The sequence below is a fragment of the Trachurus japonicus genome, chromosome 3 (assembly GCF_045865225.1).
Source record: "Trachurus japonicus isolate A0001 chromosome 3, Traja_1.0".
Lineage (NCBI taxonomy): Eukaryota > Metazoa > Chordata > Actinopteri > Carangiformes > Carangidae > Trachurus > Trachurus japonicus.
The window spans coordinates 27,846,253-27,918,341 of NC_140909.1; the positions used below are offsets into that span (position 1 = coordinate 27,846,253).

At 42.2% G+C, this 72,089-nt stretch overlaps 3 protein-coding genes and 1 long non-coding RNA gene across 4 annotated transcripts; 2 read left to right on the top strand and 2 right to left on the bottom strand.

Moving 5' to 3' along the window:
- The first annotated feature begins 7,993 nt into the window (after nucleotides 1-7,993).
- Nucleotides 7,994-27,030, top strand: gpn1 (GPN-loop GTPase 1). Its single transcript, XM_085768854.1, has 13 exons — nucleotides 7,994-8,177; nucleotides 9,186-9,279; nucleotides 11,631-11,737; nucleotides 18,436-18,473; nucleotides 18,583-18,661; nucleotides 18,752-18,846; nucleotides 20,634-20,679; nucleotides 22,698-22,844; nucleotides 23,152-23,234; nucleotides 24,873-24,912; nucleotides 25,021-25,111; nucleotides 25,421-25,531; nucleotides 26,410-27,030. The coding sequence occupies exons 1-13, from the start codon at nucleotides 8,004-8,006 to the stop codon at nucleotides 26,514-26,516; spliced, it is 1,212 nt and encodes a 403-aa protein (XP_085624980.1). The 5' UTR covers nucleotides 7,994-8,003; the 3' UTR covers nucleotides 26,517-27,030.
- An 8,407-nt stretch (nucleotides 27,031-35,437) lies between these two features.
- LOC146990092 (stathmin-4-like) lies at nucleotides 35,438-38,774 on the top strand. The gene is made up of 6 exons (XM_085773029.1): nucleotides 35,438-35,503; nucleotides 36,665-36,735; nucleotides 36,822-36,917; nucleotides 37,626-37,834; nucleotides 38,448-38,600; nucleotides 38,748-38,774. Exons 2-6 carry the CDS (start codon nucleotides 36,723-36,725, stop codon nucleotides 38,772-38,774), a joined length of 498 nt encoding a protein of 165 aa, XP_085629155.1. The 5' UTR covers nucleotides 35,438-35,503; nucleotides 36,665-36,722.
- Nucleotides 38,775-42,560: 3,786 nt separating this feature from the next.
- LOC146990093 (interleukin-17F-like) lies at nucleotides 42,561-45,629 on the bottom strand. The gene is made up of 3 exons (XM_085773030.1): nucleotides 45,435-45,629; nucleotides 42,911-43,131; nucleotides 42,561-42,807 (listed from the first exon to the last, which is right to left on the bottom strand). Exons 1-3 carry the CDS (start codon nucleotides 45,465-45,467, stop codon nucleotides 42,561-42,563), a joined length of 501 nt encoding a protein of 166 aa, XP_085629156.1. The 5' UTR covers nucleotides 45,468-45,629.
- Nucleotides 45,630-52,555: 6,926 nt separating this feature from the next.
- LOC146990094 (uncharacterized) lies at nucleotides 52,556-52,938 on the bottom strand. The gene is made up of 3 exons (XR_015035638.1): nucleotides 52,865-52,938; nucleotides 52,666-52,797; nucleotides 52,556-52,594 (listed from the first exon to the last, which is right to left on the bottom strand). It is a non-coding gene; the product is annotated as an uncharacterized LOC146990094 (long non-coding RNA).
- Between the last annotated feature and the right edge of the window lie 19,151 nt (nucleotides 52,939-72,089).

The window sequence follows — 72,089 nt, forward strand, 5'->3', positions numbered from 1 at the left end:
CCATAGACCGCAATAGTAAAAGAGAAGCCTGTAAAACTGTTCACAGGACACCTCCAGCTGTAACCTCCGTTAATTACTAATCTTTGTATTCTATATTTTTAAGTCATGGACTTTTTATCCGTCAAAATGTTTTCTAACGGCCAGAAAAGCCACAGAAAAGTCTCATTTCTGGCCGTGACGTCACGGCTGTGTCCGTGCACCAGCAGTGCGCGGTCGTGTGTGTCTCTGGACCGAGGATGCCTGAAACTAATGAGACTCTGTCCGGTGCTAAAATCACTCAGAAAAGTGGAAAACACGGCTCAAAGGTGAGTTTTTGTTTGGTCACATCAACTTTATGATATTTAATGTCTGTTATACAACAGTTAGTTCCGACCGGTCCCAACCGAGCAATTTGATTGGACAACGAGACGTGCTGATATACAGTATAACAGCACTAGGACTTTTCACAGACATAATCACTCCGCTGTTCAGCTGGACAGGAGCTAAGTCAGAGCTACGCTCCCTATACAGGAGCTGCTCCATCTCTCTGCTGCTGCTGCTGCTGCTGCTGCTGCTGCTGCTGCTACAGTTATAAACGGACCTGAACATTAAAACCTGGACCTGACCTGGTCCGTCTAATTGGCGATAAATCTCTACTAAACCCGGCTGGGGAAAAAATCGCCGCGGGGGCAACTACGTTTTGACGGTGATGTGTTTTGATATTAGCATTAGCTGTTGTTAGCCACGTAGCTCAGCTACTAAGCTTCAACTGTGTTTATATTGATTACATAGATGATAAACAAATGTAATACGGTATCGATAACGTCTCTGTGTCTTCACGCTGGTCCTGTTGCTGCGGTGCTAATCAGACACGGGCTCAGAACCAGAACCAGCACTGGAAGCAGCTCAGTGGAGAAGCTTGTAGCTAGTAGCAAGCTAGTATGAAATGTTTATGTGTTGCCTGGCAACAGCCTTGTCTCCCTTCCAGGTGCTGAACTATTTCTGTTGGCGGAGCCAAATAAATGATTGAATAAACAAACAAATCATAATCTCTTGTAGTTTATTACTGTTCTAAAATGCGCTCGTAGCACTGTTGTATAAAAGCAATATCACACTCGAGGTCGTGCTGTTGTACTGTATATCAGCACGGTGTGATTATCTGCGGCACTCGGCCTGCGGCCTCGTGCCTACGACCGAATCACAGCCGTGCTGATATACAGTACCAGCACTCCCTCTCGTGTGATATTGCTTAATTATTAGTCTCTTGTCAACTCGTATTCTTAAACGTAACGTTTTAATTGATGAGATCGCCTCGTAATGACTGCTTTTACTGACGTGAAACCGGACTGTTTTACATTACTGCTCCTGTAAAACTCATATTTTTCAGTAATTTTAGCTGGATAAGTCATTTATGCTGCCTGTATGTGTCTGTGTGTGTGTGTGTGTGTGTGTGTGTCAACAGTGTCTCATCGCGGCTGATGTTCTACACCTGTTGCTCCGTTCACAACGTCCACGTTAATTTATTTTACGGCTTAATTAATGCCATGGTGGTAAAATGTAAACCGAGACATCTCCTCCATGGTCGGTGTGTCCTGATGGTGCAGCTGCTCCCCGTCTTCCACCGGGGCCGGAGGAAGAACCATGGACGTCCTCCTCCTCCTCCTCCTCCTCATCCTCCAATCTCCTCCTCACCGTCGTCAGTGTGTGTTTGTTCAGTGTCAGTATGCTAAATGATCACATAAACTCATAATCATATTATTAAATTGTTCGGAAAAAAACAAACATGCTTGTGACTTTTTTCTGCTTCTACCAAATCCAACATCAACTGTGTCTGGGGCATCGTGTTTAATTAAAATGTCTGGTTCTGTAACAGCTGTATTTAGTGGACACTGATATTCTGCGTGTTGTGGAAATATTGTATGGTTAAACTGTTGAATTACAAAGAGTCTGTATTCGAAACCGCATACTATACTGCTAGTACGTACTGATTTGGCCAAAATGTAGTATGTAGTATGCAGTATGCGAACAAAAGCAAAATCTGCAGTATGCGAAAAGTTCCCGGATGTCGTACTGATTCGGAAAATATCTCCAGTATGCATCTGACCAGTCTACATCGCCTACTGTATCCCACAATGCAACGCTCCCCTGACGTCTAACCGTAACCAAAGACGGTAGTGTAGCCGTGTACCGTAACTATAGTTTAATAAAATAAAACTTCATGCAGACTGATCGGTTCATTGTAAAATATTTATTTATTTTTTGTAAATGTGGTGATTTCTGTACGTAACGTCAGGCTCCAGAGCCCCGAGGCAGCGCTGCTTACACACAAGAAGCTTCACTTTACATTCAAACAAACTAACTTAATGCTACTGCCACAATTGAGATTTCATCACTGAGACCAACATTTTTCTCCTAAAAATAATTTAACCAGCCGGTGGTAAACCTTTAAAAACCTGTGGGTAAGTTAATTAGCGATGGTTTTCTCCTCCGGAATGACGTCGTAGTGCTGGCCGGCCGAGCAGCTCTGCAGACCGGCTGCTGCCTCTGTGATGTCCCGGTCGCTGCGGAGCTTCACTTCTCCAAAAAACATCGGAGAAAACTTTTAAACAGCCGTCATTTGGATAAACTGGCCGTATATTTGGGGTCTTAACAGTTACTTTCTCGCATGAAAAAATATTAAAACTTAATAAAGTTACATAATTACAGCGCTAGAGCGAGAAATAAAACAGCTTTTAGCCTGTTTACAGCTGCTGCTACCGGTTGCCGTGAAATGCATTCTGGGAAACTCGTATACTGCATACTGTGATGATAACGGCGTCGGTCTGCTCAAGCAGCATACTGAATCCCACATTCAGTATGCAGTTACATATAACGCAGTATGTAGTAGGCAGTACGGTAGTATGCGGTTTCGAAAACAGCCAGAGTCTCATCCACCTGAAGGCTTAATGATGATGATGATGATGAAACTATGAACACAGCCAGTACAGACAATTATTCAGACAATTTTCCGGTCCGGTATCCAGTTAATATAATACATCCATGACCCTCCTGCACCTCGCATGCTCTGAATCTAATGTGAATAGCGCCACCCAGTGTTTAGGAGTGTGTTCACCAGCTCTGCGTCAATCCATTTTATCTGGAATCGATATGCCTTGACTTGATGTGCAGGGTAACCAATCAGGTATTAGGAAGGTACTGACTTTGATGGGTGAGTTTGACAGATTGACATTTCATGGTGCACTGCAACCACCACAGGACCATGAAATAATTAATTAAATAGTGAAATAATTAAATATATGTTTTACATGAAATGAATTGGTATTTAATGAATTAATGACACATTTAATAAATTATTTATGTATTTAATTCTACATTTAATTAATTAATGACACATTTAAATAATTATTTAATGGTGTATTTATTTATTTCATTGTGGCACTTTCCTGCAACACAGTACCATGAAATAATTAATTAAATAGTGAAATAATTAAATATATGTTTTAAATGAAATGAATTGGTATTTAATGAATTAATGACACATTTAATAAATTATTTATGTATTTAATACCAATTTAAATTAATTAATGACACATTTAATAAATTATTTATGTATTTAATTCTACATTTAATTAATTAATTCTACATTTAATTAATTAATTACACATTTAAGTAATTATTTAATGGTGTATTTATATATTTCATTGTGGCACTGTCAGTCCTCCATACCTATTAGCCATTAATTGTTCCATCCATAGTCGCCCTAACAAGTAGGTTATTTTTAGCTGAGTGTGAATGCATATTGTAGGAAAGTTTTACCCTGCGAACTCACCAGCATCACACACAAAATAAAAGTAGCGTGCTGCTTACTTTCATATAGCCAAACGTTCACTTTATAGCCTAGCTACAGCCCTACACCAACGTTAATTAAGCATTATACAACAGTTAGTTCCGACCATGAGTGCTGATATACAGTATAACAGCAGTGGGACTTTTTACAGGCATTATCACTCCGCTGTTCAGCTGGACAGTAGGAAGTCAGAGCCACGCTCCCTCCCCATACAACTGCGGTCAAATGAGCCGTCGTTCGTCTTCGCGGAGTCAAGCCAGCCGCACAGACATTTTAACTGCGCCCGTATCATTATCAGAGTCCACCTGCAAAGCTAGCGCTAGTTTAGAATCAAGCGAGATGACTTCCGGTTTTCAAAATAAGACGAGGATAATACGGAGGCAATCGAGGCGTGTGTGTGTGTGTGTGTGTGTGTGTGTGTGTGTGTGTGTGTGTGTGCGTGCGTGCGTGCGTGCGTGCGTGCGTGCGTGCGTGTGTGTGTGTAGGCTATAACCATTGTTTATTGGCTGTTAGGCTACAGTGTAATGAGGTGTTTTCAACACTTTTTTTCACATCATTAAAGCAGAAGTAAGGGGAATGTTTGTGTTAATATAAGTCTTAAATAGTTATATCTTCCCACAGCAATCACTTCTATAGAGTGGTGGTTATCAGGGCCTAATGCATTTTAAACAGGAAAAAGGCCTTATACTCCAGTTTTACTGTACAGTAACATCACTTTGGTCCATAACTTCTGTCAATACTTGGTACAGTTGACTTCAGGACCACGCTGGCTACTTCCTCAGTCATGATCAAACATTTTTACTGTATCATTTTGGAGAAATTAAGCCTCAAATTTGCATCTTTAGCTTCTTTTAAACAGGAAAAAGGCCTAATACTCCACATTTACTGTACTGTAACATCACTATGGCCCATAAGTTCTGACAATGGTTCGTACAGTTGACTTCAGGAGTATCCTGGCTACACCCTCCGTCATTTTCAAACATTGGACTTGCACTGGAAAAGCTCTGTCATTTTAGAGAAATTAAGCCTCTAAATGAGAATAAATACCGAGTATAGGCCTCTTTCTATGTAAAAATGGAACTGTATAGCTGAATTTCTCTAAAATGATGCAGGAAAAATGCTTAATAGTGGATCAGTGGGTTGTAAGGATGGTCCTGGAAACAACTTTATCAACTTTTGTCAAAAATTATGTATCATAGGGATTTTACATTTGCGTGAATATTGAGCAAAATTCATGGATTCATTTCTCAAAAATTATACAGTCCAAATACTTGACACTGCATGGGTGAGTAGTCAGGATATTCCCGAGGTCAACACTAACCATTGTCAGAACTTTAGGCCAAAGTGATATTACTGTACAGTTAAAGATGGAACATTAGGCTTTGCAAAACTTGCAAAGCTTTGCAAAAGGCTTAATTTCTCTAAAATGATACAGTAAAATGTTTGATATTGAGTGAGGGAGTAGTCAGGATGGTCCTGAAGTCAACTGTACCAACCATTGTCCGAACTTATGCACCAAAGTGATGTTACTGTACAGTCAATATGGAGTATTAGACCTTTTGTCTTGTTTAAAAAAAGCTAAGAATGCAACTTTGAGGTTTAATTTCCCCAAAATGATACTGTAAAAATGTTTGATAATGACTGAGAAAGTAGCCAGGATGATCCTGAAGTCAACTTTACCAAGTATTGACAGAACTTATGGACCAAAGTGATGTTATTGTACAGTAAAATGGAGTATAAAGCCTTTTTTCCTGTTTAAAAGAAGCTAAAGATGCAACTTTGAGGCTTAATTTCTCCAAAATGATACAGTAAAAATGTTTGATATTGAGTGAGGGAGTAGCCAGGGTGGTTCTGAAGTCAACTGTACCAACCATTGTCTGAACTTATGGACCAAAGTGATGTTATAGTACAGTAAATAAAGAGTATAAGGCCTTTTTGTCATGTTTTTAAAAAGCTAAGAATGCAACTTTGAGGTTTAATTTCCCCAAAATGATACAGTAAAAATGTTTGATAATGACTGAGGGAGTAGTCAGGGTGGTCCTGAAGTCAACTGTACCAACCTTTGTCTGAACTTATGGACCAAAGTGTTGTTATTGTACAGTAAATATGGAGTATTAGACCTTTTTGTCATGTTTAAAAAAAGCAAAAAATGCAACTTTGAGGCTTCATTTTTCCAAAATTATACAGTAAAAATGTTTGATATTGAGTGAGGGAGTAGCCAGGGTGGTCCTGAAGTCATCTGTACCAACCATTTCCTAAACTTATGGACCAAAGTGATGTTATAGTACAGTAAATAAAGAGTATAAGGCAATTTTTCCTGTTCAAAAAAAATAAAATCAAAAAATGCAACTTTGAGGCTTAATTTCTCCAAAATCATACAGTAAAAATGTTTGGTAATGACTGAGGGAGTAGTCAGGGTGGACCTGAAGTCAACTGTACCAAGTATTGACTGAACCTATGGACCAAAGTGATGTTATAGTACAGTAAAAATGGAGTATAAGGCCTTTTTCCTGTTTAAAATTCATTAGGCCCTGTTAGGTGTAACCTCACACAGACACAGACACAGACACAGACACAGACACACACACACACACACACACACACACACACACACACACACACACACACACACACACACACACACACACGCCTGTAAAAAGTCCCACTGCTGTTATACTGTATATCAGCACTCATGGTCGGAACTAACTGTTGTATAATGCTTAATTAACGTTGGTGTAGGGCTGTAGCTAGGCTATAAAGTGAACGTTTGGCTGTATGAAAGTAAGCAGCACGCTACTTTTATTTTGTGTGTGATGCTGGTGAGTTCGCAGGGTAAAACTTTCCTACAATATGCATTCACACTCAGCTAAAAATAACCTACTTGTTAGGGCGACTATGGATGGAACAATTAATGGCTAATAGGGCCGGACGCGCTTCAACAATAAAAACTGAGCTCCAGAGGAATGTCAATAAGCTAAAACATAGCAGGTCACAGGTGAAGAACAGCTGATTTTACTACGCTTGTGACGTATCATCCCACCTGACCCCTGACCCCCCCCCCCCACACACACACACACACACACACACACACAGACACACAAAACACTAGTAGCTAGTACATGGCATAGGCTACTTTAGTTCACTGAAATAAATGTAGGCTATATGTGTCGAGCATAAACTGTAAAAATGAGTGTATAAAGAGAACGGTAGTCTGGATGAAAATAAGCACGCTTTTATTTTGAAGTTATTACGTGTCACTTCCGCTTCCGTTCTGCCCGCCGTTATATTGATAAACATGAAACGAAAAACGAACAAATGAATTTACAAAAACCAAATTCGGGCCGTTATTTGACTGTGGTTTTCTCGTTTTTCGTTTTTGATTCAGAAAACCAAAAACGGAAAAACGACTCTGTTTTTTCATTTATTGGTTTTTGTTTGAAAAGTAAAAAAGGAAAAAACCACGGTATTTCCGTTTTCCCGTTTTTTTATTAAAACGGAATATCAAACTAATTCATAGATATTACCCTGCCAAACATTATTTGTTAAAATTTAAGAAAGATCTATGTGTGAATTGTTCTCTGTGTGAGTCTGAGCCTGAAACTGTGATGCACCTGTTTTGGAACTGTAACTCTACTGCCACCTACTGGAAAGAAGTAATGCGTTACATCACATTGAAGATTGACCAGATTGACTCAGATTTTTCTTTAGATTGGAACAATGTACTTTTTGGTGTCCACGATGTCAAAGTAAGAAACAGAAAGAACTATATGTCATAAACTTGATAATAATATGAGGGAAATATCACATACACAAAGCTAAATGTAGTCACTTTTGTGGCATTCCAAAGGGAAACGGAACAGTACATGCAAAGTATCTGTGACTCGAATAATAAGAAAGCTATGAAAACGTATGATTGGTGCTCTCTATTCTCTGTATTTATTTAATAGCCTACTCCCTGGCTGTTGTTCAATTGTTTGTTTGAAGGTACATTAACTGCCTTTGTATTGATTATATTTCTGTCAATAAAGATTTATTGAAAATCAAACAAACAAAAACAAAACACGCCTCTCTCTTGCAGGCCGCAGACGGATACACTTGAGTGAGTCCAGCATATGTCCAGTAATTTACGACGGTCCCGGGCTCTTTACGGCAACCGGTTGTCATAACACCAAACAACATGGCAGCGTCGGAGCAGCACACCGGTCCAGGTCCCGAGGAGGTTTTGATGGGAGACCAGGAGGGTTCGGCGGCGGGGACAGACAGCGGAACACCGGGGGCTGCTGCCCGGGACAAACCCGTGTGTCTGATCGTGCTGGGGATGGCGGGGTCCGGGAAAACCACCTTTGTTCAGGTCAGTCAGCGTGTGTGGCTCCCTGCGGCTAGCTTCATTAGTTAGCCTCCTAACAGGTGACAGAGAGAGGGAGACAGGGATGGGCGCTTTAGGTGGGGTTAAAAACTGACAGGTCTTCTTCTTGGTCATCAACTGACAACAGAAAACGGCGGTTTTTAAACCCTAACCCGCTCCTGTGGTCGTCAGGGCTAAGCGTTAGCTGTGTGCTAACATTAGCTGTGGTGAACAGGCTGAAGACATTACAGTAGGTTTCTGTGTTAACCGGAACATTAGGGGCTTTACAGGCGAGCTGCACCTTCACACGACCCGCAGAGTTCACCTCATGTCCCGCAGCTATCAATTCACCGGAGCCCAGAGAGAAGTTCAGGATGGGCCAGGCCAGTAAAATAATAGCATGATAACCTATAACGTTAAATAATAAGAACTCTGAATTGTTTTCTTTTTTTTTTTAGCGCAAAGAAGTACAAGTAGCCTACATTACTAAGAAGTTTAAAGTTAATGAACTATCCTTTTACAAAACATTATGAACAACCTGGAACTTCAACAATATTATGCATCTTCTGTACCAATACAACTACAGGTTTTAATGCAGAACTCCTCACCCGCTCCTAGCAGGTTAACTTTCGAGGATTAAAAGTACTGATTTATCAAATCACTGGAAACACTGGGGCACCGTTCCTACAGGATCCTGAAAGGGACAAAATCCTTAATAATAACACATTGTGAAGTCATCAATAGTAAAGAATGAGCAGATTAGACATTTGTATTGATCAGAGGAGATGTCTCTGTTTGAAAGCAGAGCGACATGGAGAGGTTGTCACAGTAAATACTAAATAGACATATGTAATGAAATATATAAGTCATGAATTATAGATGTTTCCAGGTGCCAAACATCACACATGGCCTGTGAGGATTGTTTTGTGTCGTTATTCTTTCTGCGGCATTGCTCTGTTTTGTGTTGAGTATGTGTGTGTGTTTGTGTTGAGTATGTGTGTGTGTTTTGTGCAGAGGCTGACGGCTCACCTTCACACTCTCAAAGCTCCTCCATATGTCATCAACCTCGACCCTGCCGTCCACGAAGTGCCCTTCCCTGCAAACATTGGTGAGGACCAGGAGAAGCCTTTCTCCTGCACACACAGAATATACTCTACATACTCTAGCCACTTTATTATGTACACCTTGTTTATTTGGCCTTTTGGAGCAGCTTTAAAGCAGAAGTAAGAGATCCGGTCGTTTTGGCTAACTTCTTGTCAGCCGATGGAGTTAGCAGTCCCCGCCCTCGTCATGGATCTATTGATAGCTTTCATGTGACATCACGGCCCGTGTGGAACGCCCCCCTGGCGGTCAAAACAATCCACTTCCCCGCTGTCCGCGGCTTAGGACAAGGCAGAAAAACACACACTGCTCCCTGCTGCTTCAAAAATACCGGTGTTATGGCCCAACTGGTGTCTGATTTAACTGGTTACCGTACCGAACAACAGCTGTGCTGCACTTCCGTCCGCTGATTTGTCACAAATTCACAAATCAAGCCGCAGTTCACATGTTAGTGCAGCCAATATGCTTGTTTGAGTGAACCTGTTCAGGCAATCTACAGACAGTCAGCACCACACTACTCTGACTCTGCACAATACCACACACTATGACAAAGCCTGTCATGTTAAAGTTACGAACTAATGGAAAACACTCTGAAAATACGCTAAACAATACCGGTCATCGTCCTCGCCGCGCCGCGGTCGGTCCCGACCCCCGTTACCGTGTCGCTGCCGCCGCGGGCGGTGCTGTTGCCGTGTCCGGTGGCGGGCGGCCCCGCCGGGTTACCACCGCCGCCGCCGGTCCCGCTGCTGTCGGACCGCCGTCATCGCTGCGGTCGGTAGCGGTGCGTAGCAAAGCTCCGGGGGGAGGGGGGGCAGCTGGTCACCGTGCAGCCCAGCTAAGGGCTCTGGTTTGTGGGTGAGAGGAGCAGGGAGCCTGGGCTCAGCGGGCTGGAGCTCAGACTGTGGAGCTCAGCGGAGCTGCGGTACCACGGTGTTCCCGCACAGGAAAGATACAGGTACATTTCTACCACTTCAATGAGTTCAGAAACATTATTTTAAGATCAAAAAACTACAAAATTGGGCTTTTAAATCAGAAACCAGTTGAGCCATAACACCGGAAATATTGGTTGCAAGCGGTGGAGGATGATGGATTCTCCACTAGGTAAATGTAAACATCGCCCAACTCGAGCTTCGGCAGGGAACTGGTAATTTTAAACAGCTCGTATACTGTACAGCAGCTGGTGTTGTATATGGGTCACAAGTGCCCAAAACTTCAAAGTTGTTTTTATATCTTTCTTTCTCGGCTGCTGGCAGATGATTCAAGTCATTACTCGGTTGTTTGTCCATAGAAAGTCCATTGCGGGGCCATTTTGGAATGTTGCTTTTGACCGCCAGGTCACTGGGAAGTGACGTCACTGAAAGCTATCAATTGGTCCTCGTCCCTACGTCACCACATTCACGCGCATCCCTTGGCTGCACACACAGCCCTTCATGCCGTTCTCTCTCCTCATTGGATAAAGGTTGTAGGACACAAGGAAGTATACAAGACGTTTTCTCCTCTGCTTACAGCAGAGCAGAGTGACTGACAGACCCATGTTTCGAACCAAACACTCTATGTAAGTGATTGCTGTCGGAAGATATAACTATTTAAGACTTATATTAACAGTCAAGGTGTGAAGGCTGATGCACACCTAAAAAAATCTTGAAAAACAGGTGCGTTGGAGCATAGGTAAGGAGTGAACAAAAGCAAAAAGGGTCTCCCGCACACTGTCAAGTCACTCGCAAAAGACTTTAATAAAACAAACAACGTTTCGGTCCACAGGACCTTTTTCAAGCAGAGATGTGACATGTGACATCTCTGCTTGAAAAAGGTCCTGTGGACCGAAACGTTGTTTGTTTTATTAAAGTCTTTTGCAAGTGACTTGACAGTGTGCGGGAGACCCTTTTTGCTTTTGTTCAAGACTTATATTAACACAAACATTCCGCTTACTTCTGCTTTAAGTCTTGGCGTCACAGATACAACAGTTAAATCTCTCCTGGACTGAGATGTGGGGACTGTGGAGCATGTTTGAGTTTAGTGAACTCATCGTCATGTTCAAGAAACCAGTTTGAGATGATCTGAGCTTTGAGACCTGGAGTGTCATCCTTCTGGAGGTAGCCGTCAGAAGATGGTTCATTCACTGTGGTGGTCATAAAGGGACAGACATGGTCGAGCTTCAGCTGATCATCTTGATCACGTCTTCATGTTGAAAGGCATGGTGTTGATGCCATGTGATTGGCCTGTTAGATAATTGTGTTAATGAGTAGGCTAGTTTAACAGGTGTAACTAATAAAGTGGCCGATGAGGGTATCCCTGACGTTGCTGTTGTGGAGAATATTGTTTACTTGTCTTCAGTCTGTCCTGTCCTCTTGTCTCCAGACATCAGGGACACTGTAAACTACAAGGAGGTGATGAAGCAGTACGGCCTCGGACCCAACGGTGGCATTGTCACGTCGCTCAACCTGTTTGCCACGCGCTTCGATCAGGTAACTCAAACACTGTAGTCGAATTAAACTTCAAAACATGCAAATCGAAACACTGGAATTTTGTCTGAGTAATCATGACTACACAGCAGAGCAGACCTGCTAATAGCTTAGCATGGGTCAGTGCTGTCAGACCATCCCCATGCAGAATTCTGCATGGGGATGGTCTGACAGCACTGACCCATGCATAAAGGTATTTTTGTACAGTTGCCCTGAGGGATCAACTCACTGCAGCTTCAGAAAACACATAAACTTGTTTCAAACACAAATTAACTTTATCGATTGCAAAAGCTCACACCACAAGAGAAGAGTTCCTGGGGACTCACAAAAACAGTTTGTCTTTGCATAATGTTTTATTATGTTTCAGTGAGTTTAGCTCTTAGGGCCACCGTATATTTGGGAACCAGTTTGGGTCACAGACAGAGATCCAGTCTGGATAGGATATGAGACTACCATCTCATCTCTGATAAATGACTTTATCATTTATTTATTTATTTAAAAGGGACAATACACATTAATGAACATCAGTACGGGTGTACAGATGTAAATGTGTCAGAGTTAGCAGCCTGCTAATTTGCATCCGCAGTCCCTTGGCAGGTAATAAACAAACAGACAGAGAAATACACAAAGAGTTATACAGTGATTCACATCATATAAACATTCATACATAAAGTGCATGTCAGCATGAGTTCTATAAAGTGCCGGGTGTAAAGTGCCAGTTTTTAAAGTGCAAGTGCAAGTTTAAATAGATAAAGTGCATGTCTAAATGGATGGATCCAGATGTGATGGCCCTCTCCTGCCGCTTGGGGTGGACCAAGACATTGGAGACTTAGCAGCAGGTGTATAAGTCCCATTCACACACATACTTACAAGGACAATTGTGCAGTATAGAAAAAATAAGACAAGTGCAGTGCATGCATGCATACAGTGGGTACTAGTTTCATTTGGATGATTTCACGGGAGAGTCACGCGGATTTTTTGTGGAGGAATAATTGTGTTTTCACCAGAAGCTGCAATGTGCCCCAACAACCGCCAGGTGGCATCTGTGAGCAGCAGGACGCCTCCATAAGACAGCAGCACGGAGCAGTGAACACGAAGCCTCCATAAGACAGCAGCACGGAGCAGTGAAAACGAATGGGAAATGCAATATAATAATAATACAGTATAGTTTTTCGATGAGAAAAATGTGACGACGGCAGCTACAGTATACGTCTCACTCTCTTTTTTCGGTCCTCAGTCTCGTCAGCTCCAAACACACCCGTCTGTGTTTTTAAAATGAGCCAACTACTGTACAGTAGTGCCACAGATTTCTCATTCCCCCACCTTGTTTGATTGAGAGTGTAGCTGGATGATTTCTCGTGAATGAACGGGCAAGAGCCTGTGTCACTTTCGGGCTGGGTGATAAAACATAGGATATCCTGAAATAACTTTTCCTTGATAGAAACAGGCTACAAGACGCGGCCGATACAAAGTTGATAGGTTTCATTCATCCATGTTTTGACTGTGTGTGTGCCGAGCGGACCCGTTTAGAGAGACACGCGTCTGTATGGGACAGGCTTTTATTTAATTTAGAACAAACCTTATGCTCAGCAAAAATGGAAAATAATAGTCTAATATAATAAAATGGTCCTGTTGTTTGGCCACTGTTTAAAAATAGGTCTGATCAATCCAGAGCAGCATTCATTTACAAGTTTAATCAGCACCAATTAAACTTCTTCTAAATAAACGTAAACATTCAATTAGGGCTGGGCGATATGAGAAAAAACCCTATCACAATAATTTTTTTCATATCAGTCGATATCGATATATATCACGATAGGACTCAAGTCACTGTTTTTGTCAAGCCTAAATGTTCCATCATACTCACAAGTGAGATTTGAAGATATCAGAAGTAGAGTTGCACGATACCCACGGTAGCCACGGTACCCCGCGGTGCCAAAACGTAACGGTTCCTACTATACTAGAAATTCTACACGACGGTACTACTGTGGATTACTACTACGGTGCCAGTTTCCGCTATAGCGGCCGCCTCTCCTCTCCTCTCCTCTCCTCTCCTCTCCTCTCCTCCCGGCTTCTCCCTGCATGCTACTCCCTTGTAAACAAAACCCACATGCACCCACTGCAACCTAACTATACAGCTGCTGAATGATTGGCTGTTTCCCTGTTACTGGTGATGTCCGGGGATATGATAGGCTGTTTCCACACGCTGGGTCCGCCCGTCTGTTCTCTGATTGGCTGTTCGTGTGTTCATGCCGGCAAGCACGGACTCCATGAAGACAGCTGAGACAGCTCCGCTTCCATAGAAACTCGCTACAAAACAAACAACGAGCTAAAGTTCTGTCTCGCCCAGACGCGCACACGGCTTCACAAACACGAGACAACACACTCACCACGGCAGAAGCACCGGGCGCGAGCGGCGAGTCTGCCGCGGTGTCCTCGTCAGTGGCACTTAATTAATTTAGCTCTGTTTATTTTCTCATTGGCTAATATCAGGCTGTATGCTCCGTGTACAGGCTGAGGAATAAAGAGTTAAAGGATGTCCAAGTATAAAGCACCTAGAAAATGCATCAAAATATAGTTTTCACAGGGAATCAGTTCCTGTTCATTGTATTCTGTCCTCTATGGTTTATTATGTTGGAGAAGAAGCATTATTGTCAAATAGATTTTTTAAAAAGACAGTGGATTTGTTTTTATCCTAAGTTGATTATATTTGTTAAACATAAATTAATGTGCAAGAGACTGAATGGTTGTTTATTTTCAACCATATAAATTCTAACTTCATTTATTTGTTTTTTATTGCTTATTTAAAAATATTTGTTTCAGTCTAATTCCTACTTCACCAGTATTATGTTTGTCATGCACTAAACAACATTATAAGTAATTATTAAGTATTTATAACTTGTACAAATACATTGCAGTTCATAAAAAAAAAAAGGTTGCAGTATCGTGATATTACCCGGAACCGTGATACTTTGTCTGGTATAGTACCGTGGTTACTCATTTTGGTATCGTGACAACTCTAATCAGAAGGTTATTTCTGATTTAAATATTTATTTTTCGTCAAAAATTGAACATTTCAGATGTAATGATTAACATATAAAAGCAATGAGTAGCCTAATAACAGTTTCAGATAAATAAAACTGGTATTATATACAGTTAGTTTCAACCAAATAATTTGATTGGACAAGAGACATACAGGAGTGCTGATATACAGTACAACAGCACTGGGTCTTTTTACAGACATTATCACTCCGCTGTTCAGGCGTTCTTTAACATTACATCAGACAGGAGTTAGGTCAGACTAGAGCCAGGCTCCCCATACAGGAGCTGCTCCATCTCTCTGCTGCTGCTACAGTTATAAACGGACGTGAAAATTAAAACCCGGACCTGACGTGGCCCGTCTAATTAGCGATCATTCTCAGCCTAAACCCGGCTGAAATAGAAAAAGGAAGAGAAATCGCCGCGGTTAGCGCTTGTTTCGCAAGTGGCCAGTGTTTAGGTCGGCACAGCTGAACAGTGTCGCTCTGGTGTGAGGAGCAGCAGTAGCAGCAGCAGCAGCAGCAGAGCGGCCACGCCGTGACTGCGCTCCCTTTGATGTGTGACGGCGAGCCGCTCCGACTGCCTGCTGTCTCCGTGGTTAAAGTTTAGGGTTGTTTACACCTACTATATTAGAGTTCAATCAATCTGGGTTAATGTAAACATGACGTACCACGTCTTTTCGCGGTCACTCGTCTTAGTTCTCCTCCATTTTTTCTTTCGAGGCAACACTCCTCTCTCTCTCTCTCTTTTTACTGGCGATGCCCCGCTGCTGACGCCAGGCTGCAGCAGCCCAAACATTACCACGTGTTGTTGTGCTGTGTACAGTCTTCCTGTGCTGTGTCAATCTAACCTGGTTGGCTCAGCCAGTGGTTCAGCGCGGCGCAACTCTCGTTTTCATTGGCTGTTTCAAAACATGAATGAATGAAACCTATCGACTTTCTATCGACCACGTTTCATATTGCTATTGAGTAAAGTTATATCCCGATATATATCGTTATCGTTTTATCGCCCAGCCCTACATTCAATAACTGGGTCAGGTCGGAGGTCGGTTCTTTTTTTTCTCATCTTCCTCACAGGAAAAATAAGGTGTGCGCTGCACTCAACTCGCTTCTCTCTGACGCGTCAGTGCTCTGTTTGTGATTTGTCTGCTGCCTTGAATCCGCCCCACAAATTCACAATAAGACAAACCAGGGTTGAGTTACTGAGTTGATAACCAGCGTTGTGGTACCGCTGATCCGGAGTGACAGTGTTGTGAAAATTGCTATGAACTGGTGCTCCCCTGTTTTTAGGTGCTCTGCAATCTCATCGTATCAAAGAAAATGGATTGATTGATTTTTACTTAACCAAATGAAACGAAAACAATATTATATTAATATATTGTTGTAACTTTAGAAAATATAATCCAGGAGGAAAAAAAGGCTTACAAACATGGACCAAAACGGCTCAGATACGTACTACACATCTTATGAACGTGATGTAAAGTAGCCTAATAACTTTATTTTTATATATTTTTTAAATGCAACCTCTAAAACTAGAATGAAAATTTTTTTATGTTCCACCTTCTCGGCTCTATTGAAAGTAATGAGCTTAATAGACATATTAGCAATGACCAATAGGTGTGCTTGTAATAATTGCTGTGACGACAGCTGGACACAATGTAACACATTAGCATCCTCTTTATCTCTGACCAATGGGTGTGTTTGTGGATACTTCACTCAAGTACCTTGTCAGACAAAAGTCCTGCCCCCCACAGTACTTAACACAGCTGTTTGCTTTGAACAGAAAAACTGGTTCCTACAGTAGCTCTCCTCACACTTTTCAGTTCATAGGCTAAGTGAAGAAATTTCGTCGTGTTTCATGTAATACATTTCACATGTAAGGGGTGCTGAACATACAGCCTCCATTCAGAACTCCAAGACACATGTGCCAGACGCACAGAGGCATGCGTAAAACACAGATTGAGACCACTTCATGATGTTTAGTTATTTTTTTGGTTCATTTTCGTTTCTTTTGGATTTTTGTGCATATTACTGAGCCGTTTTGGTCCATGTTTGTAAGCCATTTTCCCCCTGGATTAAATTTTCTAAAGTTGCAACAATATAGTAATATAATATATATTGTTTTCGTTTCATTTCGTTAAGTAAAAATCAATCAATCCGTTTTCTTTGAAAATATGAGCACCTAAAAACCAGAGCACCAGTTCACTGTAGCGATTTTCATACACACACCCAGTCTCGCTTTCAATAAAACACACTCGCATTCTATTACAATCAGTGAAATATATGAAAACAATATAAAACACAAATTTAAAAAATGACAGTTGTTGTTGCTCTAGTTTTTTGTTTGGATAAGCTTCAGCTGTCAGAAATTAAAAGCAGCCTCCTCTTGTTATATTTGCAGCAACACTGTTGCTTCAGGCTGTGATCAGCTTTTTTGTATCGCTCGTAGCCTAGCCTACTTTCCATTAAAACAACCTGCTGCTCTTGGCTGAAATCAGCCCGTTGTGGCTCCATTCTACGAACATTCTTTTATTTTTTTCCTCGGGTTAAAATGCCTCCAAACAGGCGATCTATGAGTACATCCTAACTTAACAGAGAAATAAAACACAGCGAGAGCACAACTAAAATGTGATATTATTCGCAGCTTATTTACAGATTTTAATAATGGAGGAGACAACTGTCTGTCTGCCTCCAGTGGCTGCTCCAGCACCGCAGCACCGACAGGATCAGCGCCTGTAGACGTCTGTCTGTCCGCATGTCTCGTCCTTTCCTTGTCCGTGGTCGTGGTGCTGAAATAACGCGGAGCACTTTGCTCTCATTACTTTTGTTGCCAATTTAAATTAAGAATATTGTTAAAGCCTGTAGTTTTTGATTGTGTTAAGATTCCTGTTCATGTCTGAAAATGTACATAATGATTTTGCTTTTTGATGAAAACCAACTTCAGTCCTCGTTTTTTCTGCTAAGTCCTGGTTTCTTGCCCTGATAGTGATTTTAACACTTCATGTGTTGTGCGTACCTGGGATGCATGGATAGTGCGTGTACGTCCTTTCATGGTTTAAAGCATCAGTGACACATGGGCACATAGCTGGCAAATCATTTTATGTTTAACAGGGTAGGGCCTCATATGAAATATTGAAACGGGCCCCCAGATGTCTAAGGCCGCCACTGAGAACCACTGATCCTGTTGAACGTACTGTAACCACTGTGATACAATAAAAACAACAACATTGATCTGATTGACCGGCGTAGCGGTCCCTCTCTCCATTCACTCTATAGCTCTCTCGACCACAGCTGCAAATGAAGTTGCCTAGGCCTATGAACAGCGCCACTCTCCATTGCAGCTACGTTGTGGTCAAATGTGGAATTATCCCAAAATCTTTTGAGCTGCCTCTCAGTACGATGCTTCCACCTAGTGGCTACAATGTGACCTACAATTTCACGCAACGCGTGAATCACGCTTTCCGTGAGGGAAACGTCCAAATGAAACTAGTACCCACTGTACGTATATGTAAGCGTGCACTGCACAACAATAACAAAAATCATGTCAGCCGAAAGTACAGAGCAAGGCGGACGGACGCAGAGCACAGCTCTGCGAAAGTGGTCGCTCGCACAAACAAGAAAATGAGATTGTAAAACATGCGTGTGTGTTTGTGTGTTCTCCAGGTGATGCAGTTCATAGAGAAGAAGCAGCAGAATCATCGGTCAGTATCAGTATCATCTGTGTGTGTGTCCTTGTACAACTGAGTGTGTTGTGGTAGTTACTGTGTAGCTTGATTCTGTATTGTGTCTGATGCGCTCTGACCTCTCCAGGTACGTGTTGATCGACACCCCAGGTCAGATTGAGGTCTTCACCTGGTCGGCGTCTGGAACCATCATCACAGAGGCTCTGGTCGGTCCTAACACCAGAAATCTGTTTGTGTTTAATTACTGATACTGTTACAGTTAGTTTATTTACTGTGTGTGTGTGTGTTTGTTTCAGGCGTCATCCTTCCCCTGTGTGGTGATCTACGTGATGGACACTTCCCGCAGTGTCAACCCCGTCACGTTCATGTCCAACATGCTCTATGCGTGCAGGTACGTGTGGCCCTTCAGTAATAACAACACTGTGCTTATCACATTTATGTCTGAAATCGATGAACAAAGTGACGTCATGAAAAACATCTGTATATTTCATGTATATTTCAGAATCAAGACCCAAAGAAATTAGATCTGTTAGATTCAGTGTGCCAGACACACATAGGCTGTTGGAGTGATTTATTTGTCTGTTTGTTTGTTTGTTTTTTCCATTATTTATTCATCCGCCCCTGCCTGTAAAGCTGGGTTTCCACTGAATCAACATTTTTTTTTTTTTTTTTTACAGCAACATATGGTTCACAAATTCACATCATGATAACTTCTGTATTTAGACTATTCAAACTTCCATAGTCCAGTTCTCTTTGTTTGATATGTCAAGTGACTTTAAGTAGGCCTAACCATGGACAGCTCCTACGCTGGATCGCTCTGCTGTGTCGCCGCCGCTGAACCGTGTATACGGTCGTATCATGGCCACACAACGATGGGACTTCACGTTTTCATTCTCCATGTACACACTCGTTAATTCACAGCACACACTCATCATACTCGTCATCGCTGCACCGTTCCTGAAAGAGAGACGGTGATTTCGTGCACGCAGCCTAATGAGTGAGATCAGGAAAGGGATGGAGAATGACCTGTTATTTAATGCCAATTCGGGTGTTTTAAAGGGATAGTTCAACATTTTGGCAAATTGGCCCATTGCCATAATCGCTATAGTCATAGCAGTAGGTTCATACCTTTAATTGTAGGTGTAAGCTATTTTCAGTACGGCGGAGCGCAGCAGCTGGCTGCTCAGAGCTACGCAATGGAGGCTAAGGGAATTTCTTGGTTTCCCTCATTAAACTCATCAAATTCAACATCCCAAAACTCCACAGCGCTTTTGTAGACAAGTTGTGACCTGCACAACCACCACGCTATGAGATAATGACGGAACGATACGAAACGGAGCCGTTTTCGAGGTAAATACAGGGTAAATACGGAGACTGCTTGCTGAAAAACTGTCCCTGAACGCAACGCGCATCAGCGTTCCGTCATTATCTCATAGCGTGGTGGTTGTGCAGCTCACAACTTGTCTACAAAAGCGCTGTGGAGTTTTGGGATTTTGTATTTGATGAGTTTAATGAGGGAAACCAAGAAATTCCCTTAGCCTCCATAGCGTAGCTCTGAGCAGCCTGCTGCTGCGCTCCGCTGTACTAAAAATAGCTTACACCTACAATTAAAGGTAACGAACCTACTGCTATGACTATAGCAATTATGGCAATGGGCCAATTTGCCAAAATGTTGAACTATCCCTTTAACTCTTTTCTCCAGAGCGGAAAAAGACGCCACCACTTAGCTCACCCCTAGCTGTTATTGTTATTGTTAGCATTGGTTGCACCTGAAAGCAACACACTGTGATAGTTTGTGTGTGAGAGCAACAATATAATATGTATGGCAACACAACAGCATTTCTACAGGTACAAGCTGCACAATACTGTCACTACGACTAGTTTAATGACACAAAAACAAGTGAAGTGGCTGATAAACAGTGTTAAGTGCAGTTTTTCCTCACTGTTGATGCATAGTGTAGCATCTTGGATTGAGAGCTCTGGAATTTCCCAGTAGGAATTCCAACTCCAGTGGTCATTTCTGACGACCTAGCGTTGCGGGAACTTGGAAAATCAAATTTCTAATGAAACGCACCATAAGTTTATTTGAAGGAAAAACAGCCATGACAAAGACAAGTTCCCTCTGATGTGTAGTAACTGTAGGTCCTGTCAGTCTCAGCTGCTCTTTCTCTCCTGCAGTATTCTCTATAAGACCAAGCTGCCCTTCATCGTCGTCATGAACAAGGTAAGGTCAATTCCTGTCTGACTTCTGTTCTGGGGTCCATTTCACAAAGCAGGTTCAACAAACTCTGAGTCTAATCTAGTCCCCCCCTCCAAAAAAAAAAAAGATTCTGTAGCAGCGGCAAATGGACGTGAGCTCTGATTTTTTTTTTTTTTTTCGCGGGACAATACGTGAGTATTAAAGCAACATTGCGGAGTTTCAGCGCAGTGCTTCCACCATCTGGTTGAGAAGCGCTATCGTCTGGGGGGAAAAACGAAAACGAAACTTATCAGCAAGCGCATCCAGCGTTTATTCCCATTAATAAACGACAGTATTTCCCACATGTTTGCAAGGAGACTGTGTGGTGGGTGGTCGGGGGAGGGGAAGAGGGGGTGTGTGAGGTGGGGGGGCAGCGGCGGCGGCAACAACGGCGAGGACGAGCGGAGGAGAACCGTAGTTTCGCTTTTACCCACCACGTCTCTCCCTCGACGCAGAGGGGAGGGGGGAGGAGGGGGGGCGGTGTTTCGTACCCGTGCAGGGAAGTTACATAGTGCAGTTTCAGCCGACGCGACCCCGCTCAGGCTGCGGCGGCAGCACCATTCATCCTATTAACCATTTTTCTACCATTGCAATGAGTCTGGAAACATTATTTTAAGGCCGAAAAACTCCGCAATGTTACTTTAATCGAAAAAAGAAATCTCGAGAATTATTCAACATTGTGTGTTTGAGCAGGTGCAACTCCAAATGTGTGTTTGATATGTTCAAGTTTGTCTCCATTATAACGTGACGGGGATGTGGTGTAGTCATCAATCACACCTGGAAATAATCCATAAGTGGATCGACCTATAAAAAAATAAGAGAGAGAGAGAGAAGTGTCCGTGTCCTGTCATGTGAGGGTTGTTGAGAGAAACTGACGGTGCAGAACAACGGGAACGATCAAACAAATCCTCATGGAGAATAAAACATCCAGTTGAGGTCTAATCAGGGATGCAAACAGCGCGCCGAAAAGCGAAACTCGCTTTTTTCATGACCAATTAGGTGACTTGTGTGAATCGTTCAGATCCGAAGAGTTTTTGTTTTCGAGAGTGGGGGGGGGGGTCTCAGCTGGGGTCAGTAAAATGTTTTTCTAACAGGCTGACAGTGACAATCACGTGAAACTGAGGCGAAGTCGGTGCGACGGCGACGCTGTTTTTTCCCCCGTGCATGTCATGGATGTATTATATTAACGGTGCATGTCCGTGGAGCTGTGCACCGGACATGCCCCGTTTCAGAGGTGAAGGAAGCCCTAAAGACGTCGTCTCCGCGATGTAGAATGTGTTCAATTAAAGTGAAACTAACACATTATATAGGCCTATATGTCCATTACACATTGAATGAAACATCCCATGTCTTTATTTATTTAGTTTATTTTAATAGTAATAATTATGACTAACATTCAGTGAAGACCTAAAAATCAGTATCTCCAAAATGGAAATATTGCAAAGGATTTTTTTAAAAAGCATTTTAATATAGAAATGTTGGCCTTCTGAAAACTATGTCCATCTATATGCACTCAATACTTAGTTGGGGTTGAACTACTGGAAATTGACTTTTCCGTGATATTGTAATGTACTTATTTGTTAATGGTGAGCGCCCCCCCCCCCCGGAAATTCCTCTCTTTTTTGGTCCTGACCCGTTTGCATCCCTGTCTAATAATCCTCCTGACAGAGTTTACACGTCCTGTCAGCCGCTGCTTTCAGTCTGCAGCTTCAGATAAAAAGGAGAAACTCAGGGTTAGTTGGAGAAAACCTGCTCCCGACCAGGTTAGGTTCACAGAGTGTGTTGCCATAGTAACTGACTCAGAGCTTCAGTTACCTCTCTGTGAAACGGGCTGGAGTTACTCCTCTTTCCCTGGTTTGAGTTACCTCCCTTTCTGAAACGGAAAACCCAGAGTTTGCCTCATTTCAGGGTTAACAGACTCAGAGTTTTCACTAAACCTGCTTTGTGAAACGGAGCCCTGATGTTCAGTCACATGTCCTGTTGTTTATGTTATTGTTTTTTAGACTGACATCATTGACCACAGCTTTGCAGTGGAGTGGATGCAGGACTTTGAGGTTTTCCAGGATGCTCTGAACCAGGAAACGTCGTATGTGAGCAACCTAACCCGCTCCATGAGTCTGGTCCTGGACGAGTTCTACACCAGCCTGAGGGTAAGAGGAGCAGCCCAAAAATAACTTTATTTATGTAGCACTGACTCAAGAGATACAAACACCACACAGTAGAAGTAGATGACGCACACAGTGACACAAAGTAAAGTGTAAATAGATGAGGAGCTGCTGTGTGATGTGTTGAAGTGGACACGCTGCCTTGCTGGTATAACACAGTCAGCTCATAATCGGGGCAGATTGTAACCATGGTAACCTGGCCTGCTGACCTGCTCTGGGATCAGGTTGCCATCATGGGCTCAAGTGAAATGTATTAAGAGGAATCCTGACTCAGTTGTCTGTGTGTGTGCAGGTGGTGGGCGTGTCTGCAGTCACAGGAAGTGGATTGGATGAGCTGTTTGTTCAGGTTGAAGATGCTGCCAAGGAGTATGAGACGTAAGTGGACAGACTTAAAGGGATAGTTCACCCTAGAATGATATTTCGCTCATTATCTACTCACCCTCATGTTGACTAAGGGCTGGAAGAATTTTCAGAGTCCACCATCCCTTCTCTGAGTTACAGGGGGTCTCGGCGTAGCAGTGCATTTCAATGCCACGGTAGCAAAGGGACACCAGAGCTCTTCGTAAAAAAACACACACAAAAAAACATCCAAATACCTCCATGATGCTCGTATGTAATGTCCGTCTTGTGCTGAAGCCCCAAATTGCGTAATTGTCCCGAAAAAAATTAAATAAGTCCACATTCCAAGCATGTTTGTAGCATTAGCTCCTAGTGTTGTTGTCCGCTCTTCCGCTGCCAGCGCGCATGCACAAGGTTCGCACTGAGACCGACTCGAGTCTTCAGTATCAGTGCGAACCTTGCGCATGCGCGCTGGCAGCGGAAGACCCCGAATGTGGACTTATTTAATTTTTTTCGGGACAATTACGCAAATTGGGGCTTCAGCACAAGACGGACATTACATACGAGCATCATGGAGGTATTTGGATGTTTTTTTGTGTGTGTTTTTTTACGAAGAGCTCTGGTGTCCCTTTGCTACCGTGGCATTGAAATGCACTGCTACGCCGAGACCCCCTGTAACTCAGAGAAGGGACGGTGGACTCTGAAAATTCTTCCAGCCCTTAGTCAACATGAGGGTGAGTAGATAATGAGCGAAATATCATTCTAGGGTGAACTATCCCTTTAAAGATCCTACTTGTGCACTTTTTGTTTGTTGTTTATTTACCATCGGCTCCATTTCACCACATTTCCTCTCTTTTCCAACTTTCACTTTGTAATTCTTCCCTTTAGTTTTGTTACCATTAATATCATTTTTGCACTTTAAGAAACAATGCCCTAATGCAATTTGCAGTGATGGAATGTTGCAGTTCAAGTACACTTTCACTTTCGAAACTTGGCACAGTTTTGTTTACAGTTAAAGTTAAAACAGTCCAATTTACAAGTTTGCACATAAAACCTGTTGTTTATGGTGAAAAGAAAAAATATAGTACCTTTGTATTTTGTAACAGAGTTGAGCCAGAGCAGATTGAATTGTATCGAATCAAATTGTTGTTAATCGATTTAGAACCTTATGAATCAAAATCGAATCGATTTAGGAAATTGGCCACGATACCCAGCCCTAGTCCTTATGCTATAATAAATGTTGAAAATAGAATATGAAAATATAGATGGAAATATGAGTTTTAAAATTCCACTGTCATCTTATTTATATGAGTAAATTCTGAATAGACATGTCATAGAGGTGATGACAGACTGAGTTTTATGGTCACTCACTCTGTTGGTTCAGAGGGTCTGAAGTTGTAGTTTGTATCGGCCTGAGGCAGAGGGGCTTCCTGTGAGGCTCTGTGCTGCATCGTGGTTGGATCAGTCTGTCGTTTAAAGAAATATAATATAATGTCAATTATTTACAGCAAAGCGGTCAAAACGCAAACAAACAGGCGGGATGTACAGGGGAGGAACGAGGAGTGGAGGTTGCTGCAGGTCGATGCAATCGACTGGATGTGTCAGAGTTTCTCATCTGTCATGTGCTTCATGTCTATTGTTTTATAAACTGAACTCTTAATCCTGCTTCCTCAGGGACTATCGACCCGAGTATGAACGACTTCGCAAACAGCTTGTGAGTGTCTTTCTGTGTGTGTGTGTGTGTGTGTGTGTGTGTGTGTGTGTGTGTGTGTGTATGGTGTGTGTTCTGTCTGCATGCTTTAACCTCCTTCCTGTCTGTCAGGCCGAGGCTCAGAGCAAAAAGCAGCAGGAGCAGATGGAGCGACTCAGGAAAGACCTGGGAGTTGTCGACATGACAAACACTCCTGCGACAGGTAGAACACATGGATCCTCATAAAATAAAATGCACAACAACATGATGGTTTACCAACAACAGGTTATTGGAAAGAACAACATGATTTAATAGTGTTGGTACGAGTAATATAATATTAGTAAAACATATTTTACTTTTTAAGGAACAGTATTCAGTCACATTTACAAACATACACATGTTACAAGTCTGTTGTTGGCGTATATTCTTAATTACATGATGATAGGAAAATAGGAAACAGAAATGAGGACCTAATTGTCCACTGGGAGCTCACCTCATTGGGGTAATTGGCTGATTGACGTCCTGTCCACAGAGGGTGTTGATATCGCTGGACCCAGTGACCTCATCATGACACGTGGTAACCCTGATGACGTGGAGGAAGAGGAGGAGGAGGACAGCGACACAGACGACATAGACCACAATGGTGAGACAAAATAATACAAAAAAAAAATCACCTGTAACTGATTTTCAGATTTATCTTGTGTCATTTTAAAGAGGAACTATGCAGGATTTGTAGCTTACTGTAACTATGCTACATTTTTACCATAATTAAACAGCTTTGGAGTAATTGTGATGGTTTAATAAATAGCTTAACTTGTTACGAGGGAGAACGGAGGCTCTCTGCCTTCCACTTGCGTGTCACTTATTGCGTCTCTTGCCTGAAAAACAACTTCGCAAGATCAGGGCCGCCGCCCTGGTGTCCCAGCTCTCGTCTCTGCGCACCGCGACACAAACATGCCCCATAACCTGTAATCTCTTGTTTATGACCGATTAAACTACCCAAATATACATGTCCTAACAGTCGTATATGATATATCAATCAATCAAATTTTATTCATGTAGCACCTTTCAAAGCAAATAAATGCCTTTTACATTTTGATTGAAAAAGTATATATACTATATAACCTTTTGTTAGCAGAAGGTCCATCAAATGGCAAAAAAACTGTTGATATTTGATGTCTAAACTGCCTTAAATCACAAACACAAATGTGTTGAAGTGGAATTGATTTCATTAGAAGCTTTTGACAGTTTATAATCATGAAACCAAACTTAATCTGTTTCTGATAGCTCCACACTGGGAGATATGATCAGAAAAAATGTTTCTAATGTTTCATCTTCTCAGCCGCTGTAGTTCTGCTCTCTTCATCTAGGGGGCACTGTTTTTCATTAAAAAGACATCATGTGTTTAAACAAAGAGATAAAAGACCAGCATTCATAATAAGTTATTGTTAGTTTGTTTGGTGTGTGGTGAACTTAGGGTGACAGTGTGTGAGCTCTGAACAGTTGTTGTGGACATTTCAGTGACAGAGGAGAGCAAAGAGCACGACGCCTTTGGGAACTTCCTGAAGGAGAGGAAGGAAGTGGTTCAGGTCCGAAACAAGAAGTGTGCCATGCCTGAGGGACCCTGACCTCTGACCTCTACAGCCCAAAGTCTGAGCGGGAAACTGGGACAGGGATGAAAGGCAGGTTAGGGAATGGCTTCCTCTCTAGGGTGCGGACTTCTATCTGGAGCAGATGCTAGAGGAAGCAGCTCTGACCTGGACTTCCTGTATTATCAGGTGGCCTCTGACCCTGTGCTTGGCTGCTCCTCAGTGTCGCTTCTTCCTTTAAAAGCTCTATTTTTGTATCAGAACAGACTATTCTATTCTTGTGGACTTTTGTTTGTAAAAGAAAGGATTAAATAAAAGTTAAAGGTTTGTTTCAAAGCTGTTCTTTAGTTTGACAACCAAGAGACTCCAGATGAGCTCTGGATTCTGCAGGACTGGACTGGACTGGACTGGACTGGACTGGAGGGACGAACAGCTTCCATTTGAAACACAGAGCTGATCACAATGATCAGCACTGGACTGAAGAGTAAAACAAACCTGAAAAAATCGGATCCGTCCTCTTCTTCTTCTTCTACTTCTTCCTTAATCTCATCCTTCCTTTTGAGGGAAAAACAACAACAAAAAAACAAACAAAACTAATAGAGACGTGTCGAGCCGAGTCGCGCTAGTGGAAAAGGGCCATAAATAATAACCCCCCTAAAGTGTCTCAATCCACAAAATTATTAATTGGGACTACGAGCATGATTTGTGACACCACAGTTTAGAAGCCAATCCTGGTCCAAAATTTAATGTTCATAAGTGTGATGTGTAAACCTGAAGTGTACAATACAAATGCCTACGACTGACCATAGTGAAGTACATTAGGATACATTTTGTGTCCAGCAGGTAAACTTAGGCTATGTGAACAATGTTTGTTTAAACAATAACATTGATGAAATGGATTCAAGATAAATTATCGTGTGGTTATTTGCTTTGCAGTGAATGGTGCAATGGAAATACTTTTTACTTTCAATAATACTTTTGAGTAAATTTCAGAGCCTGTACTTTTTACTTTTACTTGAGTAGATATTTGGATCAGTACTTTCACTTTTACTTAAAGGTGTACAGAAAAGAAAATTGAATTTGAGCCCACTCTGGATCATAAAATTAATGTAATAACTCATCTTTCAGACGATGTAGGCCAAACTTTGTGCAAAATTCTATTTTTGAGTGAATCCGGGATGAAAGTGTCTATTTTTTTTTTCGCATTGAATAATGCAGGCGCACGGATTATACATCAGCCTGTACACGATTCATCAGCCACTGATATTGGATCCGTAATCCGTCATTCAAACGTCTGAGACACACACGGAGCTCGGTCTCGCCCCAAGCTTTGAATATCCCGCCCGCTCGATAACGTCCAATCAAATTCGTTTTCCTTACTCGGGTAAACTCGTGTTGCAGCTCGTGACAACTCAGCGCGACAAACAGGACAAACGGCCATTTCTGTACACCTTTACTTAAGTCGTTTTTTACACAGGTACTTTTACTTCTACTCAAGTAAAGAATCTGGGTACTTTTGCCATGTCTGCCTATGACTCCAAATGGCGTCACTGAATTTCGACATACTGTATGACAGTGGCGTGCACTAAGTGTCCCCTGGGAGCCAAAATGCACGTTAAAGTGCCTATAGGAGCCAAAACGCTTGCTAAAGTGCCCTCTTCAGTTGTGAGGATGCGCTATATGTGCCCTTTTTTTCCTTTTCGCCCCTGCCCTTCAAAAAGTCTGTGCACGCCACTGCTATACGATCTTTCAGGAGCTTCATAAAGTTCCCAAAGTTGACATCGTCAGATTTGATGCTTCACCTTGGAAACATCACCACCATCATACCTGAGGAGGTGGACAAAGTTTACCAATGTTCACCAAACAAAGATGGAGGAGATACGGTTCCCACTCACTGAGCCGCCTGTCTTCTTCCCTGGTGTTTTTCTGATCACTGCGCTGCTGCTCTGTGTTTAAGCAGCTCTGTATTGTCTTCATTCATGTCTGAGCTCTGTGAATGAATTCACATCCCCCGCCTGTCGACCATCTGCCAACACCGAGCCAACGCTGGGCTCTATGTTCTTCGCCTACGCGCTCGCTGAAATCCGGCAGCGTGGTCGGACCGATGAGCAGATGAGTCACTTTCTCCTCGTTTCATTAAAGAAGAAAGAAAAACTTTGATTAGATAATTGAAGGCCTGAAGATGATTGACATGAATGACCCTGTAAACAGTTCAGTATCTGTGCTTCGACATGACAACACCTCCGTGCACACAAAAGAGTTTCAAACGTTCAAAATTCTTCAGAGTGAGTTGGCCACTTCTGCCAAACCTGGTTTATGTTCTACTGTGTATCCTCACGCATTAAATAAAACTTGGAAACATGAAGCTTACACACCAGTGAGTGTTTAAACATCTGCATTGAATCAAACATCTACACGTTTGCATTTTGTTCAAATGTGTGAAGGATCATGTGTGTTCGGTCATCAGAAGAACAGCATCAGGCATGCACACGTGGTGTAATATGTATGAAGTGTGCACTGCATGGACACAATCACTCCTCTTGTTTTTTTTTTATTTTTTTTAACCTTTATTTAACCAAAAATCAGTTTATTGATGTGCTGCTGCAGCTGGACCTATCGTCACCTGCACCTGAGCTCAGCAGTAAAACTGAGGCTGAACACCAGGAACAGTTTGAATGATTCATGTTTGTGTCTCGTGTGTCAAACTGTTAATTTTAGGCTTAAACTCCCACAAAGTTAGAACAGCTGGTCTGAGAGGAGACGTCTCCACTACAGGAATGACTTTATTCTCCCGCTGTCCTCCTGTCTCTGGCCCCCGTCTGTCTCTCTGTCCATCAGGTGAGCTTCTGGAAGCCTCCACCTACAGCAGCACTGACTCACCTCCACTGACATTCAGCCCACTGTGCTGTCTGTGCTCTCTACTCTGCCTGCATCTTGCCCCCCCACATCCCCTCACCCCACACACACTCTTTCTCTCTCTCTCGCTCTCTCCTCCTCCGCAGTGGGCTACAGACTGAACCCGAAACAGAAACGCTGAGAGTCACGACGCCTCGCCGACACAAATAAAGCACACACGATTGCTGGCAGACAGTCAGGCTGCTCATTCATACTGAAAACGACACATGTACACTCTCTTACACACACACACACACTCCCTGGTAAACTGGTTTGAACTGGTTTAAACTGCCAGTCAGTTACATGAGTCCTCCAGCTCAGATTCATCTGATCAGAGATGTTTGACTTGAGCAGAGATACTTTCTGAGCTCAAAGTCCTGCTCAAAGGCTCCTCGGCAGTGCTGCTGATTCCCCTCCAGGTTGAGACATCAAAGTGAAGGAAAAAATATACACACACATAAGACACCTTTCATTGTCTTGTACTAGACAAACACGTCTCTTTATGTCTTGACCAAGGGGGCAGTTGTTGGTCTGAGAAGTGAAGCTCACTTCCGCGTTCAAAAAACTGCAATCCCCTCGGCTGTCGCTGGGGGCTGGCTCCAGAAGGGAGCAACTCCAATCGAGCCCCATGTTAAAATAGCCGATTTTACAGCTTAAAAAAACATATTTACAGCCTGGTACATTTTAATTTTTTGGTCTCAACCGATAGTTTCTACCCCCGCACACACTCTGAGGGGGGTGAATTTTTTTTAAACTCTACCGTTTTACTATTATTAGGTTTAAAGTTCTGGCCAATTAGGGCGCAGAACCGTTGAGTGACAGGTCCGGAGACCGCTGCTACGAGGCCAGTGGGCGGGCTGTCACAGAGCTCTGGGCTGTCACCAAAGATATTCAATAAATGGAAAGATACTCCATGAGCGGCTGCTCCAATGATATGAAATGGTATACACTTCCTGTCTCTCTAAATGGGCGTGGCCAACCGTCACCCCACCTCGTCTGCGAACGTATGTGTGGATTTATACAATTTTTAGGTAGATGAAAGTGAGATATTTATATTTTCTTATGATAACATTAAATATTTACACTACTAACAGTAATATTTAGCATGCCAAAAATAATTTAAATCATTTTCACGGGAGTTCGCGGCCATTTGTTTGACGTTGCCTAGGAGATCGGTGCCAAATCTCGCGAGAGTGTGTCGTAGAGACAGAGACAGGTCTGGAACAAAGTGGATTTTCTCCGGATCTCCCCGTCTGAAAATTACCATTTTGGTGTCAAACTGTTCAGAAGAGATGTGGCTTGTGAAAAATGAGTCCAAAATTTGCTTCAGTGACCGTGGGGAGAAAGGCCCGACCATAATCGGTGTTCACATTAAATTGTCCCATAGGAATCAATACACTCCAAGCTGCCTCTGGTCTCTCTAAAGGGGCGTGGCCGTGCAGAAGCCCACGTGACATGCATACAGGAAGCTGACTCGTCATGAAAGGTCTTGGTTTATAAACCGTCTTTGCTGTCACTACCCGATTTGCGACGCTACCGGATCTGTGACAAAACTGGTCTGCGCATGCGCAGACCGGCCGCCATCTTGGACAGCTGCCTACGGCAACTCCACTTGGACAAACTTCATTTGGGCACTGCCCGATTTGCGTACATGCTTAAAGTTCTGTGAAATTAAAATACGGTACTGTGAAAATGATTAAAAAATAAAATAAAATAAAATAAAAACCGCGGAGGTCCGTCATAAGACAGCCGCGGCAGACTCGTTTATTCAGTGAGTGTTGTGGTAGTTGTGATTGTTTGTGGTTGTCATGGTGATGAGGCCGGCGAGAAAAGAGGACAGTAAACATTAAAAGTCCGCCTGTGTTCCTGTTTTCTGAGCATCAAGATCCAGACCACCACAACCAACCCTCAATTTACATTACTAATAAAGTATTTAAAAATAAAAAATAAAAAGATAAACCGTCTCTGGCGACGCACATAGGGCAGTGGTCCTAAGTCAATTCAACTAAGTTTGTCCAAGTGGAGTTGCCGTACGTGGCTGTCACAGATCGGGTAGCGTCGCAGATCGGGTAGCGACCATAATACATCCATGGTAGCGACACGGGCCCTCGGCCGGCCAACGGCCGCACCGCTCCAAATATGGCAAGTAGAATCCAACATGGCGCAGCTCAAACCCCCGTAGTAGCGGCACAAAACAGACTCCCCCAAACCAATGGGTGACGTCACGGGTGCTACGTCCATTCTTTTTACAGTCTATGGTCTTGACATTATAACTTCCTGGGTATCTCACATTTAACCTTTATCAAGACAAGACTTCAGCTCCTGTGGTTTGGATATTCACTTTGGCCACACTGTGATTACAGTCACATTGTAATTAATTGTGCAGCTGTAATTTAAAATCAAAAATATACTTAAAGTAAAATGGTTTCATAATATACTGTCGCATATATTCCTGTGTTCATCACTATATCATGTGCATTTATGTATAATCTGTGTGAAAATATATTTTTTTAAAAAGGATAATCTGTGGTGTCCAGCAAACACACAACAGATTAACAGATGTTTGTCTCATTATGCACTGCAAACATTTTGTTAATCCCCCCAGTAGTCAATAAAGTTTTATCTCAGCCTGGGCAGCACAGCTCCCTCCAGCAGCTGGAACTGAGCACCATAACATCTGTCTGCCTAGCACCTATCCATGCTCTTTCAGTCATGTGATTGGTTGTTGTTGGTTCAGGGTAAATGCTCCAAAATAATGGTTTGTTGTGAGGCCAGGCTGTGATTGGCCCGTTGCATCACTGCACTGCAACAAAGAAGACAACAAACAGGGCAGAATGAACCTATTATCCTCAGATTCCTCAGGCTGTCGATGAGCCTGGACCTGACCACCCTGAGAGACAGTCAAACAAAAAGTTTTTGTAACGATGAAGTTTGATTCTTTTCTAAATATTTTGTTTTAACCTGCTTTTTTTTTATTTATTTTTTTTACATTTTGTCTTGTTGTGGTGACATCAACAAGCAACAAAGCATGTCACTACCCGATTTGCGACGCTACCCGATCTGTGACAAAACTGGTCGCCATCTTGGACAGCTGCCTACGGCAACTCCACTTGGACAAACTTCATTTGGGCACTGCCCGATTTGCGTACATGCTTAAAGTTCTGTGAATTTAAATACGGTACTGTGAAAATGATTAAAAAATAAAATAAAATAAAAACCGCGTAGGTCCGTCATAAGACAGCCGCGGCAGACTCGTTTATTCAGTGAGTGTTGTAGTAGTTGTGATTGTTTGTGGTTGTCATGGTGATGAGGCCGGCGAGAAAAGAGGACAGTAAACATTAAAAGTCCGCCTGTGTTCCTGTTTTCTGAGCAGCAAGATCCAGACCACCACAACCAACCCTCAATTTACATTACTAATAAAGTATTTAAAAAAATAAATAAAAAGATAAACCGTCTCTGGCGACGCACATAGGGCAGTGATCCTAAGTCAATTCAACTAAGTTTGTCCAAGTGGAGTTGCCGTACGTGGCTGTCGCAAATCGGGTAGTGACAAAGCAGCTTAACAAATCAAAGGTGACTCATATTGCCTGACAGTCTGAACTCAGGGCACACAAAATGTCACCTTACTAATGACAACAGGTGGAGGACGCAGATCAATCAATACCTTCAATGACTGCTGATCAGAGAACAGATGAAACCATTGTAGCACAGATGCACCTCCCTCTCTCTCTCTCACACACACACACACACACACACACACTGTAACCGCCACGTTGCAACACGCACGCATCTTAGATGTTCTTTGCAGTGTCTGACTTCAGTCTAACATCAGCACTGTGATGACATCACTGTTTCAGGCTCAGGGCGGTGATCTCATTGTCAATGACATCATCGTTTGCACTCAAAGGTGATGTCATTACTTCCCATCAGTGCTGCTGTTAGTCCTTGGGAGCACAGAGCAGCCCCCAGAGCCACATCAAGCCCCGCCTCCCTCTCTTTAATTCACACCTCTATTCTATTCTATTCTATTGTATTCTATTCTACTCTACGTTGCACTGCTGTAAACAGCTCTGTGCTGCAGACACAAGGCTCTTTAATAAAACATCGTGCTGCAGATGTGTTGTTGCCTCTGCTGAATCCTGATTTGACTTTAGATGCGCACACACACACACTGGCAGTGTGGCTCTGAGCGTGCATCTGATTGGCTGGAGGTGACATCATCAGCTGGGATGTGGAGGTTTTGCTCCTCACTGCTGCAGCCTCTTACTCACCTTGCCACCTCCACACAGAAACAGACACACGCTCACACTCATGCTCACATACATGCTCACACTCACATACACACACCCCTTGAGCATTGCAGTTACATATATGACCTACAATCACCTCCACATGTTGGATGCTGCTGCTCAGCATCCAACATGGTCCTCACAAAGAGAAAGGAACACACACTCCCACCCCCCACCCCCTCACATCCTCCTCACACTGAACTAGATGATGTAATGCAGCTGCAGTGTGTGAGTGTGTGTGTGAGAGAGAACACTGTGTTCCTCTTGGTGCATGATGGGAGCTGTAGTCCTGCGCCTGCCATTTGGAGGGCAGGTTTAATGAAGTTAAAGTTATTATTGCCCATGTCATACCAAACTGATAAAATTGCCTCAGTTGGAGGAAAGAATTACAGAAAATCATCACAAACCCAAAATCTGAACTCTGACCTGTCAGACAGATAGTTGTCTTCAGAACTACTCAGCCAGGTCCATGTCCAGTTTTTGCAGCTCATGTATGTGTTACCAAACTGATGACGTTTCAGGTGTAGATTCGTCCAACATGATACAGGACAATGACACAGATTTGCACTTAAAGATATATGGCAGGATAAAAGTTTTATAGCTCTCTGATCTTATAAACAAGATTAAAACTTCTCATCAGTAGCGTTTTCTCCTGTTTGATGTTTGAATGAAGACGAGCTGCTGCCACCACAGCAACAGATGGAGGCGGTTTCTCACACACACACAAACACAGATCTGTGAGCGTGAGTGTGTTGGATGAGTGTTCAGTGAGGATGAGTAACACAGCTCATTGTCAGTCAGTATATTTAGCGCTGACATTTCCTCGGCAGAACATCGACCCAGAAAACCAGATCAAACCAGATTAGACAGAACCACATGCATGAAGTCCTGTGAATGTGAATAAAGTTTTAAGTTTAAACTTTAATGTGTGTGTCTGTGTTGTTCTGCAACCGCTGCCACTGACGACCTGCTGCTGTGACCTGCTGATGTTTGTTAATACTGTAGTAATGAATTCAGTCTTGCATGGCAGTTCATGTGCAGAGTGAAATGCAACACAAAGTCCACACACAGTCAAACAGGTTCACATAGCAAACAACAAGGGAAATCACCGGTTCATGCTTTTAATGAGACTACAACTCAAACACCTCTGATTCCATTCACCACACCTGTGCACTTGGACATGTGGTCTGTGCACCTGCTGCAACCAACCAGTCACTGCAGTGGAGACCATCTTTCACCTGCCACTTGTCCTAAATCTCAGATTACTCATTAGTGTATGTGTGATCTTTGCACAGTCTGATGTGTTTGCATTAGAAAACATGGTGAATTTATCATAAATTTATTTTCTCTATGGCTCTATTATATATAATATATATGATTATATGTGATGTTTCCATTTGGTTTACTGCAGTGAGTCACGTTTGTTTTTAATGGTCAGATGTTGATGCTGCTGTGTCTCTCTGCTCATGCACTGGAAAGACGATGTCATAAGTCAAATGGTGAAGATCGATTAGTGTGTGTGTGTGTGTGTGTGTGTGATACTTAAAAGCACCATTGTGCAGTAAAGTGACTGTGGTTCTGTTGAAGAGTTTTCACTCAGGGATCAGGAGGATTCCTGAGAAAAAGAAAAAAAAAAAAGCTGCTGTGAACCCCCACCCCCATCCCCTCCGCCTCTCTCCTCCTCCCTCTGCCCTGCTGGACCAATCACAGCACGGCATCCCTGCTGGCCAATCAGAGCGCTGCTGGGTGATGTCATGTAGCAGACTGCTGTGTGGTGCTGATGCTGCTGAGCTGCAGAGCTTGAGTCTGAACAGAGAGAACAGAGACGAGCATCACTGCAGGGTGAGTCCTCGCACACACACAAACACACACACTTAGACTTGTTTTTATATTTACTGATCTTGTTCTATGTTGTTATGTGTATGTTGTTTGATTTGCTGCTGCACCCTATTTTCACAGCACAGAGCGGGTTTCATTGTTTCCACAGATTCTCTTCACTCACTGCACTGCAGCTTTCTCTTCATCTCTTTACTTCTTCATCTTTTTCTTCTTTTTGCTCTTTGCTGCATCTTTTTTCTTTTCTCTTCTTCTTCATGATAAGTTCTGTGTTGGAGCTTCTGCGAGCTCAGCTCTGCAGAAGCTGATGCGCTTACTGGCAACAATGACATCATCGCTTAGTCCCTGCACACACACACACACACACACACACACACACACACACACACACACACACACACACACACACAAAAGGATCATCAGTTAGAGACGTTAATGTCAGATTCATGTTTTTCTTTTTATCTCTGCAGAAAAACTTTAGTCTTTTTCTCTCTGCCTCTGTTGTGGGTTTTAGGGGGTTCATCATAGATCTTTGTTGATCCAGTCTGAACTAGTCCTGATGTGAGCAATGCATGTTTAGTTTATTTCAAACTCTGCAGTTGGAGCAGTTGAAATAGCAGATGAGCTGATGGTAGAAAGTTCAATTGCAGCTCTGGTGTTTTACAGAGAAGAAGCTGCTGCTGCTTTACACATTCAGATGTTGTTGTATTTTACTGAGTCTCACTCAGTTTGAACGTTTTGTCCAGCAGCTGGATGTTCAGTCACAGCTGCAGCTGATTCATGAAGCCCAAACTCCTGCAGCGTTGTCGTGTCTTTGTGTTTGCTGCTGATTCACTTTTTCACACTCAGGATTTATTTTAATCTCCTGAAGTCGTGGCTCTTGAATCTACGGCTCCTCACATGAGTCATCAAGAGGAACAAACAAGCTGAGAGATAATCTGGGCTTGAATCACAGTTAGTCTCTAGAGGGGCAAGGGAAAATATTGACGTGCATAAAGATTATTAATGTTTTTTAAAAAATTTTATCCGAAACCAACTGAAGAAGAAACTTCAGATGAAACAGATGAACTTGACCAATGATTAATTTTGTGTCTTATTAAACACCAAAATAAGTTATACGCAGAACTGTGAGGTGACTGTGTATCTGTGTCTGTGTTTGTGTCTCAGGAACAGACCCTACCTCACCACAGTGTCTTTGAAGAGAAACTAAAACAGCAGCAGAACAATGACTCTAGCAGGTAAAACTGATTTTTACTTATCGATTATAGGATTGATTAGTTAATATTCTGTGTGGATTTACACCCGTCTCCTCTGAATCCTCCAGCTTACAAAGAGAAGATCCGACAGCTCCCCCTGGTGTCTGTCTTCTGCTCCTGCATCCTCCCTGAACCCAGAGAGACCTCGGTCGACAAGAAGGAAGGTCAGTGGATATTCTATTCTATTCTATTCTATTCTATTCTATTCTATTCTATTCTATTCTATTATATTCTATTCTATTCTGACCTCAAATGTGAAAGTTTATTCTTGGCATTGGAAACTCAGTCACAATCTTCATCAGTTGCTCAGTTGTCATGGCGACAGCCCACATCTCTGTACAGGTTTATTATGTTTCTCTTTTAAATGTTCATGCGGCCTCCTCACATAGAAATCAGTTGTTTGTTTGTTTTTCCAATTCATTTTGAACATCTGATATTGACTTAACCATTAGCTCTGAAACCTCCACTTTATTTGAAGAATATTCATTAATTATCCACTTAAAAACCAAAGAAACCCTGCATTTTTAATGTCACAGTGTTGAAAAATAGCAGAAAGCTCTTAGAAATATCCAATAAGGGATCTTGATTTGACTTTAGAATTTTTTGTCAAACATTCCTACTCTGCACCAAACCGATAAATATCCAACTGCTATGGATATACAAGTGACACAGGTTTTTATGTAAATGTATGAAATTCAATGCATGTCCATACTGTAACTGTATATTACATTTGTGTGTGGAGTAGAGTCTATGCCATCATGCATCTGGCAAGAAAAGACTGAACCCTCAACAGGTCACCAAATGATTACATCACCTGCTGACTCGACCTTCACTGGTCTATGCTCACTTCATGTCTCTTGCTCTTCTTGCAGCAGGTGTGGTTGACTTGAACCTGTGTAACATCCGGGACATGGAGGTGATCGAGCTTAGCAAGCGGACGAGTGGCCAGGCCTTTGAGGTCATTCTGAAGCCACCCACCTTTGACGGCGGCCCTGAGCTCAGGGCCACCACACCACCTCGCCAAAAACCATCACTGGAAGAGATCCAGAAGAAACTGGATGCTGCTCAGGAGAGGAGGAAGGTGCGTGGACTAATGAGTGTGAATTATGGATGTTGTGGGTGGGTCTCTCTGATGTGATGATGAAACAACAGCTTGTCCATGGGGTTCAATCTCAGATTCAGATTCAGATTCAGATTCATAATTTATTGTCCCAGAGGGGAAATTCATTTTCACAGTTCTGTTCCAGACAAAACACCAACACATGTGCAACACCAGAAAAATAATACATACAATATAAACAAAAAACCATGACGTCTACCGCCTGCTGTTTAGAGCTGTAATGGCAGAGGGAATGAAGCTTTTGCAGAAGTGGGTTGTTCTCTGTAGTTCTGTAGTAGATCTCTGTAGTTAATGAGATTTTGAAATGCTTCTGTCTGAACCAATACTGTGGATCCACACACAAAATCATAGTGGTCTCAAAAACAATCCCTGAGGATTTTAGAGCTCTGAGCTTTCAGAATTTGATAGTATTGACTTTAAATCAAACATAGTGACACAGTGAAGTAAAAACAACAACAACAACAACAACAACAACAACAACAACAACAACAACTAACAAATAATACAAATAAAAGTGACTGTGTTTTTGGTGAAGGAGAAACAGTTTGTGAACTGTGACTCTGTGTCCCTCTAGTGTCATGAGGCGGAGCTGCTGAAGCACCTGGCCGAGAGGAGAGAGCATGAGCGGGAAGTGGCTCAGAAAGCTCTGACCAAAGAGTGTCAGGAGCACCGTGCCGATGCTGACAAGGAGCTGAGGCGGATGCACCTGAACACATCACAGGACGAGGTGAGGGTTGTTTCCTGTCTGATATCACCCCCTCTATCAATGATGATGGTGATGATTCTGCTTCACAGACACGAATCACTGATCTGATGAGTTTTTATTGTTTGTGTTTCAGGACAAGCACAGTGTGGAGGTGAGGACGAGGAGGAGCTGCAGGAGGAGGAGGAGACACCCTAGATATCAAACATATAGGGTCAACAGAATGACATTTAATATCTAACTGCTCTTAAAATACAGTTTATCATTTTGGGAAATAACAGTCACTTTCCTCAGTCAGGTGTGGTTAGCCAAGCTTAGCATAAAGACTGGAAACAGAGGGAAACAGCTAAAAAGTAAAAAAAAAAAAAAATCCACCAACATGTGTGAGGCTCTTTAACTGTTACTGACTCTAATGTAGGATGAGTGGGAGTGAACAAGACTGTGATGAACAACTGGGCTTTTATGGAGGAAAGTAGCCTATTTTTTGAAATACTTGCTACAGTGCAGTAATGAAAAGGGCCTACAGGCCCAAGTCACTATAGCTTAAGAAAACACCACACCACAAAGACACCACCATGTTACCAATTCAGAAAACAAACTCATCAATTTGGCAATGCACTACAAGGTGTTTCCAGGGACACAAGAAAGTGACGGATCCAGCTAAAAACTAATGCTAAGCTAACAGGTGGCTGTCTTAACAACCTCTTACTGTAGGTAAGAGTTCTGTTAAAATTCTGTTCTGTTAAATTGTTGAAGTTGTTTTCTGAATTTGTAGCAAAGTGGTGTATTCTCAAGATGCAGTATGTTGAACTCTTAGTGCCACCATAGGTTGTGGATTCTTATTGAAGAAGTTGAAATTTCATTTAGATCACAGTGATGTACATTCATGTAGGTTATTAAAAAAACAACAGTTTATTGTGTGATACAAACAAATGGTTGAGCCTGCTTCCGCAGCAGTTATTAGGTAAAGTGTGATGTTGACTAAATGTGATGGTCTGACAAAAACTGCCCGCTCCTTCTTCCCTTGTGCCTCACAATCTTATCCACTCAATCTGCATTGAGATTCCAGCAGGAACCACTCAGTATTTTATCGAAAAACGTATTCAAAAATGACATAGTGAATTATAGAATGACATTTTTCCCTTTGCTGGAAATGAGCCAGGAGATACACAGACAAAAGTAGCCTAGCTTTTAACTACTGATCTGGATAAAGTTTAAATTTTGCAATCAGCACAGCCTTTTAGTGAAAGAGCATTTTTGCTGGAAATAATTGTTAGTCTTCACAAACAAGTTGTCTGTGTGATCATGTTGAACTAAGTTTATCCATCCCTTTTGTCTCCTCCAGGTGTCTTGATGGCCTGATCACAACACAAGCTGAACTTTATTTGGAAGCCATTTTTGGAGGATGGACGAGCTGAGTGTTGATGTACCGGGAGCCTGGTGCTGCTCCGGCTGGGAGACAGACAAGAAGAGACTCTGAAAAGAGTGAGAAGAAGAAGAAAAATAAGAAGAGATGGAGGAGGAGGAGGACTGAGGGCCAGTTTGAACGCTTCACCTCCCCTCAACAACCAGGACTCTTTTTAACGAGCTTAACTGATGGACGCTGCAGATTACGTCATCATTAGATGGTTCACAGGGATTTTACTGTGCTTTGTTGCCATGCCAACAGTGCCAACGTCTTCATGTGTGTGTGAGACTGTGCGTCAAGGACTTTGCATCTTCACAAGTCTGAGAAGTCACACCCAACCCAACCTGACAGAAATGGGACCGAAAACCAATCAACCCAAAGGAACTTTTACCTGAGAGGAGCAGTAAACAGATCTACCTAACCCTGGTAGAGCTCCAGATGAGGAGGGTCTGCAACCAAGATAGGCCTACACTATGATCTGAGCTAAACAGCTCCACCTGCTGGACAGTTTCAATCATTACACTCGCTGTAAAACAGCAGGAGGTTCATACAGTGATGTCAGGCTGTGTAGTGACACCTGATGGCAGCTGTGAGAAAGTACAACAGATGGAACACTTTCTCACATGATTGAAGTCATGATAGTGAGCAGTTTTTTAAACCAAGGTCAATAAGGATAAAAAAAAATACCCATGGACTTGGTTGAGAACAAAAACCTGAGAAAGGCGAGATAAGTGGCTGAGACTGAGACAAGTCTCAGTCAAACCACCAATAGGGATGAGACAAGTCTGAGTATGAATGCTAACAGGAGGTGAAAAACCTCACAATGACAAGTTTAAGTCCGAGTTTGAGTCCACGTCCAAGCCACATGAGAGGGAGGAAAGTCCAGTCGAGAACACCTAAGAAAACTGAGACAGACCAGGTCCAGAGAACCCACAGAACCAGGTCAATCTGAGTCGGATTAGAGCCTGATCCAGATGAGTATGAGTCAAAACACAAAAAACATTTAATGATAAACAATAAAGACAACAGTTCTGATAAAAAATACTGGCAAGATACCAGAGACAAAACCTCCATGAGACTGAAGACAAAGTCCAGGTGATACTGAGATGCTTTCAATTAAAACCCTTAAAGAGATCCAGAGAACAACCGTAAAAAAAAAAAAATCCCTTCGACATCATTATTGACATTTTACCCCTGCGGTTCATTTTTCAGATTCTATATTTGGATTTCTCTCATATTGTCTCTTATTAAGACAATGTACAATAATGTGCATGCTAGCATTTATGCTATCACATAAAGCCACATTAGTTTCTGTATGAACTGGGTGCAAGGGCACATCAGCAAGAGACATCATCAACAGCAGACGGCAGACTCATGTGGCTAATGGCGAACGTTAGCGACATCATGTGCTACTAATCTGTCCAATAATCATTATAACCTCTTCCCCACATCTCCCTTCTGATATGAATGAGATACTTTTATTGATGAACTGATAATCGATTGTGTACAGTGTTTACAGCTGCAGTGGTGTGTTTCTGTGTGTGTGAGAGTTTCCTTGACAATGTCACTGTAAAGGAGTAAGGATGTGACATGGATGATGATAATGATGATGATGTACAGAAATCACATTATATTTTAAACTCAAGAATAAAACAATGACACTTTACTTATTTGCTCATTTGTGTTTATTCAGTCAACACCACATTCAGACTATAAATACATTAACATCAATACAACATCACCAATAAATACCAACTGAAGATGGATATAATAAAACTTAAATAAGATGCAATTTAAATTAAGTTAGACAGCATAAGAAACAGCAGCATGTAGGTGGAATAGGTAAATATAGTTAGTTATTTATGAGTTAATAGCTGACTATTTTTAAATAAGGAGATACATGTAGTTAATTAATCTATGACATACAGGTTCATTACTTTGGTTTGACATTTTAATTATGTAACTCTAGACTCTAAGGTCATGATTATTATCAAATAATTACATACTGACTTATAATGACTATGAATTATGACTATTCAGTTTAGTATTTTAAAGCCTGATATCAGTCTCTTTTCTATGCAGATGACTCACTGATCTACCTCTTACCTAATTCCAATGTTATCTTAGAACAATAGAAAAACGGCATAATATTATAGTATTGTTACAAAATGTGGATGTGATTCTATTGGTCAATCCTATTTCTTTCTCCTTAATATTTAGTACATTTGAAAATCACTTGAAGACTGTCATAGATTGCTTGTGTTGTCCTACATAAATATCAATACATCATAATGTCTAATTTTAATTCATAAAAATATCAAAATAATTTACATAAAAAAAGATAGTTTGCTATCAATTCACAAAAACTATGAGAATGTCTTACTTTTGTATAAATTAATGGTATGACACCAGAAAGTTACAATGTATTTGTTTAGTTTAGTTTTTTAGTTTTTGCATTCTTTTTTTTTTTTTTCTTTCAATATTTTCAGGATTTTGTATTTTCATGGCATGACTGGTCTTCTGTACTGAAGCCTTTGTCTGTGTGAGACTAACCCAGGTCTGGTTCCTGGTAGTCTTTACAGTTGAGGATTAACTATGGGTCGCACACAGGTGCAGCCCACTGCAATGAGGCGGTTCTCCAGCCTGTAGTAGTAGCTCTGGCCTGCCTCTGCGGGCCGGACCCGCCTCAGCACCAGCACCTGACGCATGATGGGGCTGGACTTCAGGTTCTGGTCTTCCTCGCCATTTGAGTCCAAGCAGCCCTGCAGCAGACAGCGAGCCTCTGACAGCACAGGGGGGAACAGAGAGTCATCGTGGGAGGTGCTGTGGGCAGGGAGAGAGAAAAAACACGTAAATATCTTATTAGCTCTGCTCGAATGATTTGAGCTTTAAACCCCTGACGAGAGATTGGTGCACATGTTCATACTTGTACGTCCATGGGGAGATGGAATCATTCTCCAAAGGTCTGATGCTTCTGGGAGGAACCATGGGGCTGGGGTCCAGGTGCAGAGGGACTGTTTCTACCTCTACATCAGATTCCTTGTGTGTCTTCGGTCCATGTTTCGAATGGCTGCCTGGTTTCAGCATGGCTGCAGCCTCCGTCATGGTCATCATCATCATCATCATCACTGCCACAATACAGACAGCCTGAGGAAGAGGAGGAGACCGTTTTTATCATCTTAAAAGATAAAGATGCCAAATAAAGGAAATAAATTGTAATTTACTAAAAACTAACATAAAAATGTAAATAAATGATAAATGACAAAATGTTTTTTCTGCAACAGATACAGTCAAAGTAAAGTAAACATCTTAGATTTTAAATGTGCAACGAAAAATGAAGTCCCTGAGTGGTCCAAATGAAATCAATATATGCAATACTCTGAAAAAGCATAAATGTAAATTATGAATAAATAAAGAGCAGGTGCAGTTAACTCCTTGTAGTTAAAGGACAAGTCGGTAACACTTTACAATAAGGGTCCCTTAATTAACGTTAGTTAGTACGTTGTTAAGCATTAATTAACTGTTTACAGATATATTATCAATCATTATTATGTATTACTTAGGTTTAGGAAACACATTAATTAATGTAGCCTATTAGTAAGCAGTTCATTAATGTTTACCACTCAAAGTTAGTTAATACATTTAAAAGTTGAATAATGTAATTAGTTATCATTATGTATACATTACTCAGCATTAATTAACACATTAGTTTATATAGTAATGCTTAATAATGTACTAACTAACGTTAATTAAGGGACCCTTATTGTAAAGTGTTACCTTTCAGTTTAATCGCTCCTATTTTGCGGTAGTTGCGTCTGTCCCCGCATCGCCACGGCAGCAATGAATGGGAGTGGATGTAAGTTCTGCTGCTTAGGCTGTTTACAGCCCTCAAAGCCGCAATTTTTTTCCACAGACAGTGTCAGATGGCTACTCAAACATGCACCGAGAAGTTTATTTACTTCAAGCAAGCCGACATGTTTGTAAAACTAGATCTAATTCAAAGGCAAGGCAAGGCAAGGCAAGGCAATTTTATTTGTATAGCCCGTTTTTACAAACAGTTTGTCTCAAAGGGCTTTACATGGCATCGTAACAACATCTTCTGTCCTTAGACCCTCACATCGACTGAGGAAAAACTCCATGGAAACCCTTTTAACAGGGAAAAATCGGAGAAACCTCAGGGTGAGCAACAGAGGAGGGATCCCTCACCCAGGACGGACAGACGTGCAATAGATGTTGTTACAGACAAGAAAACAGTTTACAGTTTGTCACAGAATGTGCGAAATATGGAAATGGAAATGTCAAAGTCTCCCGGAGTCTCGCGCGAGCCCGAAGTTGCAGTGCTGGTGTATTCAGGCGCAGTCGGAGCTACCGCTTGTGTCATAAACACAGGAATATCAACTCTTGACTTGCTTCAAGTGTACATTTTTTTCCACAGACAGCGTCAGGTGGCTACTCAAACATGCGCCGAGAAGTTTTTATTACTTGAAGCAAGTAAAGAGTTGATATTCCTGTGGTTATGACACAAACGGTAGCTTTTCCCACTGCATGTGAACACACCAAGCACGGCAACTGGGTCTCGCGCGAGACTCCGGGAGACTTTGAATTAGATCTAGTTTTACAAACATGTCGGCTTGCTTGAAGTAAATAAACTTCTCGGTGCACGTTTGAGTCGCCATCTGATGCTGTCTGTGGAAAAAAATTGCGGCTTTGAGGGCTGTAAACAGCCTAAGCAGCGGAACTTACATCCACTCCCATTCATTGCTGCCGTGGCGATGCGGGGACAGACGCAACTACCGCAAAACAGAAGCAATTAAACTGAAAATCTTCAGATTCCTTCTTTTAGACCTAAAATGATAGGAAAATACACCCCCGAGTTGAATTCGCCTGGAATTGTCCTTGTGAAGTTACTTTAGACATAGACATCTACCAAGCAAACACAATGTAACATAAAATGGGACAAAACACAGATTATGGGGTTTAGTTGAGCTCACTTATATTTGTATAACTTAATTAGATTCAGTTTGTTCTCTGTATATCTTTTTTATTCATCGTTTATTTATTGAAGGTTTTCTTCATATACATAATAAAAGAGAAGGCAATTGAGGGAGAACTGTTCAGAAGTGACAACTAAACAATTCACTGTTCTTCATATATTTATCAGCCTGTTTGGTCTTCAAACTCATAAGCTCTCACCATTTTTGTCTTTAAATCTTCATGTCTTCTCTGGCTAACTGTAGCGACACTAGTGTTTAATCATATTCATTTTCATCCTATTGTATTTACTCTATCTTATATTTTATGCCTAGACATGCTTTTAGCTTTTACCATGTTATAAGGTGTCCTTCAATGCCTTGAAAGGCACCAATAAATAATTGTGTGTGTATTGTTGTTTTTGCACCGCACTGCGCTGACCTAAATAGCAACAACAGTTAGAAATGAACTGCTCTTACCATCACTTTGCAGGAGGTGGGTGTTGAAAACATGCTGATGGTCGTCTTTGTCCTCAGGCTTCTTCAGGTCCTGTCTCTTTGCAGCTCTTTCAGCGTTTGCTGTTCTTCGCTTCACTTCGTAGGCTCCTCAGGTTCTCCTGGAGGTTCAGGTCTGATATATCGGCCTTGGTTGCGTCTCTTGAAGGTTTGGATAGACAAGTTCAAACTGTTGTAGTTAGTGAAGACAAGTCACAGGTGGTCGTTGTCTTGCTCTTGTTCTCTGGTGTTCTGGTGGACATCGGGCAAAGCTGTGATTTTTATCCTGATGCACATCAAAGTCAGAACTGTTGTGGGACTTCCTCTGATGATGTCAACATCTTTTTGTGTTTCTTAACCACACACACAATATTGCATGCCTTGGTCTAATGGTATGACCCACTTTCAATACCGAAGTTAAATTACTCTGCACTGAAATTTTGCAGATTTTCCAGGTCACCCTCTCCTCTGCAGCTTCAGGGGACATGTTGTAGTGTGTACGTGTGTATTTTCTTCTGACGTGGTGTGTAGAGGAGATCATGGCCTCATCATTGCAGGTCAAACAAAGATAAAACTTATAGCGCTGACACTCAGTGATATTTCATTAACCCTGTGCTTCAGCTGGACTGAGTCCTGGGCTCAACCCTCAGTGTGTGATCCTGATCTTATCACCTCTGATGCACAAAGGATCAGTATCTGCAAAGTGCCAAACCATGAATTGCACTGATGTTTCTTTCATTGAAAACTTTCACTGGTGTTAGTGACTATGGTGATGAAGGTCTTGTATACTGAACCTGAATTTACACTGCTTCAAAATCTAGCTGGCCAGAGTTAAAACGTCAGTGTTAGTGCCATAACAATGCAGTAACACAATGTATGTTTAATGCTACTATTTCTTTTTATTTTTTATTAACACATGGCTTTTGTTGTTTTTGGGTCAAGAAGAATAAAGTTATATTTGCATAAAAATGTGTCCATTATTTGGGTAGGTGATAACAGCATATTTGCAGCATTATTAAACACTTGCAAAATATCCTTTTATGATACACTTTGGAAAAAATTCAAAATTAAAGGGATAGTTCACCCAAAATTCAAATTTTAGCTTCCGCTACAAACAAGCTTAAAACATAGACTTATTTAATTTTTTTCGGAACAATTTCTCATGTTGGGGCTTCAATACAAGAGGGACATTACAGACGAGCACTATGGAGGTATTTGGAAGTTTTTTTGGTGTGTCTTTTTGGACGAAGAAAAGTGAGGCCCATTCGCAACCGTCATATGGACATGCAGTGCTGCACGGAGCCCCGCTGTAACTCCGAGAAGGCACGGAGGACTCTGAAACTTCTCCCAGCCCTTAGTCCACATGAGGGTGAGTAGATAATCAGTGAAATTTGAATTTTGGGTGAACTATCCCTTTAATCACGACTAAATATCACAATCAATTAACAGCATTCACAGAGAGTGTTTGTTTTCCTTTTTTTGTTAGTCTACATTCCTTCATTTCTTCCTCCGTTGCCCCCTGGCCATTAGACACTGATGTGTTAATGCAGCTCAATCAACTTTTTAATGTTTTGTTCAGTTTCTCTTTGAACTTGCTGTTGCATGTGGAATCTATCTATCTGTGCCAGTCTGCCTGAATGAATATTGATATGAATGATAAAATATCATGTGGAGACTCGGTGACTCATGACGAAGGTCATCGACCTGAACAAAGATGAAAAGTGTCTGAGTCAAATCATCGTGTCGTCATGTTACGTCACTCTCTGCATCATGGCTACTTTGATGTAATGTGTGATGCAATATGAAAAACGTCTCAACAGTCCAACATTACAGGACCTTGCCCCCCCCACCCCCCACCTCCCTCCCGCCCAGTCCCCTGAAATTGCCCAGGTTGTCTCCTCTTTCTCCATCAGTGTCGGAGCTTGCAGATCTGCTGAGTTGTCTTTGTTGTATATGTAATGTGCTGCAGGATGTGAAGCTGCGGCGTCTGACCTGGTTTATAGTTGTGTTGTGACTCAAGTTGCAGCATCATCACTATCAGGTAGTTGTCTGTTTCTCTTCGCCCACGCTGCCAGCTCATCTTTACCTTGTTCGACTGATGCTTATCTTTGATCTAAGGCACTTCCTGTGTTTGTCTCTTTGTTGTCCCCTTGTCCTCATGATGCAGGGCCACAAACGGAAAGTGATGTTTCGCGAGACATCAGGTTTACACTTGACCAGTTGCTGATGTGCTCATTTACTGGAATTTAGGATGTGATGTGTATGTGTGGCTGCAATAAAATAAAGCAAACACAACTAATTCAAAGAAAAACTATTTTTCAAATTATAGCTGCTGCGCAGCGATGGGTCGGGTCCGGGCTATTTTCTGGCACATTTAGGCAAATTCTGAGCAACAAACAGGAGAATAGGAAGACATTGTGATGTTTAAAAATGCCACTCTTACATTGACTCCAGTTGTTCCTATGAGAGCAGAATTCAAAATGTTCTAGAAAATTCAGTTTTTGAGATAAAATTCTGATATTTGGCAAACTTCATCAAGCATGACTCCAAAATATTCTAAATTTTTTTCAGGAAGATTGAAAATGTATTTAGTAGGAATTGGATTGTATATGTTTACAGTACTGTTTACAGTCATGCGCTTTCATGCACTGTAGGCTCAATTTTTGATAAATCAAAAATCAGAGAAACAAGTTTTGTGGAGGACAGTCTGACGATGCTCTGTAGCATGGGACTGGACCTTTATGCAAAGTTTGGTGATTTTTCAGCCATGGCAAATATTACTTCGAAGAAGAAGAAGAAGAAGAAGAAGAAGAAGAAGAATTCATAGGAATACAATAGTCCTGGCTGCTTAGCACCCCAGACCCTAATTAACATGTTTGATTGTATTTAACAAGGACAACTTCATCGAGCTGACAAAAAAGACAAAACAATCAGTATCAGAACTACATCATCAACTCTAATGACTCTAAAGCTGTTGAATAAAGAGAGAACATTGTTTCTAATAATGAATTCAGCTGCACCTTTGTTCAATTTGAAGCACTGAAACAAGAACCTTCAAGACAAATGATGTCAAAGTGAGTCGAGAGCAGATCTGCTGCTCAGTCTGTGGTTAGCGACTGCCTCTGTCCACAGTCTGCTGATAGTTGTGGTGACAAACCCGTGCTCATGTTGATAACAGGCCACTAACGGCCCAGCAACAACAGAGACTCCAGCAGGTTCATCTGACCCAGAGCCACAAGAATTACAGTAAACTAAAGATAATCATTTTATTCAAACTCACGATCTGCAGCATTAACACAAAACATAAAAAATTCAATCAACACAGCAGGAGTGCTCTCCATACAATAGAACATAGACAGTTATATCAAGTCAATCCAAACTTAATTGCATTTGTGGATTGTGCATTTGCATATTGCAGAGTTTGCTGTAGTGGGGTGAGTTTATTAGTAATCTGGAAAATGGTGAACCTGGTGCCACAGAGCATCAGTGGCAATAGACTGACCCAGAATGAAGGGCAGGGGGACAATACAGTTGTGGAAGGGGGGTGGGGTCGGAGGGCTATGGTATTTGCATGTAATGTTCATTTTGTGTCACACATGCAATTGAATTAACAAGAGAATTAAAAGATTATGAATAAAATATTTCTGATTCAGATTATTTTCCACATAGAAAAAATATGAAATTAATATATTGATGAAGAGCTGAAGTAACAACAAAGAATGAATCACATCTCAAACTTACATGATTAAAGCACAGGTGTGTGAGCAGCAATTTCATGTTAAAGGCGAATGGAACAGTGCTGTTTTGTTCTGGTTCAGTAAAGGCGCCCACTGAAGGACACTGAGGTAAGGGGATCTCAGGTGTTACATGTGGAGACACTTGGTAAATTCATTAGATTTAAGGTTAGGGTCGCTCTGATCCCAGTTCACCTCATTTCTCTTTGGGAAAAAAGGAGAATTTGATGTTTTGTCTTTCACAAACAGAAAAAAGACAGGTCCCAACTTCATGAATTCGAGTTTGAATTACGATGTGACAGAGATATAACTGTTGTGACCTGGGAGAGAAAATTATTCTTTGTTGGTAACATTGTGCACATTGTGGCACTTCACCGACTGTATATAAAAAGCTCTTAACACTTTTAATCTACAGCCAGTTCAACATGATGTTTCTGATGGCGCCACCTTCAGCATAAGCAAAACTGGTGGGTTTTCTGTCAACGGCCTCCAGTCGGCGCTGCTGAGGCTGCAGAGACTCATTTCCTGCTGGATGAGAAAGTGCTGATGGCTCTGATGGTAAACTGATTAAAACCCGGTGACTTATCAGATCCAGTTTCCGCCATGTCAGAGTTAAAGCAGGTCAGAGAGACGATGCTGACGCCTCTGATGCTGAAACCCTGTGGGCTCAGACCTCAGTCAACCACAGCCAGGGGTGGGGCCACAGCGCGGGAGCCTCTCTCACAGCCATATATGCAAACAGGAAGCTGAATACTGTTGAGAGTCACAGATTGATGAGTTTTGTTCAAATTCAGTTAAAGTCATTTAATCTTTTACCAATGATACTAATACTAACTACTCCTCTGTGTTGATTTTCATTATTTTGAATCTTTAATCTTCTTACGAGAGACGGTCTCTCAGCTGATCTGCAGGCTCTGTCCACCAAAATGGAAACTGGGAAAATTTTACATTTGACTGTGTTCGTCAAGGTTGAAGTGTCTTTAAAGTTTCGAGTGTCAAATTAAAATACAAATATAATAATAATAATAATAATAAAAAAAGCTAAGTCTGTGTTTGGTATGTTGAGAGTTGAGAGCAGCAGTGACCAACCAGAGACCAGGTTCACATCAGGCACAAATACTCAGATATGAACTGATGGGAATTTGGTGGTCAAATGTCAAGGTCAGTGTCACCACACAACACAGTAAGGAAGTAAGGATGATATTTATCCAAAAGATCAAAGGTCAACTTCATTTTAGACAGCTGTGGCTCAGACACTGTCACCATATCTCTAGGACTCTATTGTAACATTTTTATGTTAGGAGTTTTTTATTTTTCTATTTTTTTTAAAGTATATTTATTGGGCTTTTTCGCTTTTAATGGAAAGGACAGTCGAGAAAGAGGCATGAAATGGGGAGGCAGAGAGGAGAAACAACATGCAGCAAAGGGCCACCCGATGCAGGATGTGAACCGGGGCTGTCTGCAGTGAGGACTGTAGCCTCAACACATGGGGCGGCAACACTCGCCATTGGTTAGAGGCTCTGAGCAAGAGACTCTGGGCTAAATACACATGGAGCAAGGGTAAGAGATCTAAAATTTAAATGTTTCTCCAGTTGAATTTTAAACTACATGTGTGGTCTGTGTCACAAAAACAACATTTTGTCAAAACACAGAGGCTGCAGGGATTTGTTAAAGCAGATTTATATTCTCTTTAAAAACTGTACTGCCTCGCTTTTCAATCAGCACTTTGTTAACTCAGCTCATGTTTTCTCTGCTAAGCCCTTCACTGCTGCTCCTTCACTTTCACTTTCACCTACAACCTCCAGCTCTGGCACTTTCTCCTTCAGACCCAACCTCAGAAGTCTTAGAGAATCTCACCAAACTGGACTCCAACAAGTCAGCTGGCTTTGACGGGACGGCAGTGGCTCAGGTGGTAGAGCGGGTCGTCCAATGATCAGAGGGTTGGCCGCTCTGTCCCGGTTGCTGCCGTAGTGTCCTTGGGCAAGACACCTTACCCACCTTGCATGGCAGCTTCCGCCATCAGTGTGTGAATGTGTGTGTGAATGGGTGAATGTGATGTATGATATACTGTAAAGCGCTTTGGGTATCGTTTCCGATGGAAAAGCGCTATATAAAATACAGACCATTTACCATTTTACCATTTTGACGGGCTCGACCCCATGTTTTTAAAAGCTGCTGCTCCTGTCATTGCTGTCCCCATCACACGGCTTTTCAACATGTCTCTGGAACTGTCCATCTTACCTATAGACTGGAAATCCGCACTTGTCTTCCCCCTCTTTAAAGGGGGTTCCAGCTCTGATCCCAACTGTTATAGGCCTATTTCCATCCTACCGTGCCTGTGTGGCAATGCTACGAGGGAAAAACTTTGAGAGAGCCAACAACGCCACCTAGGGGAATTCCACCCCCAGGAATTCTAAACCTATAGCTACAATTCTATAACAACAAAGGACACGCAGGTTTAACAGACACTGGCTCAGACGTGATTCCAAAAAAATACATTATTATTATTAACTATTGTTTTTCTTTTTGCAGAGTACAGGTTCACAATAAAATCAATGGACAAAACAATATTGTACAATATATAATAGGGCCATATAAAAGCGTTGCTTAGGTTGTCAATAAAGTGCTAGGGTACAGGGCTGGGGGCTCACCGGGCGAAGATGACTGCTGAGGGAGAGGGGAAGGGTCCTTATGCTACACCACACGTGAAAACCACACAAATTGTTCACCACAAAGTGCACTACTGTACAGGAAAGCGAGGGAAACCGCCACCACCGGGATCAGCCAGTCTCTTGCACCAGTGGCTCCGCCAGCACCTGTCCAAAAGAGAGAGACAACTATTAGGCCAGGCAATAAAAGATGGGGAACCTGCACAATACAATATACACACACACACACAAGCTCTTTAGGCTCCACTCACACCAACACACTCACACAACCCCTGATTTGATTAATTCAGAAATTAAACAAAAGAAACAAACTTTACAGATCCAGAAACGGGGTTCACTGCAGGCAAAAGGCCTGCACACACACACACAGAAAAACAAAAAGAAAATACAATAAAATACTAAATAACAAAAGAACTTTGGAAAATAATGAATAATCAAAATAACCCAGACAGAACAGCAGTAGGACGCCCATACGAGGCGTAGGGGCCCGTGTCAGCTGATAGTTGGCGGGGCGTGGAGGCTTCAGGGCTCCGACACAGGAGGACACACACAGCAACAGGCAGCTTTAACTGTTAACAATCAGAGGTGCAAGGTCATGGTTAATAGCAGCTAGAAAAAGGCACATGTACCACAAGCACAAAAAAAAACAAATGAGACGGCCTACCGTAGGAACTGAATGCTGTGTACAAAGCCAACGTCAAGGCCACGCTTGGCTCACCTCCGACTTCGGTCGGCAAAACCACTGCAAAGTCAATAATTTATCCAGCCATGCTACTACACAAATGCGCCGTGCAATGCAACCAACAAACATACCTCAATTTAACCAAGGAAGCGAACGCCGTGCTGCTCACAGAACGCTGTGTGGCTCACGGGGCTGCGCGCACACACACACTGCCAGGACAACTCTCCCCTCACTCAATCTCCAGCCAGAAGACAGGCCGACCGCTGCAAACAGAGCCTGTCAGCTACCATACAATTGCACGCCAAGAACCAATGCTGTTGCAAAACTTACCTGAGGGTATGAAAATGCACTGGCCTGTTGCCTTGCTGCACGAACGCCACCACAGCCACACCACCGACGCCAAGTCTACTACTGAGAGCGAAGGAGTCCGCAGTCCGCACACCTGCATCAAATGTTCCAATTGTCCCCCCGGCGCCGCCCCGTAATCAACGTAAAGGAGGACGGCGACGCACGGTGAGCAGGAAGCAGGAGGAGGGGGTACTACACCCCAAATACAAAACGGGGGTACTACACCCCAAATACAAAAAAAAAGAAAAATATAAATAAGCAACCTGCTCTGCCACACCTGGCTAAGGTCTTAGAGAAACTGGTTCATAAACAGCTCAGCCACTTCTTAACCTCCAACAACATTCTGTCCAACTTACAGTCTGGGTTCCGGCCAGGCCATGGGTGCACCACAGCCACGCTGAAGGTCCTGGATGATATTGTTTCCTCTCTCGATTCCAAGCAGACCGGCATCGCTGCCTTCATTGATCTCTCTAAAGCCTTTGACTCCGTCATCCACCCCATCCTCCTACAGAGGCTCTCCAGCATCGGTCTATCGCCACACTCCTGCAATTGGTTCGCCAGCTACTTAAACCACAGAGTCCAGCAAGTCAAATCTGAAAACATCAAATCAGCCCCTCTCACCATCACCAAAGGGGTGCCAGGTTCTATTCTAGGCCCAACGCTATTCTCCATCTACATTAACAACATAACTAGGAATTCCGGCAACTCCAAGATCCACCTATATGCTGATGACACCATCCTATACTCAGAGGGCCCTTCTCTCCACTCTGCTGCGACCACACTACAACACAGTCTCACTTCTGTTGAACACTATTTCCATAGCCTTCATCTTCTCCTCAACACCAAAAAAACCAAATGCGTTATCTTTGACCGGAAACACACTCCCACCTCTGTCCCAAAAATCCTCTGTGCCGACGGCTCTGAACTAGGGTTTGTGTCCTGTTACAAATACCTTGGCCTCTGGTTGGATTCATCCCTCTCATTTACCACCCTACAGTCTAAAGTCAAAGCTCGTCTGAGCTTCCTTTATCGCAATAAGGCCTCCTTCACCCGTGCAGCCAAACATACGCTCGTCAAAATGACCATCCTGCTCATTTTCGATTACGGTGACACCATCTACAGAATTGCATCTCACTCCACTCTCAGTAAATTGGACCCACTCCACCATTCCGCCATCCGTTTTTCCACTGGGGCTCCATTCACCACTCACCACTGTGACCTTTATAACCTGCTGGACTTCCCTTCACACCAGACGGCTGCATCACTGGTTTCTGCTCATCTATAAAACCATTCTCGGCATTACACCTTTCTACCTCTCTTCTCATCTGCACCTCTCCCACCCTGCCCGCAATCTAAGGTCCAGTGCATTCATCAACCTCTCCATCCCCAAAGTCCGCACCGTCTTCGGACACAGTGCCTTCCGGTTCGCTGCCGCCTTTGACTGGAACTCCCTACAAAACACCCTTAAACTTTCTGTCTTCACCTCTCTCTCTGTCTTCAAACGAAATCTGCTACAAATCACAGACGACTCCTGCACTTGCTAATAGGCCTCTTATCATGCTCTATTGATTAACTGTTTTATTGTATTGTATTGTATTATATTGAATTTTTCTGTGTAATTTATATAACCTTGTTTTCACTTTTAGCACTCCCCTCCCCCTTCCCCTTCAGGCTGCACTTGAAAATAAGAATTTTGTTCTTAATTTGGTCGCCTGGTTAATTAAAGGTTAAATTAAAAATTAAAAAAAAAAAATCAGTTCTCTCTGCAGGAGAAGCACTGGAGATAGTAATACTTAAAGGAGTCATCACCTGGTTTTTTACGTATCCAATCCCCCTTAAATTGCTTTGAATCAATTCTTAACTCATTGAGTGCTGCGCTCCTTTACAAAGTTTTAGTCAAGTGTACCGGCAATTTAGACCATTTTTGACGATTTTTGTAGAGCCACAGTGTATTCTATATTATTGCCACCAACACATACTGTGGCTCAGCTTCAAATGGCCACAAACCGTTTGTTTCTACGTGCCTCCGTTCCTGAGAAAACTCAAGCTAAACATGGCTGGGTTTCACCAAAATCCCTGCTTTTTTTCTAGAAAAGGAGATAGAGCGTCTTTTATGAAAGGTGCTCTGTTTGTGCCTGTCGCTCTTCTGACACTCGCATTTCTCGATCAAAGGGCTCGTGTAAGATAAATATATACAACAATTGTTCTTCTATTCACAAAACCACCATCGGGGGGGGGGGCGCCACTAAACAACAATAACACAGACGCACCGTGCCGTGTCACAGCCTCTCGCTGGGGAATGTGATGGTCTCTCGGCCAAAGCAGGTCGGGAACACCGGTCCCACCGGTGGTCGCGGTCCACCTGTGGCACAGGTCGGTGATGCCGGTCTGCTTTGACCGAGAGATCATCACATTTTACCGCGGGAGGACCTTGGGGAGGACACGGTGTTGCTCCAGATGAAGACCGGGCGGGACTGTCGGCTGAGAGCTTCCTGTTCGGCTCCAGATCGTGAGCTGTCATGAGTTTTTGATCGTCATCTATTTCAGTTCTGTTCGTCGTAGAGTCCCCAAATTTACACATGAAGGGCCCTAGTTTTGTAGACCGGGTGAAGTCTAACCTCAGCGCAGTTTCGCCACGCGAACGAGTCGTGTCTAGGTCCATTTCGCAAGTTTGTTGGGCCGTGCAGTCCGACTTAGACCAGCGCAGCCCCTCCCCTCGTCCCTCCTACCGGCGCAAACGGCGAAGAGGGAGGAGACAGGGCGGTAGGGAGACAGGAGGAGGAGAGAAAGGCGTGGAGTGGGTTTGACACAGCCGAGTCAGATCTTCACCAATCAAATGAGCTCCTCTCCTCACCTTTGACTGCGCGGCGGGCGATGCACACTGCAAGTTTGTCATTTTATACTTGGACATGGACGGAGGAGACAGCGACGCCAGAGGCCGAACCTCTCCCAGGAGGAAACAGCTGTTTTGGTCCGGAGGTCCGAGCTCAGAGTGACTGAATAATGAGTTTACTAATATACTTAACCAGGTTTGATCTGATACACTGAGAACCCCTGCCCAATGTAAGAAACAACAACTAATAAACTAATAAAGAAACTCACATTTATTCAAACCCTGTGTAAGCAAGATGAGAGGTGTAATCACAACATAAACAAACAGCATGCGGGATGAAATCAGCGTAAAGGACACTCTCTCTCTCTCTCTCTCTCTGTCCGTCTCTTTTTTTCTCTTTTTTTTCTGTGATAGAGATGCTGAGTATACTGTAGTAGGCTATATACTGACTATCTGAAACCGAGGCTGTTGTGGTGGACTAAGAGAGATGAAGATTTGTGTTTTGTTTTTCATTACGGCTGCGTGATGCGGTCGCTCGCGCTAATGAATTAATAAGTAAATAAATAAATAAAGCGGATCATCACAAGGGCAGAGTGGTATCTCAACACGGCAGCAACATGCAGTCATCCACCCTCAGTCCTGCTTTTGGGACATCCACAGCTGCTTTTCAGTGCCAGTTCGTCCCTGCTGTGTTAATTCAGGTGGAGTTTCCTTTACGCGCCGACAGCCTTTGATCTCTGCTTTGATCTGACGTCAGATGTGGCGGGACAATCTATAAAGATATAAATTCACGTGTTGATTCCATTAGTTGCATTAAATAGTGGTTATTGTGGATATTTATTTATTATTATTTATTTATTGATCGCTAAAATGTTATGGGAAGTGTGTGCCACTGTAAAACCTCACCAAAAGGAACGGAAAGGAACGAAGTAATGCAGCGTTTGGTAATGGAAACGGAGTTACTGATTTAAAAAAAACCCAACGCGTTACGTTATTAGTTACTGAAAAAAGTAACAACGTTACGTAACGGCGTTACTAGTAACGCGTTACTACCCAACACTGGGAAGGACAGAGCTGGAATGGTGGCTGGCCCAGTGGGCTACATGCAGGCTGTATGGGAAACCGCATGCTGCTCTCTGTGTACCCTAACCATTATATAACTTCATAAAATAAAATAAAATTTTATCGGTTCATTGTAAAACATGTATTTATTGATGCAAGTGTGGTGATTTGTGTACGTAGGCAACAGAGCCCCGGGCAAAGCTGCTGCTGCTCTGTGTTAAGCTTCACTTTTCATTCAAACAAACTGTAGTATTTTGAGTGCAAGAAGTACACACGGAGACGGAGTGCAAGTCTATTGTTTTCTTTACTTGGGAACATCCTGGCGCAGAGCACAACCAGTGATCAATACAGGTACCGTATTTACTCGTACAGCGTGCACACATTACCGTAGTAAATGTGTGGGATGTGTGTGTCCATTTGTGTGTGTGTGTTGGATGTGTGTGTCCATTTGTGTGTGTGTGTGTGTGTTGGATGTGTGTGTACATTTGTGTGTGTGTGTGTGTGTGTCCATTTGTGTGTGTGTGTGACCGACAGACAGACAGAGAGAGAATGTGTGTGCGTTGCCATGGTGACGTTGCCATGGTGAGGTTACCATGGTGAGGTTGCCATGTTGAGGTTACCATGTAACTGGTGGCTGGTGGCTTTATGGCATGATGGCGGCTTAGGCTTTAACTGCTCTGTGACACCCTCAAACAGATCTAATCTACAACAAATCTGTACTTAGTACGAGCAAAAGGTTTACATTTTCCGAACCATAAGACCTTGCTGAACGCATCCATGTCACTTTGGTGTTTCTAGAGTAAAAATTGTTGATTGTGTCGCAGGTTGGAAACTTTGGGATGTTTAGAAAATCAGCGCCTACTTTTGAATGAGAGTCAATGAGAGGAAGGGAGGGAACTGGCCGCACTCAGAGGCTCCGAGTTTAAATTCTGTAAGTCTCTCTGATATTTTGAGCACATGATATGAGAGATAACAAGTTTGTCTTACAAATTCTGAAAAAATCATGTGTGTAGAGTGTAAATTGTGGCCGGGTCGAGTGTGGAGAGAGAAAAAATCTTTTTTTCTGGCCTCTCTCCCACTCTAACCGATGATGTCACGTGCTCTGACACGAACATTCCGTGCAATACACAACCATTATAATCTCATAATTTCTCCAAAAATGATCATGGTCATTGATCAGGGATTGATCAAAAACTATATGACCTATCAAAACGTGGAGTAATACGACAATACACAAGACTTGTGTCTACTGTTTAAAGTTTAAATGAAGTCTCTAGGTGAAAGTATGCCTGAGCAGTAGACGTTTGTTAAACTCCAATGATTGGTCTTTTTCGCTCTTTTCTTTTCGCCCGTCCCATTGACTTCAATGCAAAGATTTTGCGCAGTTTTCGTAAACTGTTGAGAAAAGTAATAGCACACCGATCCCGATCGAACCGCACGTTTTGATATATAATTCGACTAGTAGCGAATCGAAAATCGTCCGGAAGATGAAAAATAATAATATTATGGAAGAAAAAATCCACACAATAACAGTAGTTCATAGCTGTTGGGACCAGTGCCCGGTGCGATGGCCCGTGGCCCTAATAACTTCAACTACTACACTCCTTCCCCTTAGATTATAACCTAGATAACCAGACTACATCCCACATTGCAATGACCATTCTCTGAACATTATATGAAGGGCTCAGCTTATAGTAAAATACCCCCTAACTTATAATCATTAACAGTAAGCAGTATGAACTCAATTGCTAAATTTATAACTCACTATCTCTACTTTAACATTTAGAGATTCAGTCTTTTTGGTGCTGTTCGCTGCCTTTCAGGATAACGCCGCTCAGGTTGAGCTTCCTGAGGTGGATGAGAAGCTGCATCTTCTTGCTCTGTGATTTCTGCTTGTTCCTCAGAACTTGCTGGGTAATCCAGGAAATCACTGTCATCCATTCTGCTTGGAGGTGTTGAAGCTTTAGATGCACGAAGGTGATCCACATGCACCTTGACTTGACGATGACCTATTTGCACATCATAGGTCAGAGGTCCTCTTTGTTTCAGAATTTTCCCTGCAATCCACAGTTTCTTAGGATGTCTGAAATCTTGAACTAACACCCTCTCTCCCAGATTAAACATCCGGAGAGGCTTTGCCCGCTTGTCATGAGCCTTCTTCTGCTGCAGCTGATGTTTGACCACCACTTCAGACATGTCCGGCTTCAGCAATGACAGGCGAGTGCGTGGTTGTCTTTTCAGGAACAGTTCAGCAGGGGTGCGTTCGGTGACTGTGTGAGGGGTGTTCCTATATGTGAACAGGAACCGAGCAAGCCGTTGATGTGGTGACATAGACTGAGCTTCCAGTCGAGTCCAGGCTTTCCTGAATGTCTGCACAGCTCGTTCCGCTGCTCCATTAGACGCAGGATGGTAAGGTGGTGTGAGAACATGGCGAACTCCATTCTTCTTGAGAAACTGTTCAAACTCTGTTGATGTAAAAGGAGGGCCATTGTCAGACACGAGCACCTTTGGCAGTCCATATGATGCAAACAGGTTCCTGAGAAGATGTGTAGTCTTCTCTGCTGTTGTGAGCTGTGTAGGCAGTACTTCTATCCATTTTGAATAAACATGAACTACCACCAGGAAATGCTGCTTGTTGATTTCAGCAAAGTCCACATTAATCCGTTCCCAGGGTGTTGTGGCCCATGACCAAGGATGGAGAGACGCTGCCGCAGGTCTATTCAGTGTGGTCTCACAAATTGCACACTGACTCACATAGTTTTCTATCTCTTCATCTAGGCCAGGCCACCACAGGAAACTTCTGGCTAAAGCCTTCATCCGTGTTATTCCTGGATGTCCATCATGCATATCCGACAACAGACGCCGCCTGAATTTCGGTGGTATGATGACCCTTGACCCCCAGAGAACACATCCCTGGTCTGTAGAGAGCTGGTCCTTCCTCATGCAAAATGGCTTGAGTTCTGGATTGGGCACAAACTTTGGCCATCCTGACAATGTCAGATCCAGGACTTTAGAGAGGAGTGGGTCTTGTCTCTTCTGCAATGTCTTTGGCTGAGACAGGAAACTCATCAATGTGTGACATACAGAACACTTCACTGTCATCAGTGCTTTCGTCAGTGTCATGCTGGCATGGAAGACGTGACAATGCATCAGCATTGGCATGGTCACTGGAACGTCTGTACTGAATGTCATAATCATATGCCAGTAAGATTAAAGCCCAGCGTTGCATGCGGAGTGCAGCAAGAGTCGGAACAGCTGATTTAGGTCAAGTATGGTCAAAAGTGGTTCGTGGTCAGTCAAAAGCACAAACTTCCTTCCATAAAGGTACTTATGGAATTTCTTGACGCCGAATATTATGCTCAATGCTTCTTTTTCAATTTGAGCATAATTTCGCTCACTTGATGAAAGAGTCCTGGAAGAAAAAGCTCCCTCTTCACCAGAGGGTAGCACATGTGAAATTACCGCACCCACACCGTATGGACTGGCGTCACATGCAAGCCAAAGTGGCTTCTCTGGATCGTAGTGTGCAAGACACTTACTGTTCAGAAGATGCTGTTTGCAGGCATTGAATGCGTCTTCACATTGCTGGGACCATTTCCACGGTGTGTCTGCATGTAGCAGCCGGTGAAGCGGATGCAGTAATGTAGACAGATATGCGACAAACTTCCCATAATAGTTGAGCAGTCCCAGAAATGATCTCAACTCTGTAACATTCTGTGGAGCTGGTGCATTTACTATGGCTTCTACCTTGTCTGCTGTTGGGTGAAGTCCCTGTGCATCAATTCTGTACCCAAGGTACTCCACTGAGTCTTGCAGGAATGCACACTTTGATTGCTTGATTTTTATTCCTTGCTTTTCCAGTCTTTCCATGACTTCATCTAATATTGCCAAGTGTTTTTCTTTTGTAGGTGCAGAGACAAGAATGTCATCCATGAAGCACGCAACATTCTCCATGCCCTGAAGAATCTGGTCCATTGTGTGTTGAAACACTGATGGAGGTGTTGAAACACCATAGGCTAGGCGGTGGTATCTGAAGAGGCCTTTGTGTGTGTTTATAATGAGGTACTGCTCTGATTCTGGATCAAGCTGCAACTGTTGATAAGCGAAGGACAGGTCGATTTTACTGAAGACTGTTCCTCCAGCCAGAGTAGCAAACAAGTCCTCAGCATTTGGTAGAGGATATTCCTCCGGGAGTATGCATCTATTCACAGTCACTTTGTAGTCGCCACACAATCTCACAGTTTTGTCTTTCTTTGGCACTACGACAATAGGTGCAGCCCAATCACTCCTTTTCACTTGAGAAATAATTCCGTTCCTCTGTAAGCGCTCAAGTTCTTTTTCCACTGCTTCCCTCAATGCATAAGGTACTGGTCGTGGCTTGTGGAAGATTGGCTTGGCGTCACTCTGCACTCTAATCTTTGCTCTGAAGTCTTTAATCTTTCCATATATCCATCCTTAAACAAATCTTTGTGCTTTTCCAGCATGTCCTTGAGTGTCAGTGGATTATTTCTCTGCAAACTGAAGATCTTCCCCCAATTCAGCTTTATCTTCTGCAGCCAATTCCTTCCCAGTAATGGTGGTTTACTGCCTTTAACCACCACAAGTGGCAGCTCCCACTCTTGGTCCCCATACTTCACAGGCACCAGGATCTTCCCCAGCACAGGTATGGTGTCTCCTGTGTATGATGACAGGTGAATGGCAGCTGGCTCCAGTGGGCAGTTCTTCAGTTGCTCCTGATAGAGGGACTCTGGAATCAAAGATACAGAGGCACCCGTATCCACTTGCATGTGCACTTGTTTTCCAGATAACTCCATGTTGACGAAAATGCCATTTTTCTTTCCTTTTGCAGTGTACACTGTAAACAGGTCCAGTGCATCATCGTTGCCGTACTCTGAGTCATCCGTGTCTCTGGTTGCTGTCACCATTTGTGCCTTGTCACTCTGTTTTATTTTCTTGCAGACTCTCTTCAAATGTCCAACTTTTCCACATCCATGGCATGTTTCAGTGCGATAGTAGCATTCAGTTGGCTGATGGTTATCTTTGCCACATCTATAGCACTGTCTTTTGTCTGAAGATCTGTATTTCCCTCTTGAATCATCATGCCGGTTGTAACGTGAACCTTGACCTTTCTTGTAATAGCGTCTGTCACTTGAAGAATTGAACACTTTGTTAACTGCACCTTTTGGCTTCTCAGTATGTTCTCTCAATTCTTTTGGGTCTCTGTAGGCCAGTTCTAAAGCAAGTGCAATGTCACAGGCCTTTGTGAACGTCAGGTCTTTCTCCAATAGTAGTCTCTTGTGATACTGCTCCCCCGAGAGGCCACAAACAAACTGATCTCTGAGGGCATCATTCAGAAATTGTCCAAATTCACAAGTGCTTGCCAATTTTTTTAGTGCAAGGTATATCCTTGCACTGTTTCAGAGACTGTTTCATCTTGTTGTTGCTGTCTTTTATAGAACCTGAAACGTTCTGCAATCAGAATAGGCTTTGGCTTGAAATGCAGTGACAGAGCTTTCGTGAGGTCGGCATAGTCCACATCCGTCACTTTCTGCGGTGCAATCAAATTTTTCAGAAGTCCATACTCTGCTGGACCCAGCACACTTATGAATACATCTGCTGTCTTCTCTTGATCAATTTCATTTGCTGCCAGCCATCTTTCAAACCGCTCCAAATATGAATCAAAATCTTCTTTTGTTCTGTCAAATTCTGGAACTTTTCCAATATATGCCATTTTTACAGTCGTTTCTTTCAGTTGTTTCCTTAATAACTGCCTTTAGAAGTCATCATTTCACAAAAAAAAGAATTTAACCAGTCGGCGGTAAACCTCTACAAACCTGCGGGTAAGTTAATTAACGATCGTTTCCTCCGGCGGCATGACAACGTAGTTTGACCGGTTAACGAGCAGCTGCAGGCGGGTTGCTGACGAGTCACTCTCCGCTCCTCTGCCTCGCTGGAGCTTCACTTCTCCCAACGCGAAGCAAACTTCTAAGCCGTCATTTGGATAAACTAACCGCACATTGGGGATCTAAACCCTTACTTTCTCGCATGAAAAAATATTAAAACTTAATAAATTAACAATGGTTTCCTCCGGCGGCATGACGACGTCGTTCAGCCGGCTAAACGAGCGCTGCAGGCGGGTTGAGGAGTCACTCCTCCGCTCCTCTGGTGCTCGCTGCAGCTGGCTGCACCTCACTTCTCCCAACGCGGAGCAAACTTCTAAACAGCCGTCATTTGGATAAACTAATTGGGGATCTAAATAACAGCGCTACAGTGGGAAATAAAACAATAAGTAATGGCGGCGCGGCGGAAGTCGGGGTGGTGGAAGAGAGGTGTGTTTATGAAAGCAGTCTCCACGGTGACGTCACCGTAGGAGCAGAATCAAAATCTGGTAATTTTGTGGTGTGCAGCCTCATGAGCTACTCTGGCTTAAACAAAGAGCCCAAAAGAAAAAACTCAGCCTCCTTCAAACCCCAGGTTTTCAGGCAAGTTTCCACTGAGGTCCAACACCATGTATACATGTTTTAACAAGGAAAAATGTGTTTTCCGGGTGATGACTCCTTTAAAAAATAAATTCAAAAACATATATTTTTAATCTGGCTTTGTTCTCGAATTTGGTGATTTTGGTATTCTTATTTTGGTTACATTTTATTTTTTTTTATATTATTTTATTCTTTATAGTTTCTTTCTGTCCTTGCCCTTTACCTTTCTATTGATGCTCATATTCATTAATTATACCTTTGTTTTGTTATTATATGTATCATATACGTATATCTGTTTTATTATTTTATTTTGTGTTTTTATTTCTCTTTAACTTTTTTATCTTATTATTTTAGCTATATGTAATTACTTTATGCAACACAAGACCTGACCTCTGTCTGGGAACAAGAGGAACGAAAGATGATGTCACCTTTCATAGAGGTGTTTCTACGAACTTTCACCTCCGCCACCCACCACCACAGAGAAGAAAGAAAAGGGGTCACAATGGTTGGTGTTTCGGTAAAGACAGCAGAGAGGAAGCAGCAGGGAGGTGAAGTAAACGCAGTTTGATGGAGGGAGAGTTTGTCTCTCAGGAAACACCTTCACACACAGTGAGTCATAACTGAGTGTCAAGACGTAAAGGTAGTGGGTGTTTCAGGAGCAATCAAAGTCCCTGAGTGACATCCAGGAAAAAAATTGTCCATCCACAACATCTCACACCTCGATCCTCCACCTCTGGCCTCCTTCTGCTCCAGAGTCCTGGGTCCCATTAGAGTCCATGTTCAGATCTAGTCTGTGGTCTAGATGGCAGCAGGAGCAGGCCCTGAGCAGCAGGGTTTAAATACATGTGTTTTGATGTGAACCAGGACAGCATCTATCTCTGAGTCTGAACAGAGCCATGCAACAGTTTCATGATGCTTGAGCCACGACAAGTGGAGGTGGCGATGTTATGGCGACGTCTTAGTAACAGTGTTTCCTTGAAGCTGAACAAATGGAAATTGTCAAACTAAAAAAAATGTGGACTCAAAAAGGAGGGGAAGAAAGTGAACACGAAAATAAACACCTTTATGTAACATGAAACCTGAGATGAACCCTAACTGTTCCTCTTTGACCCCTGCGGTCGCTGAAGGGCACTGCCTTCATCCTTTGACGCGGTCTGATCTACTAAGAATTTTCTCCATGCGTCACCAGCTTTTCCCGCACATGTTCTGTCGTCTAGCAACCTTGACAACATCTAACTTGTTTACACCGAATTTGAGGTTTTCAAGTTGACAATTAATTAGGTCACAGAAGATCACCTACGGATCCTGTGGATCCTACAGCAGCTGCTTTGGTACAAAGGTTAGAAGCATTGCCACACAATCAGTGTTGGATCCCTGGTGCCTGGGGCCTTTCTGTGTGAAGTTTGCACCTTCTCCCTGTGGATGTGTGGGATCTCCCATGGTTCTTCGACTGTCTCCGAAAGCACAAACACATCAGGGTAACTGGTGAATTACTCATGATGCTAAATTATTTATATAGTAAATTACCTATCTGTCGGCCCTGTTTTAGACTGTACCCCGCCCTCGCCCTATGTCAGCTGGGATTGACTTCAGTATGGTGGCCCTGGGGGCTCAATTCATTGCAGCTTGCAAAGACAGAAACATCAAATTCAGTAAACATCTTCATATTCTCATCACATGCCCGGCAAAAACAGGTGTTTCTGCGTAAATAAAAAAAAAGAGACGAATCCAGCTTAACACCAATGTTAAGCTAACAGTACATGTACAGTGTATTTGCAATAATATGTGAATTGTGTGATATTGACGTCATAACAAACCAAACAAACTCATCAAGCAGCATTAACAGGTCTCTGTCTTCTCAACTTCTGAAGTCAAGAAGCACTGAGCAAGAGCATGTCTGTTACTATCCCAGAGACATAAAGTGGAAAGGCTGATAGATGGATGGATAAATTAAAATCTGTCACCACGTTTAATTGGTATGAGGTCAGCTTTATTTACATAACCTCAGTGAATGGAATATACTGTTAGCATTCACTGTTATTTCCTGTCAACATTTCCAAAATAAATAATAGAATAAAAGTTGCTGTTGTTTTGCTCAAAGCTGTGAGGGAAATGTGTTTAATGGACGACAGAACACTTTGCTTATTGTTAGGCTAATATTTCAGTTAGCATTTTATTGTAGAAAACAAAGAGCAGAGCTGATAATGAGCTGTGAAACTTCAACCTGCTGCTCTGTGTTGTGTGCAGGGAGTTTCCCCCTCCTCCTACAAAGGTGATGATGTTAAATTGATTTACACAAAATGTAATTGAAAATGTGTTTAATCAAATTAAATTCTGTTTTAAATCTTAGAATATATATTTAAAATATATTTTGATGTAAATTAACTTGGCAGAACACATTTGAAGGGTTTGAATTTGTGTTAAGCACAGAAACAATCGAGCTACTGCTACAAACAGAAATGTTTTTAAAATTTACATATTTCAATTTGTAATTAATCCATAGCAGATTTCCATTTTCTTTCAAAATATCAAAACTGAATGAATGAATATTGAACGTATTCAAGAGAAAAAGGCATCAAAGAAAATTACCTATAAATTCTTTTTAGTGTGTTCATAAAAATCTAATTTCCTAAAATGAGACAGACTACAAAGTCCAACACAAAGTTGACAACAGAGAAGATCTCGTGCTGAGAAGCTGAAGAGTCATAACAGCAAAACGGAGAAACTGATGATCAGATAACAAACTATAACAATCAGATAACAGACATTTACCATACAATGCATCTGAACAATAGTTAATGCAACAAAGTGAGGCATAAAAACATTTGCATGAGAAAAAACGTCTATGAGTAAAGAAGCAAAGATAAAAATCTTGTGTAGAATAGATTAAGTTAAGTGAAGCCTCAAACAGTGTTGTGCCAGTTCAAATTTACAAGAACTTGTCTGAAGTTCTTTTTTTTTTAAAAAGAAAGAAAACTGGACAAAGAACTAGTTCACAATCATTTGTTCTGTTTTGTTTTAATACATAGTCTGCTGTTATTCTTCAATAGCCCCAAACTAAATTTCTGAACCACTGACATGAGTTAACTTAAAACACAAACACAACTTGTAGGACGCGATGTGTCCTTTTCCCAGACATGGTACATCATGGAGGACCCGTCTCTACTCCATGACCTCTCATCCCATGATGCAGATGGGTTCAGACTGCACTGATGCTGGGGCGCAAACGTATTATTTCAGAATGAAAGGCACCATTGTGTAAAACAGGTTCATGCACAAGACTGGGGTATTGATCTAATCACATTTGACCAACACTGAACTAACAGGTATCAATTTTTTAAAATTTAATTGTTGTCAAATGCTCAGTGTAAAGTGATTTGGCTCTTTTCCATCAGAATCCCGCTTTAGGTCAATGGGACCAAGGAAACACAGATAGGCTACAGGACTCAGCCTTGTACATTAACTCAGACATGGATGTGAATTTTCCAAGTCTTTTTTACCCTCTGGAAATCTTGTTCTTCTAACCATCAGAAGTTAAACTTTTCACATGGATGCAATAAGTGAGGAGGGCACTGTGATCAATGATTGGTGATCAGTGATCACACATGTGAAAGGTATAACAAGTTTAAACTGATCTGAAATGGACCCTTGGAAAAACTGACCTGTGAGAAATGACACTGAAAAAACAGCGCTTTGATATGTGCAGAACCGAAGCACCTGAGTAGAAAGGGCTGGATGGGGTCACTATAGACACAATCATCAAACTAGAACAAGAAAGCTGCATCATGTCAGAGTTAAATTATCATCTTAAAATAAATTATCTTTCTCATTTTCTCATTGTGACTTCACATCTTCAGTCTGAAACTAAACAATATGAATGTGATGGAAAGTTCAGAGGTTCTCAACATTTCCCAACTCACATGACACATGAAAATGAAAAGTGTTTGTTAACCTTGTCTCTGAAGATTATGTAACATGGAGTTAAATAAAAACTAAAAGTGACCAGAATCGAACCCTGAGGTTCACCACAAAAATATTTTTCTTGTACAAAAAGGAAGTTAACACAGTGCTCCTGTTTTTATGTTTGTGTGGACATGTCTTCAGATGTCCATGTGGTTCTGAGGATCTCAGACCTCCAGAACTCCAGTCTAAGGTGATCAGGCCTGGTTTCAGTGCCTCAGGTGCCAGATCTGTGATTTTATCTTTTCACATGAATTGTGCTGTTGTTGTGAGTTTTTAACATTATTCAAACAGGAACACAATCTCTGTTCATTCATTCAAACAACAATCAAAATGTCATAAATGCTGATAAATCCTGGAAACTACTACTTTTACAAACTGCTGCATTCACATCAGTTCAGACGTGAGTGGGAGTCAGCTCTTAGCTCAGTGTCCTGTAAGTTTCACCTTTTTGTCAGCAGATGTTATCAGTAAAGAACCTGCAGTGAAATTGATGGACTGCAGAGATAACAGGAATCTCCCTGTCGTCTCTGCATCTCCTTTATCACTGTGATCAGATCTGCTGGTCACGTATCATTATAAATACAACTGAACCCAGAGCAGTCACACATACACAGAAGCTGGACCGGACCAACACTGTCGACATGAAGCTGAAACTCATTGTCTGCATTCTGCTGGTGAGTATCTATTTTATCTTTAAATACAACCAAAGATGAAGAGTTGATCAGACAGCATCTTCTAACTGTATCTCAGATTCAAAGACGTGAGTGAAATCTGAAAAATTTAAAGTGAAAATTAAAATCTTACAAGTTAATCTGCCGCTGACTCAAAACCAAAAGTGAAATAAGTGAAGATAACTGACACAATCAATCAGTCGATTACTTCTCATTTACAGTATTGGAAGAAACGGCATAGATTTTGAAATATATAAACTAATACTTGTTGTAACATATTAATACAAGTTTAAGACACACATTATTTTATTATTACCAGAACTGTCAAGCTTGAAACGATACATTTTTTTTGCAAACCTTGTGTGAACAGAATGAGATGAATCTCTGCAGCTAAAACACAGGAAGTGATGTAATTAATAAGATGTAATTTCTGCCGCAGAAGTTTTAATCTCATATCGTGTTACTATCATCCGAAACTCTTTATTGTTGTTTCCATCATATCCATCTCTGTGCAGCCGGCAATCAGGAAGTTGAAGATAGGCTATCTTTGAACATAACTGAAGCTCCACGTTTTCCTCTTCTGTGTTTTATTTGACGATCCATGGGAAGAATACAAAAACCATGTCAGCGTAGTTTTACATCTCCTCTGTTGGGCTTCTCTCTGAGCTCTAGCAACAACGAAGTTAGTGTCAGCCAATCAAACTTACACTAATAATCTCACCTCTCCTATTCTCAGGTATTTTGCAGTGCGTTGTTGGTGGGTGTCTCCTCTTCTTCCAGGGTTAAAGCTCCTCCTCCTCCTCCTGGATGTCACTCCATGTTGACATTCTCCTCAGAGGTCTCCTCCTTATCTGTAGGGAACGGGAGCATCCAGAACATCCACAGGAGATCCCTCTCCCCGTGGACCTGGAGGTGGGTATAAACACAGGCAAACGCACACACACACACACACACACACACACACACACACACACACACACACACACACACACACACACACACACACACACACACACACACACACACACACACACACACACAGATCATCAATAGGTTGAGTCTTGGTTTGATAACTGACTCTTTGAATGTTACACATAAACTTTCATTGATATTTTCAAGTTTAAAGGGACAACAAGGAGTTTCTCCATCGGCAGAACAAAGAATTCCACGACAATAAAAAAGTCTCATGTTAATGTGGATGAATCTCCGCTACCCACACTTGTTAATGGGTCCATTTTCGATAAATATATCGTTTTGTCTCTATCGTTATTTTGTAATTATTAGTGGTGGTGGAAATGCTGGGCGGGCCGACCAGCGTTTCCTTACTTTCGGTTTTGTGGCGAGTCATGAGAATAACGCCGCCGAATCGCCGTTTATGGTCGGAACTACGACGGTATCTGATCGTCTTCGAACCTCTGACTTTAATTCTTGATGAATGAAAACATTCTTGGCAAGACGTCCGTCTTGCGCCAGTCCAAAAATTTCACCGTGTGTGCGGAGGTTCATGGTAAATGGAGTGTGAAAACACTTCGCTTTCCAAAACTCCTCATTGTCCCTTTAAAGTTGCAAATTAATGAGAAAAAAAAATGAAAATGCGTTCATGTTTTTTCTATCATTACAGTAAAAGAGATAGCTCTGTACAGTTTACAAGGTTGGACAGAAGGGACTTGTTTTTCAGTATTCCTGCAGTGCAAATCTCTTGAAACTCAATTTTTTCAGTTGAATGAATTAGGTTATTTGATTAAAACCAGAGACGTTCTATAAGGACTTTGTTTAAACTTGAAAACTGTCTTTCTATTTATCATCTTTTACTCTTCTATCTTGTTCTAATTCCCTAACATCTTCAGCTTCTTTGTACAGTTTTTACGGCTTTCATTTATCTTCATTATCTTTATTTTATTCCTCACTGTCCCATAGTTTATAAATGTTAAAAATGTATTTCTATTGTTTTATTTCCTTTTATTGCTTCATTTCATTTAATTGCACTATTTTATTTTACTGTTTCTCATTGCTTTTACCCCTTTGTCTTTTTTTTCATTCTGTATTTTATGTTATTGTATATTGTATACATACAATAATTATATATGTATGCTTATAACTCCTTTCTATTATCTAATTCTCAAGTCTGTGTCCTCCTGGATTCAGTTCTTCAGACATTGTCATTGTTCTCCTGTGAGTTTCTGCTCTGTTACCTTGTTAACCCTTGTTTTTAAATGTACTTTATAAATGAAGGAATTACTATGATCATAAATTATTATACGATTCCAGCTCTTCCAGCAGGTTTCTTTCCTAACCTACTAATACACTGTGGTTAAAAACACCGGGCTGGAAAAAAGTAATACTTCTCATAGTTCACAATTTATTACATTTATTTGATGTTTTGATGCTGATGACGATGATGAAGAGGATGTTTCTCGCAGCAAGATGAGCAAATTAAAATAAGCACAAGATTATTATTATTCTATCGTTAAATCACAATTACATGAACCTTGTATGGTGAAAGATGACCTCTGTCGACCTCCATACTATGAGGACTCTACAGTGACTCTGTCTGTTGTTGTTCAGATCGTCCACGGTGAAGAACCGGATTCCCTCCACCATCTGGGAGGCAGAGTGCAGTAACAGCTTCTGTTCCAGTCTGTACCCGGACCACACAGACCAGCACGGCCTGAATTCTGTCCCAATCCACCAGAACGTCCTGGTGTTGAACCGGCAGGAGGGGGGGGGCTGCTTCATCGCCTCCTATCAGTCTGTGGTTGTTGGCTGCACTTGTGTCAAGGCCAAGACTGGCGAGAGCAATAATGTGGTACTTGGTATTTAAAGGGACAACGAGGAGTTTCTATTCGGTTATAAAAAAGTCTCACGTTAATGTGGATGAATCTCCGCTACCCACACTTGTTAATGGGCCCATTTTCGATAAATATATCGTTCTGTCTATATCGTTATTTTGTTGTTATTAGTGGTGGCAGAAATGCTGGTCGAGCCGACCAGCGTTTCCTTCGTGGCGAGTCATGAGAATAACGCAGCCAAATCGCCGTTTATGGTCGGAACTACGACGGTATGTGAACCTCTTTGAACCTCTGACTTTAATTATTGATGAATGAAAACATGAGTCCGTCTTGCGCCAGTCAAAGAATTTTACGTTGCGCGCGGAGGCTCATAAATGTAGTGTGAAAACACTTCGCTTTTCCAAAACTCCTCGTTGTCCCTTTAAAATTTTCATAACAAACAGATTGTGAATAAAAAGATAAAATCTGAACATGAAACTGTGTGTCATCTTTTCTGTTGTGAAAACATTGAAATAAGTCTAGGAAGTTTAGAGAAGGAGCTGGTCCTCAGTCCAACACAGTTTGTACATTAGCACAGGACTGTTGGGTGATATTAATAATATTAAAGGGGACTACGTAAGAAAAGTAATTATATGATGATCTAGGTGTACTATTTCTATGCTGAGAAAGTGAGAGACAACGGGCTAGTCAGAACACAGAGTTGGTCGAGTCCAGCCTCTGGCTGGATGTGATTTACAGATCACGACGTACCTGCATGATTGGATGTGTGTGGAAGAAAGGAGACATACTCATAGTGAACTGAGCATAAAAAAAGAGGTCAAGTTACGTTCATAGTTGTTAAAACTTATAATTTATGCATGCCAGTGAATCAATATAGAAAATAGGTGAACTATCTTTGGGCGGTCCGAAGTGGGATAGTCCCGGTTTTCCTTGTCAGGTCTTCTGGATGGAGTTAGAGCCTCCCAGAGTGATTCTGCTCAGAACCGATTCATCGAATACTCCACCTGGTGGTTGGGTGGTGCCAGCCGCCAGGACTGTCACACACATACACATATTCACATACTGTACATTCACATTCATAAGAACACTGGACACTTGAATATTAAGGAATTTTCAGATGGTGGATTTGAAAGACACTTTACTGTGACAGTGATCACAGTACACACAGACTTACGTGACTTTTTTTGACAGACCAGACTTACTACTACTCACCTGCAATGAACATAATAAACATACAATTTGCAACCTAGCTTCTCATTTGTGTATTTTCCTGCATTGCAGTTCTTTCCCTTAGCTCCTTACAAATCTAGATTACCAGTGTATTAACCATGGGTTACACAAGTGCGGTCGCTTTTCCTCTGTTTTGCTAACCATCCTCCTGACCATGTGCATTTGTTTTCAATGAAGCGG

Coding starts and splice junctions, on each gene's coding strand:
- gpn1 (XM_085768854.1), top strand. CDS start 8,004: ATGGCAGCGTCGGAGCAGCACACCGGTCCAGGTCCCGAGGAGGTTTTG. Junction 8,178..9,185: donor GGAAAACCACCTTTGTTCAG/GTCAGTCAGCGT, acceptor TGTTTTGTGCAG/AGGCTGACGGCTCACCTTCA. Junction 22,845..23,151: donor AGTTCTACACCAGCCTGAGG/GTAAGAGGAGCA, acceptor GTGTGTGTGCAG/GTGGTGGGCGTGTCTGCAGT.
- LOC146990092 (XM_085773029.1), top strand. Junction 36,918..37,625: donor CTCGGTCGACAAGAAGGAAG/GTCAGTGGATAT, acceptor CTCTTCTTGCAG/CAGGTGTGGTTGACTTGAAC. Junction 37,835..38,447: donor CTGCTCAGGAGAGGAGGAAG/GTGCGTGGACTA, acceptor GTGTCCCTCTAG/TGTCATGAGGCGGAGCTGCT.
- LOC146990093 (XM_085773030.1), bottom strand. CDS start 45,467: ATGTTTTCAACACCCACCTCCTGCAAAGTGATG. Junction 43,132..45,434: donor CCACCTCCTGCAAAGTGATG/GTAAGAGCAGTT, acceptor CCTCTTCCTCAG/GCTGTCTGTATTGTGGCAGT. Junction 42,808..42,910: donor ATCTCCCCATGGACGTACAA/GTATGAACATGT, acceptor CCCTGCCCACAG/CACCTCCCACGATGACTCTC.